The sequence below is a fragment of the Onychostruthus taczanowskii genome, unplaced genomic scaffold, assembly GCF_017590055.1.
Source record: "Onychostruthus taczanowskii isolate IOZ18803 unplaced genomic scaffold, ASM1759005v1 scaffold11, whole genome shotgun sequence".
NCBI lineage: Eukaryota > Metazoa > Chordata > Aves > Passeriformes > Passeridae > Onychostruthus > Onychostruthus taczanowskii.
In genome coordinates this window covers 12,211,166-12,283,254 of record NW_024497629.1, presented here as the reverse complement: position 1 = coordinate 12,283,254, position 72,089 = coordinate 12,211,166, and positions in this window count along the sequence as shown.

The following is a 72,089-nucleotide window of genomic DNA, read 5'->3' as shown; positions in this document are numbered from 1 at the left end:
GAAACCAGGGCTCGTATGTATAAAGGGCCAGCTTTGCACGTACAAACCCTTAATAGCGTTTCCCCAGCAATTTGACGTGGATTCTGTGGCTCTCGCTGCCTGCGCTTAGCCAGAGACCGCTTTACTAAACGTGTCACAAAGACAATGACTGGGAAGAGGCACCTCACCGCCTTCCAGGGCTGTGCAGAGGCTTTTCTCCGGCGGTCACCCGCCCGTGGGCAGCGTCCCTAAAGGGCTCGCCCCCAGGCTGCCGGATGTCCCTGCGACGGGAGCGGCTTGACAGCGGGGAGTCGCTTCGTTTAAACCCGTCCCCGAAATGTCATTTCGGTAGCAGCGTGACAGGCTGTGATCTTTACGCGGAGGCGGCGGCTCCCCCCTGCCTTGGCACGACTCCGCACGCCCCCGCGGACTCAGCCCTGCCGTGTCCCGGCCCCTGCCCCGGGCACCGCCGCGCCTCCTGCCGAGTCCCGCCCGCCCTGCGCGTCCATCCCCGCAGGCAGGCTGTTCCGCACGGGAAGGACCCTGGCTAGCGCACGCACACAGCCTACACACCCTCCCTACACACACGCGCGCCTGCCGGTGTCGTTGCCCTCCTCGTTGCCATTGTGCTGCTGCAGCCTCCTCCTCCCCGCACCCCTCCCTCCCTTCTTCCCTCCCTCCCTGCGCCGGCTCGCCCTGCTCCGCGGTGCTCGGTGCGGGCAGCCCCGCGGCTGGCAGGGCACCGCGGGCAGCCCCTGCTGGCCGCGACACAAGCGGGGGAATCTGACCCAAAAGTCAGGAGGAACACCCTCCTCGAGCTTGCCCTGGGAGGTAATCCCTCCCGAGCCCGCTCTGCCTGACGTGTGAACACCAGACATGTCGGTTACTGTAGAGGCTGCCATTCCCTCCCCACCCAGCCTTGCCGGGCCCCGCGCTGCGCTCTGAAGGGAAGGCGAGTCTCCGCGTACCAGCCCTCCGCACCCAAAGCCGTCAGAGCAGCTCCACGGCCGCACTCCGATGGCAGGAGAGGGGCTACGGGGAGTGTGGGGGAAGTTTTTCACAGGGATTCAGGGGAAAGCCAGCCTGCTGGGGCAGGGACTAACAATAGCAGACTCCTCACGACATCCACGCTTTTGGTGGAAAACACAGTGTTTCCCTCAGAAAGCAAAGGGAAAAAAAAGGGACTTACGTGTCTCTTCCCCCGCCCCCCCCCCCCCCCCCACGCCATCTCCACCTCGCTCGTGGTTTGAGGTTTTTGTTTGGGTTTCTTTTCCTTATTTTTTCTCTGTCATCTCTGATTACATCTCCCTTCACTCGCAGGGCTCCCCCGAGACCGAGGCGCGGAGCCCTCGGGAGCGGCCGGGCCGCAGGTGCGGACCGGGAGCGCGGAGGGCACCGCGCAGGGCGGGGGCGGGAGGGGGGAGCCGGTCTGCCGGGAGAAAAGCCTCCTCGTAGCGGGGAGGGAGATCTACCACGTTTGTGTCGTAGCAAGGGCATGTCAGTTTGGGTTTTTGCCACACAAATCAGCGTAGCCTGAGAAGCACACATGCACACGTGGCGATTAAAGGGCCCCCCTGTAAGTGTGTAGGGTACCTACACCCCTGCAGATGAATCTCAGCATTTTCTAACGTCAGGTTTACATGCAGAACCTTTGGATAATGGTATTTGCATTTGAAAAATCAAGTCTTCTCCCTAGCCAGCCTTAATAGGATAATGAAGACAACTATGTGGTACAGGTATCACGGCAGATGTTGTCAAACTTTTGGAAGGTGATTTATATGGGAAAAAAACCCCTCATCATCTTGTCCAGCCTTTGTGGTGCCACAAAGAAAAGAGCCAGTGCTTCTCCCACTGAAGACAAAAACAGTATTTTCTCTAATCAGGACAAAATGTACATAAATCTTGTACTGGTGAGTGTTAAGGGGGGGTGGGGGAGGCCACTGCACGAATTAGAAGCATTTGCAAAAAAAACCAAAAAAAACAAAAAAAACCAAAAAAACAGTCTGGAAAGAAATTTGGGAGACTCGTTATTCACTGGCCTAATTATCCTCCATAAGATACTAGGGTATGGGTTTAATGGTGTGGGTTGGATTCTCCCTCCCCCAGCCTGTGTCTCGTCAGTGTGCATTATCCATGGGGACAAGGAGATGCAGGTCATGTTTAAGCAGTGTTAATGAGAGCACAGTATTTTTCCTGCAGGTTAAGTTGGCCAGGTTAGCAAACTTCAGGTAAAATATTCTTGAAAACCTTCCGTCTCTTTTACTTTTTAGCTAGTTGCAGTTTCTAGTGAGTCTTGAAACATTAGACAAACACAGAAAACAGAATTCAAGCATCAGACGAACCCACTACTGTCAATAAGGGAGTACAATTTCAGCTTGACAGGAGTATTACAAGAATATACCCGCTAACGAGCAGCCTTAATTGGCTTGCATATTGTGGCTGTCACTGTTAAAACCTGTTCCTATGCAATCCTATTTTATACATCCTTTAAACATATAGTTCTCTAAAGCAGTTAAGGAGACAATACTTTTCTCACTGGGCTTTTGATTTTGGGTGAAAAAGAAATGAGAAGAAAAGGAAACAAAAAAAAATAGGAAACCCTGTTAAGAGTCAGTAACTGAGAAACTATGTGAAAGTCATAGTAGAAAACAGCAACTGACTTTTTTGGGTTAAGTGCACTTTCTCAGTTTTGAACATAAATTGTTATTTATCCATAGACTGCTGCAGATGTTTCACTGACATTTACTACACCCGAATCCTTTAAAATGCAGTGTGTTCTTTAACAGATCACCCCTTTATTTCAGCAGGACATTTTCTCTTAAAAGTATTTTGAATTTAGTGGTTTGTAGGAGTTCACTGCTTGTCCTGGCAAATCCTTCACACACTAGAGTTTAATGTGTGGCTTCAGTTTTTCCAGTACAGGGTCATGCTCATAAAGAATACAAATAAAAGAGAAGACAGTAAAAAAAAAAAAAAAAGAAAAAAAAAAAAAAAGTTGCTGCGCATGTGCAATTGGCTGTTATTAAATGATAACAATGTATCTTCTAGATAATAAAAGTAAAAATACCAAATAGGGCAGAGCCCCAGTGCTACATAAAGTAACTGACTAGGAAGTTATTCCTAGTCTGATTTAAAATTGTCTAACCTGAGAACTTGAATATAAAATAGTGTTGCAACTGAAGACTGCAAAAGTCATTTATATGTATAAGGAGACCTTAGAAAGATCTTCCAGATCAATTTTAAATCAATAAAATGCTTCCTATTGTCACACTCTGGAAAATGGGCATTTGCAGAGCAGTTGCAGGAAAGACCCTGGGCACAATAGTGTTGGTGAGGGCAAACATAATTTTTGAGTTGATGAGCAGGAGTATGCTGGGGGATTTTGCACAAAAAAAAAAAAAAAACCCAAAACCAAAAAAAAAACCAAACCCAAACAAACAAAAAACCCAAACAAAAACCAAACAGATAAATGAAAACATTTAGCTTAACAAGGCACTTTTTACTAGGATGAAAAAGTGTGGCTAAGTATGACAACACCTGAAATGTCCCTCACCTTCTGTGAGTTAAATTGCACTGCTGCAAAGAAGTGCTGTTTAAACTCCACAGCCCCATGGATCGATCCCAGAAAACAGAATGCAGACGAAGACAGCTCTTGGAAGAGAGGAAGAATTTAAATGCATTTAAATTAAGAGACTGGCGCTTTACCACAGCCATCTTCCCGCCACCTAATTAGAAGGCATGAAGCCTCTTCTGCCTTTACCTCCGGGAGCAGTCGCTGGGCACGGGGCCGGTGAGCGCGGACAGCTCCCGGGGCGGACAGCTCCCGGTGAGCCGGACAGCTCCCGGTGCTGAAGGAACCGCACCGACGCGCCGAGGGGGGTGGCGAGGGCTGGGGCTGAATGGCGCTGTCTGCAGAACAATGGCAGCCAACTCCAAATCCTGCTATAATCACATTAATGAGATTAATCAGTGAATTAGCAGCAGTCAAATGTCAGGATGGCGGGGAGGAATCCAACCAAGCTCGGTAATTAACTTTTGGGGGGCAGGGAAAGGGAATTGACTGCGTTATCTATTAGGCTTTTCCCGAAGTTTAGCAGGTTTTATTCACCAGCCTTGGGAAGATGCTGACAATTCAAGTGGAGGGGGGAGGTGGGGATAAGACGGAGACCTCAACCTTTGTGTGCTGCAAGACAGTCTGCTAATGCACAGTATCCCATTACTTCCAGCTGAAGTCCATTGGGGGAAACCAGCACCGTTTCAGACACCCTCCAGATGTAGCTGCCAGAGCTGCACTGGGCTGAGCTCAAAGTGTGAAACTAGTTCTGTGAGCTAACTTCCACCACAGATCCCAATAGGCATGATAAATATGGCGGATGCCAAAAAAGTATTAAACCTTACTCCTTTTAAAAAATGTGCAAGGAAGATACTCCTTCTGAAATCAGAGTGATAGGAAAAAAGAGTTCACTTTAAACAACTATCACCGATAGATTATTGCAACAAATTAATGCTAGGTCTGTTGCAGAGCATCATCTAAAACAAACAAAAATAAACCTATAAAAATAGGAAATTAATCAAGTAATTTAGGGTAAGTTACTTAATGTAGACAAGTCAGAGATCTAGTCTCTGGCTGCCCTCAACAGAAGTGAAACTTCTTACCACCTGAAATCCAGCACCCGTGACCATTTCTCCATGGCAAGGGTGAAATATAAAAAAATATTCCCCATATATAAATAAAATCCAGGTATTTATTTGCAAGAAAGAGAATACTGCATTTCTCCTTTTCTACCTTTAAAGGAGTGTCATCAACGAGGCAAAGCATTTGTCATATAAAAAGCCTACATTTATCCCCATGTTACTTCTTCAGAAAACAAATAAAGGTTTAAAAAAACCTCCTCTGCCTAGATGAGGCTGTGCACATTGGTCAGAACTCAGAGGAAAATGCCATGCTTCTGTTCCATTGAGTTTAATCTTAGTGACAATTAAAAGAAACAAACCTGTGTAACATCTCTTCCATAAGACACTAGGTAGTTTCTTTTTTACTGACATGAGTTGTTTTCTTTTATGCTGTTTGTCTACATTTTAGCACTAAACTAATAGGTTTAACAGATCTACACTAAATGTACATGGACTACTTATCACAACTATTTTAAAATTGAAATAAATACTGTGATGTTTTCAGAGAGTTAACTGAATTAACCACTCCTGATTTACAAAGCTTATTCTCTTTAAAGAAAATGTATTGCAGATATGAAACATTTAAGCTAGTGTTGTTTCAAAAATGCTACTCTTATACAAGTGTTCCCCTTAAAAGTACAAATCCATTGTTTTCAAAAGTCATTTTAGTGCAAAATACAGTATCTTACGTTCTTTTATTTAATTGCATTCGGCTGTCATTGAGCATGCCAATCTGTGAAGCTTCTGTCTCGCTTTCTCCACATCAAACAAGTACTGTCCACATGCAGCAAGTTTATATAAACAACAACATGCTTAATGCATGCAACATTATGCAGTCATATACTAAACACATTCTTTAGGATTTTTTATCAGCTATTCGACAGCCCAATACAATTTCAGCTGCACAGCAGTATTGCCAGAAGAACTTGAAAAGAGCAAACAATGGACATTTAAGTACAAGCTACAGAATGACTACAAAAATCATAATAATCTTCCCAGTTAGCTGCAAGAATCAACCCCCACCCTGCACAAAATACAGCCCACACCTGCACTGTTAACCATTTGCAAGTTAAACATAAGCAAGACATTTCAGCATGGTTAAGAAACGCCCTGGCTTACTACAACTTTGAAAGGATGAGGAGTAAGAAGCATACCACAGAGACCCAGAAAAGGCTGCTTTTTTCTTCATTGAACACAGAAAAGATACCCCATGTTCCAGGGAATTAAAAAATATATATATATATATATATATGTATATATATTAAAATACACCCACCAACACTGAGTAAAAAAAAACGGGGGGGGCTTCAAGAAGACTGCAGGGAAAAAGCTCTCACTCTCTTTAGTGTGCAGAAGCTTAGGGGGAAAAAATGTCGCCCTGGCAGGAATGACAAATGCAGTAGGATAGGCTAGCAGGCCTGAGGGATCTGTTTTACTTCCACATACATCCTCTAATGCACGCACTCCCACTCATCCTCTCGAGATGCCTTTTTTTTTTTTTCCTGCACTTTTTTTTTTTTTTTTCACCAGCTCCAAATCCCCGGCATATGACCTTCTGTTAAATAGATAAAAAAAAATTTGCTTATCAGTCATGCAAATGAGGCTGAATTCATTTTCCACAACAGATGGCCTCATAGATAATGATGATGGAAGAGAGAAAATTGAATGTCTCTCACAAGGTGGTCATGGCAACCGAGAGCAGAATAATATCAATAATAAGCTCACTGCATAATAAGGTTGTCAATCCCACAAATCAAAGTCTCCAGCTAAATCAGGTATCCCACCCCCCGCTAGTTATCAGGTAAATAGAAAAATAGAGAGCATCCTTTTTCTTTTTAAACAAGACACTGGAAAGAAATTGTAGCTCCAGAGCTTCCAGGGTAAGAGGGGAAGGAAGGAGCAGAAGAGATTTTTCTCCAATAATTGTGTTTTATTTAATGATTCTGGGAGGGGGGTGTTGGATATATACTCCTTTTTCCCCTTATTTTGGTTTTTTAGAAATGTTATTGCTTCTACAGAGAGGTTTTTGTTTGGGTTTTTTTTTTTGTTTGTTTCATTGTTGTTTGTTTGGGGTTTTTTGGTGGGTGGTGGGTTTTGGTTTTTTTTTATTTTTTTTTTTTTGAACGGGAGTACTGGTTTGTTTTTTTAATAGTGAGGCTGATATTTTGAACTCTATCTGCTGCCGAAGCCTTACCTCCCCTCCCTGTGTCTGATGTGGAGTGCTGCATTGATGCAATAGCAGCTCGCCTCAGGCTTTCACCTTGGCTCCCAGGGGGCCATCCCGCAAAATGAATCAGCAGCCATCCTGAGCAGACTGATTAAAATGAAAATGGCAAGGCACATGTCTGGGCGGAACTAGAGCTGAGCTGCGCTGCACTGCCTGTCTGGCAAGCATGCTCAATATAGCTTTTGCTAATAATGGCTTACCGCCTTTCGGGTTTTTAAAGGTATTACCGTCGACCCTTCCCCCATCCCCTAAAAAGATAACGGTGCTGGGGGCTTTCCCCCCCTTCGCTGTGTACTGCTCACGGCTAAAGTTTGCCAGACTGACATGCAGTGATTGTGAAAAGACACACTTGCTTTGCAAGGACTTTCTTCACAGATGTGCTGAAATACCAAGAAAACATATTAGCATGCAGCTATAAATTATTCCCAGATATTAGCTGAGAAAGAAACCTCAGATGAATAGGAAAGCTCAGCCACTACCAGACACACCATTTTCACACACACAACACCACCCCCCCCACCCCTGTTTTTTACACCTCAGTTGCATTGGCACCTTGTACATTATGCATCACGAGAAAATGACTGCCAGTAAATGCAGAGCAGCTTCCTGGAGCTCTCTCTGCCCTGTGCTTGACACACTCAAGCTGGATCTCTAACCCCCCCACAGTCCCCAAGCAGATGAATGTGTGCATAGAGAAAGAGCCATTTGAACTACGCATCTCCTGTAGTCCTTTAACAAAACAGAAATGTTTTGCAGCCAGCTCCGGTGTGCAAACCCAGCATCGACAAAGCATCAAACATCAATCCATGTGTGTGGGGGATCTGAAACCTGGGAAGACTGTTGTTTCATTAGATTTGAGAATTGCACTGCCTGGGGATTTTTGGTGGTTTTTTTTTAAGCAAGCAGTGGCATACCTCTGGAAACTGGCGTGTATGTGCTATACATATGCACATACACCTCGATGTGCCTTCGGTTAAGCCCTGTTTTTAAACCCCTGGGATTATTTCCTCCCCCCCACTCCTCCCCCCCGCCCTGCACTCTAGCCCTGTTACTGCAGTGTGAACCAGAAATCAATAGGGCTGCTCTAATGGAGGTTCCAGCTGCAGTTGGCTGTGCAGGCGCGCACACACACACACACACACACACACACAAACGCACACACACACACTGACGTGTGTGAAGCTTTCTCAGCCGATTGGGCACCACATCGGATGTTCTGTAGAGCAAAGAAAAGGAATCATTTACAGTCTGGAAAAAAAAAATGGTACCTTGCATCTCCCTGTCTCCAAGAGCACCAGGCTGGGCTCGCCGCAAAGGCTGGCTGCAGTGTGCGAGTGAGAGCTCTGCTCAGGGTACAGGCAGGTACCGGAGGACTCCCCCAGATTACCACAGAAACTGACAGGGCACAGAACCCCACAATTCATACAGGATGTTTTTATAAGGTTACCCTTTCATACTGTGAAAGATAAAAATACGAACACAGAAAAACAGACACAAAAAATCACAGCAGTTTAACTGACAGATTATTAGAGCTCTTATGTCTGTTGATGTGTTGCAAGTATTTCTGAGCTCTGAAGAGTGTTCTAATGAAGATTTTATTTTTAAGGGCTTTGTTAGAAATTATCCACTGAACATTTAATATTTTGATATAAATCGCTTGATTCTTAATTTTTTGAATATTAGTCTCCATTTAATTTTCTATGTTCTTCAAGTAATTTTTATATAGATAGTTATGTGTGAAATCACCCCTTGTTACTAAAACAGGTTTTTCCCCTTTTAAACTACAAACCTCAGGCTTGGTTTCCTGATGATGTAGCTGTTTTTCTCTGAAACAAGGAACAACCCTGTCAGTGAACACATTAAAAAAAATCCTAATTCTCTACTCCTAAAATCAGGTGTTCCTGGGATCTGCGACACTTCAAAACACCTCCCCCACCTCCCTGTCTGTATATTTCAACTTCAGTGTATTGAAAGCCACTGCCCCAGCCAAAGTCTGGCTCCAGTGAAGCATTTATATTCCTTCCACTCAGCCCTGTGGATCTTTTGCAGGGCTCGGGATGCCAACCCAAGACCTGCTCTGGAGAAATAAAATCTGGGAAAATGAATGAATCATAAAGCCATATTGCATGACAAAGTCACATCCCAGCCTGTGTTCAAGAGTTCTTTCTTCTGCAAGCTTTTAAAAAAAACATGGTTTAAAAATTATGGCATATGGCAGGTTACTAAATAATGGGCTGTAGGAAACCTTAGAACAAAAGGGAAGCACAGAAGTCCACCTCGCCTTAACATCAGCAATTACACCACCACAGTGCCCCCTCCCCAAATATTTATCTAATCTCTGCTTTAATTATTTATACTAGTTGCTTTTTTCTGCTGTCCTTAGCAGTTTGGAGCACATATTAATTGTTCTCGGTTTCTCTGTGTGGAGACATTCTGCCTAGGATTTTTTTCCCTCCCTCCTGCCCAACCCCTATTAAGTTTTAACCCCTTTTCTACTGGACAGAAAACTCAAGGTGTGTGAGCACTGTGACTGCTGTTCATTAAAACGTGTATGCTTTCAAGAACTACAAGGTATCTTGCTCAGCCTAGCAGTAGACTGTTTACCAGACTGATAAACATAACATCATTGGCAAATGTTAAAGCATACAGTTTAAATATTGTCCTGGAATATGAAATTAGAGTCTGAACTATAACCTAAATGCTAAAATGTATTCCTTTTTTATATTGTTTTTATGAGAAAAAAAACAGATTTCCACATAATGAAGGTACTAGGGTACTACCAATTGGCTAACATCGTATTTATTAATGTCAGTAAAAATTAACAGTGGCAACTGCCCAAGGATAGAAAACCCTTAACAATGCCACTAATCCTTACATTCTTTAATCTTCCCTATCTTTTCCTAACACTGGCATTTAGCATTCCCAGAAACACCAGCATGCCAGCAGGGCATTAGGACAGCCACTAAGCCTAAGAAGTTGCTGAGTATCTGTACATCAGGTAGCTACTTTTTTGAGCTAAAATTGAGCAACCCCTCTGGTTAATTATTTTCTGGCTTCCATGAAATCTCTGAATGGAAAGAGGCACCATGGGCTGGTTGGTTAAATTCTTCTCAAGGATTAACAAGCAAAGCTGGTTCTAACAAAACAATTAGCACACACCGACCATTCCAATAGCTCAGTCCCCACCTCCAAATCCATGAGGATCTGAAAAATAGTTCTTGCCAGTCTGTAAGAGTCTTGCCAATATACTTATAATTTCTGGTATTTTCCCATCTTAGTGATTTTTGTTAAAGCAGCAGGTTAGTGTTAACAGAATCATAGAATAGTTAAGGTTGCAAGACTCCACAGTGGGTCATCTGATCAAGCAAGGTCACTATAGAACCCGTGGCACAGGATTGCATCCAGACAGTTCTTGAATATCCCCAGGGGTGGAGACTCCACAGCCTCTCTGGACAATCTGTTCCGGTGCTCAGTCACCCGGACAGTAAAGTTCTTCCTCAAGCTTAGGATGAACTTCCTGTGCATCAGTTTCTGCCAATTGCCTCTTGTCCTGTTGCTCAGCTCCACCAAGAGCAGCCTGGTCCATCCTTTTGACACCTTCCCTTCAGATACTGACAGACATTGATGAGGTCCCCTCTCAGTCACCTCTTCTGGCAGCTGAACAGGCCCAGCTCCCTCAGCATAAGAGAGATGGTCTGTGGTAATCACATATCCTCTGAACAGAGAGAGACTCTCCCAGAATTTCCCTGAGAAGCTATGAGAAAGCTCAGAGAAAACAATTCTTATCTCCATTTGCTGCACCTGTTATTGTGCACATGTAGAATGTGTTATGGAGCTTGTTTACCAAAGGGTGAGTTCTTAATTGGACTCTGGTGATGGTGTTTTGATTGATTGACCAATCAGGTCAAAGCTGTGTTGGACTGTCTGGCAAGGGCAATGGGTTTTTCAAATGGTAGAATATAGTATAGGATAGTATAGTGTAGTAACAGTAACCATAAAGAGATTAATCAGCCTTCTGCAAACATGGAGGCAAGGCTCATTATTACCCTGCTGGGGATGCCCTGCTACAGTAATGTTCCAGTCCCTTAATCATCTTTGTAGCCCTCCATTGGACCCACTCCAGGTGCTCCACATCTCTCTTGTCCTCAGGAGCCCAGAACTGGACACAGCACTCCAGATGTGCCTACCCAGGGCTGAGCAGAAGGACAGGATCACCTCCTGTGACCTGCTGGCAAAGCTCTTCCCAATGCACCCCAGGATACCTTTGGCCTTCTTGGCCACAGGGACACACTGTGGGTTTGTGAGCAGCTTGTTGTCCACCAGGTCCTTCTGCATGGAGCTGCTTCCCAGCAGACCAGACCCCAGCCTGTGCTGGTGCCTGGGGTTGTTCCTCCCCAGGTACAGGACCCTGCACTTTCCTTTGTTGAATTTCAGTTCTCTCCAACCCATCAAGGTCCTTCTGAAGTGTTGCACAGCCCTCTGGGATAGGAGCCACTCCTCATAGATTTGCATTGTCAGCAAACTTGCTGAGGTGGCATCTTCATCCAAGTAAATTGGATTGATAAATATGTTCCACAATATTGGGCCCAGTATTGAACATCACTAGTGTGAGGCCTCCAACTACACCCTGTGCCACTATGTAAAAGGTTATAAAGATCACTTTGATGAGACTTTAGCAGAACATCTTGCAAATACTGCTCCAGTACAGCACAGGGACATGGTGGAAAGTGCATCTAAAAAAGTGGGCTTCACCCAGACAAAATGTAAATGCAGGTAAGACTCAGAGGAAAATAATTTATTTTATTTCAAGCAGACCTTGTCTCACTTATGAGACAAAATACAGCTCACCCAAGCTCACTCAGTTTACAGTGTATCCAAACTAGCAATTTACAGGCATGTGGGGTATAAATATTCTTTAGTATCTAAAATGGAGTGAACTACTTTGTTCTTGCAGCTATAAAGCTATTTATATTGATCTGTCTAGTGTCTGGTCCATGAACCACTGAGTGAAAAAAACAAAACATGTATATGAGTGCAACTGTATGTGCAAAAATCCCATAGAATGTTGAGTAACTGCTTGCTGTTAGCCCTCAAGCCAACATTTTCCTCAAATACATGGTCCAAAATGTCCAAAGCCATTACAAATGGTAAAAGAATCACTGGGACCAAATGCCCACTCCAGCCAACATGTTGGTGGCTCCATTAAAACTTACCTTGAGCATTCTCCATTCGGCACCTTATATATGAAGAAACCATTTTACTGTCTGGAATTATGTGAACACTTAGCATTATTTTGGAGAGAAAGCACCTAAAGTAGCAGGTATCTCCAGGAGGACAGCTTCAGAATATTCACACTGGAGTTTTCATTTAGGCAGTACTTATGATATTTGGCAAAGGATTCTAGGCAGTATTTTCATCCGCGTTGTTGGCCTCAGCTGCTCAAAATGACTGATCTTGTCTTTAAGGTATTTCCATGAACGCACACTGAGTTGCAAATTTTGCCCATGCTTCCAGCTGGTAGAATGCAAACTATCTTGTCTGGAAGCCAGTCAGACATGGTGAAGTTAATAAAAGGCCGGCCAGCTAGAAGAACCATCTGAGATACGTGATGACTGTGTTCACTCAGGATAGACAAGAGTCCTAGTCCCACTAGATACAGAAACTGCAAAATACTCAAACATTTGAGTCACCTTAAAAAAATATTATGGATACAGGATAAAAATTGCAGGAAAGGGTTATAAGCAGTAGTATGCCTTTGTTTTTTCCCATTGGCTTCAGCAAGAAGGAGAAGCAAGCCCACAGAGTTATTAACAAACTGGAGAACTCAGAATTAGAAAAGGCAATACAAATTATGGAAATGGGAGGAACAGCTTATGAGAAAATATTAAAAATTAAGCTCATAGAATGCAAATACAAACTGAAAGAAAAGCAGAAACTTCAAGGATGGTGGAAGGTCCAAAACTGCAACAGAAGAGAAGTTAAAGGTAACAAAAAGAGATACCTCATACACATGTATGAGAAGTCAGAGTAAATTAAAATTGTCATAGCTGAATTCCAGAAGTGGAGGAATGATAAGAAGGCATTGAATATTGTGATAGTATTCTTAGGAGAGCAGTGTAAGGAAGAAAAACTAGACCAAAGGAAGCACTGGAAATTGCACTACAAGGAACAACCCTAAAATGGCAGGGGAAAGATTCAAACAATTTAATAGGTCTTTTCAGCTTCTAGTTTTCATGACTCCTAGCTATCATTAGTTGTTATCCCTATTTAAGTGATAGTTGCTACTGTAAACACTTTTGACTAAACAAGAATCCATAAAGGGTACTAAAAATCTTAAATGGAGAAAAAATGGCATAAAGAAAATCCCTTATAGAAAGTATAGAATTTTTCCAGCTTAAAAGTGAGTACATAAACTTAGCAGAAAGTAATTTTTTTTACTATTTTACAAAATTAACCAGCCCAAGGCTTTTGTGTTTCTTGAAAAGACTACAGTCTTGAATCTACTTTTTGATAAGACTACCATCAGTCCAAGGCATGTGTTATATACAGGGGGGACTATTTTACAGGCAAGCAAAAAACAAATCTTGTCAATTGCATGCTTTGCTTTTCCCAGTGATGACTTTAGCATGGAAACATGCTTAAATTTTTTGCTGAGTTTGGACCTAAAATTGCTGCTAATACTTTAGTGGAAGATAACTATATAACGTTAAGAAGTCCTGTTGCCGATTCACATGCATTTAATCTATTTGCATTACTGCGGTGGTTTATAGCTTAATCAAAGACTTGATGAACACACAGGCAAAAAATTGTGATCTGAAGTTCTAGACACCTTAAAGAAGATGACCAACTAAATAAAACACAGCTAAAGAAAGGTTTGTGACAAAATTTGTAAGTGTAACATTCAGATTATAACCTATTCCCTTGTTTATACTACATGTTCCACAGTTGTAACAAGTTGTTTTCTGTGACAGGACTCAGGAGAACAGACCTGCAATAAGTGCACTCTGTAAGGGTATGTAAAAAAATTAAGGGAGAAATAGCTAACTAGAAAAGGATGGGGCACAAAAGAGGCATCATAGCAAAAAGGTTGCAAAGGAACTTAGAGAGTAGGAAAATGCCAATGAATTGTTTCTAAAAGCTGCAGTTGAAAGCAGGATTCACTTTGAGGTTAAGATATACACATGTAGGTGGTGATGTTCTATTATAGTCAGTGAAAATCTAGTCAAGACAGTCTGCACTGCCTGACAGACATTAAGGTGGTCAGATAGAATATGTCTACTTCAGAGAGAGATGAGTAGCTCCCAGCTTCCATCACATGTTTCTCCAATCTCATTTTTCTTTAAGACGAACTAAGATGATGAATACACACTAAGGACACTCAAATTAGGAGAAAGATTCAGCTACAGAGCCAAAGAACTATGTGTAGATGTTTTAATCTCACCATGAATATTACCTTTTCAAGCAATTAGATGCCTTCTCTAAACAGGCATGTACTGCTGACACATCCCAGCTTCCCTGTCTTCCAGGTCTTCCTGGAAACTTCTGCCAGCCCTGTGCATTTTTCTGACAAAGATGCCATTTTTAGACTGAATTAGGGTACAGCCCCTAACACAGTTCCTAATTATGTTTCACTACGTATTTTTGTTATTTCTTAATAGGAAATTAAAAAAAAAAAAGGCAAACTACCCAAAAGCTGAGAAGTTTTGCCACGTTTTGCACTTTTCTTTTGCTTTGTTTCTTCTTTGCCTATTTGAAATACCAAGAGTTTTCTCCTTTCAGTAGAAAAGAATTCCTATTGCCAGGCACATTTTCATTAAAAAACTGCTCAGTTCATACACTGCCTTTCTTTTAAAATATTTACTGTTTAATTGCTACGCTTAGGTGACTCTCAAAACTATTTAATTTTGCAAAAAATATCCAGGGAAAAATATTCAGAAAACTTCAGTCATGACACAGTATAACTCCATAACTCCATTTATAAGCATAAGAACTACCTGATCTACAAAAATAAACACTTTAATACACAATTAAACCAACCTAAAACAGGACACAGACTGGTCATTACCCTGGCATATTCTTATGTTGTATGGACATTCTAAGTCAAAGTCTCCCTTGACACCATTGTGTTCAACATTTCAATTGATATTCTTGCATAAACCTGACCAATTTCTATTTGAACACATGCATTTTTTTTTCCTAACATATGCTTTAAATAGCAAAGAATTGGGCCATGATTTTATAGTAAAATGCATTTACTATATATTTCACAATGTCCTTTTGCTCCTTTGATAATTGATGTCTGGTAATTTCATTGGAAATCTTCCCCTTCCTATATTGCTTGGCCAATCAGCTCATTCTCCTCACCCTTCATGTTTCATGAATCATTACTCCCATATCCCTCTTCCATTATTATCTCAATGCCAAGCAAAGTAGTTCTGTGAAAGTTTGCACACAGAAGCTACTACTCACCTCTGAACGTCTTCCCTCCTTAACCTCTCTGCATGCAACTGCAGCTGTATCTTTTTAAAAAGAAGCTACACTAGGAAGAAATGATGCTCATCCTTACATGGCAACTTATTAAAAAAGAATATTTGTCCAGGGACTAAGGATAACCCCCTAAGCTTTGAATGTCAGAGAGCAAGACTAAATCCCTGGCTGCTGAACAGGGGTGCTGGTGAGAACCACAGCAGAAACTGGTGTTTTAAAACAGGTGGTCTGCCTCATTCACAAGGGCACCAAAAGCTGTTTAAATTCAAGTCGCATGAAGCCGTATCTGGAAACTGCAAACAGAACCATGAAAACTGATGCATTCTGGGACTCTCCAAAGTTCGCTGTTGCTGATTCCAAAATTAGTAAACAACACAAACTTTAGCTACATCATTTAGTTGCAGCTAAGAAGTTATGCATGCATATTTGAAAAAAAAAAAAAAAAGAAACCACAAACCTGAAATATGTTTGTAACTCCACAAGAAGCATTGTGAAGAGAGTGAAGTAGAAAGCAGGATGCAAGTGGCATCAGTGACAATCTGCCACTTGATACACCTTCTAATTCACATCTTTACCAGTCCTGTTCCCAGCTCCTGCTCCTTCTTTGCTATCGCTTTTTCAGCTATTGTGCTAAACCTAGTTAACTGGCTGACTTTTCCCTCCCTCTCCCCTCCCCTCAAATGAAGATGAATGCAAGTTCCTGCACCTGAAAAAAAACCAAAACAACTCCATGCATCAGTACAGCTTGAGGGCTGACAGAAGTTTTGCAGAAAAGAACTTGGGATCTTGGTGGGCAGGAAGCTGAGCAGGAGTCTGTGGCATACCCTTGAGGCAATGAGGATTGTCTGCACACTGGGTTGTACTAGATAGAATATAACCAGCAGCCTTATGGAAATTATTATTCACTTCTAAATGGAACATCTGAGACTATCTCTGGAGCATTCCACTCTGTAAGAAATGCATAAATAAACTGGAGCAACTCCAGAGGAGGGCCACCAACTTACGGAGCTTGAGCATATGACGTATAGGCAGAGACTAAGAAAAGTGTGTTTGTGTGTTCAGCTTGGAAGAAAGAAGACAAAGTTCATCTGCTGTCTTCAACAATATGACAGGTGGTTATGGAGAAGACTGAGCAAACTCTTCTCAGAGGCGCAAAAACAGCACAAAGGCAATGGTCACAAATTTCCACAATGGAAGTTCCTAAGGAAAACATTCCTCAAATCCTCAAAAGGTTCACAAAAAGGTAGTGGGATTTTCATCTTTGGAGACACTCAAAACTAGATTATGCAAGTCCTGAGCATGTTGTTCTAACTGTGATGGTAGAAAAACTTTGAGCTGGGGGTGGTATAAGATAACCTCCAAAGATCCCTTCCAACCTAAACTGTTTGGTAGTTCTGATCACATATTTAAAGTTCAAGGACTTTTTCAAAGTAAAGTTCAATTTCCAGCTAGAAAATCTTCATGTTAAGCTTTAGAAAGATGTTCAACCATTCTTAACTACAATGTACTTGCTAGATTATAGACCAGTAGTAATAATATATATGATATGAAAAATAAGATAGCATTAACTGTGCATTCCCAAACTAAGCTTATTGAGTATAGTTAGAAAAAAAGACAGCACGGGTCTGCTGTAACCTGACCAAGGTTTTATATATATACACACACTATATAGCATATAAATTTTCACGTTTATACTCAGAATACCTCAAATAATAATGCATTAACAAAAAATTAGCCCAAGAACATACTGCTTATGAAATTTATAAATCATGACATTATTAATTGCCATTATTAATTGCCATTATTAAAAGTAATTAAAATTACTTAAAAGAAATTTTTGTAGTCAAGATTCATAGGCAACATAGATCTGCAAAGCAAAACATATTCTCTGAAATGAATCAGAGATAAAATCTGAGAATTGTAAAGGAAAAAACATCTGCAGGATCTAAATTAAAAGAGAAACTTAAAAGGAAGTAAGAATACAAATAGATCATATTTTTAAGAACTAATGAACATTGTGCTCTGGGGTAGGGATAAAGATTCCCATACAAGCATGCAATCCAAATGTGTATGCTTTTAGGTAAAGGGAGAGCTATTTTCAAGTTCTTTCTTTGGTTGAAATGGCAGAATGTGAAAAACAGAAGAAAACAATAGAGGGTATCACACTTGTATAAGGCATTATTAATTCTATCTGATGAACTCCCTCTTCACTGTGCTAGAGTGATTTATTCTTCATTGACTACCTTACAAAAACAAGTACAAGAGGGAAGATAATAGCTGTTTGGTCCAAACACTGAAAATTAATTTTTTTAGTTACATCTATGCAACACACAAATTCAACTTAAGCCCAAATATGAGAAATGGTGGCATCAAGGAACTCTGTTTTACCCCTCAAATTAAAGAGAATCACAGTGTAATGGAAGAAAGATACAAGTCCCTAAATATTCATACACTAATTCTTGAATTAATTTAATATTTTCTATAGGCAATATAATACGGGAGTAAGCCAAGTCTGATGTTCTTTTTCCCTGTGTACAGGAAGTTTCAATTCCTGAGGGAATAGCTGCTTTTCTCTCATCTAAACATAATTTACCATTATTTTTCAAACTGCCTCAGAAAGGGACTAAATAAATTTGACTAATATACCTATAGGTGACCATTAGGTAATTCACTCAAAGACCAATGACTAAAAAAGCAGTATGGTTCTAACAAAATGAATAGTAAATATGCAGTGCGAAGGATCAGACTGTTTTGTGTTCTGTGTAATCTTTATATTTTCTGAAAAGTATGAATGATAATTTAAAAGAGACTGACAGCACCACAAGAATTGGTTCTCTGATTGTATTGCAGGATTTATCAGATCAAAACTTTTAGCAGATAAAAAAGTCTTACTTCTTACAGAAATTAAGTTACTCATGTAGCTTGCCATTTATACAGGTAGAGCCTGAGAATCCCGGTAATCAATCAGAGTTGGGTACATAATAGCCTGGAATTATGAAGTGCCTAGAAAATTCACATGTATAACTCTTCAGAAAATTAATAAACCTGTACCGTCAAAGAGAGGAGACTGTCATGTATATCAGTGAAACTACACCTGTTGGAGAAATCCTGAGATGGAAAAAGATGGATTTTTAAATGCATCACAAAGAAAAAACAACAACAACAACAAAAACACACACAAAAAAAAAAAAAAAAACCCCCAAAAAAAAAAAAAAAAACCCGCCCAAAACAAACCAGAAACAAAAAAGAAACACAAAATCTACAAAAATCTCTGAAATTGTCTTGTGATGTATATATATGGCATTACATTCACAAAACTCAAAGTCCTGATTAGATCCATCATAATTTTCAATGCAAATTATTAGCATAAACATCTACATACCAGTGGGAGAATAGTCACTGCCTAAAATAAGGTTGATACTTTAAAACAGTAGCAAGTAGATTGTTTAGGCAGAAGTTATCTGAGAACATGAACTATATTTTTATTTAGAGAAATTAAAATAAGCCAGAGTCTTCTGAGAAGAATTTTCTCCATTTTAATGAAGAGGCCTTAAGGATTTAGGAAATATTCTACTGTTAATTATGTTTTAATTGGTTAACAAAACCATTCTAACTTATAAAAGTTATATTCATTGAATTTTAAATTGGTGCAGGTTTTAGAGAAGGCCCATTATTAAAGAGCAAGTAGATTAAAAGGGAAAGCACTTGATCAAAACTGATCATGCCACCACAGACATATGAGTTACCAGCCATCAGTGGTATTACAGTAATTTGCCATGTGCTCTCTTCCAACTGTATCTAATTAGCATTTTATTTCAGTATTCACTGTAAGTTATTATGACATAGCTTAAGTGAAATGAATACTTTTCACACTGCAACAGCAAACTAAAAATACACATGCAGTAGATTATGGCTCAGCTGAGGTCCTGAAGCTCATTGCTCTATGGTAACCTCACCTTTTTCAGCATGTCCAACATAACATGCCTCAGCGTGTTCTCTTTTTCACTTCTTCCTCCTCCTTCCTTAGACAGAATTTCAGGATTGGGAAGAAGAAAGAGGAGAGAAATCACAGACTGGCCATATGACCAGGATTTCCAGACACCCTGGTTAGTGGGATCTGGACATGCTTTGTGGAGCTGATCTATACAATTGCTAACCATCTGTGTAGTGTGCGCATGCTAGATTGGATTTGCACATATGTAGCAAGTTCAGTGCATGGCACACAGCCCATATTTCCCTCTGAGATTCCCTGGATGTGTGCCCATCCCTTAATTCTGTACACCTCAAACAACTCTCTCCATTCTCCTCTCTAGTGGCACAGAGAAAGTTAGAAAAGTTGTCCGATAAAGTAAAAAGGGTTTTAAGAGAGCAGCAGCCATCAAACACATTTTTGAACTTCCTCAATTGCACTGTCAACAACATTAGCTGCAAATTATTTATTGCAAACAGTAGCAACCTATTGTATATATACATACAACAGCATGAGAACAAATACCAAACACATACTTCACCAAATACTTCATCACAATGAGCGTTTACATAACATGGCTCAGGTTCTCAGTGTTATGTCACTAATGTGCCTCTCTCTGTAGCCCCTTGAGTGCCTCTGGCTTTGCAGAGCACATCCGGCTAAGCAGCACTTGTATGGTCCTAGGACATGTGCAGTGTGGCCTCCTGCAGCCACTGCTTAATCAGGGAGGCTGGAGTCAAGCTAAATAACAGAGCCCTCAGCATGGTCGGTGGAGGGGGCAGGCACAAGCACAAAGAATTAATCATCAAGCCAACTCGAAATCGTACAAATTCTGTCAAGCAAATATCTATAACATATTCTGTCACTGAGACTGTCAAAATGTGCTAAATCCTCAGTTTAAGTGAAAATAGTGCAGATATTCTAAATTACAGCAATTATGGCAATATGCGCCAACAGAAGATCTTGCCTTATCCTACAAGGATTTTAAAGATTCCATGCCACAAAAAGGCTCAGAACACATACTTTCTGCTTTGTACTCTTTCCTCCATTCACCAAACTTCATTTTTCTGCATGTTATAAAGTCTCTTATTTTCTGCCCAGGAGTAAAAGCTGCACCTGTCCTGCTCTTGGCTGGACTGTCAGTGCAGCGCTAACTTTATCAGCTCTGGGAAAAAGATTAGTTACCTAACTTGTACCCTAAGGCTCTGCAAATGATCTGTAACAAGTCATTGTCATTTCTTCTTCTGCTGCTCCTTCTGAAGTATTTTCACTATTTGCAATTTTCATCAATTTCTTAATTTATGTATTTTCTGTAATTAACTCAAGTATCCATCACAGCTATATAATTATATATTAAACAAAAACCACATTAATTTGATCATGAATTTCCTGTACCAGAAGAATATTTAAGTGTTTTTGGCAAAGCTGAAGCAATTAAACTTATTTCACAGTGCATGGTTCCCCACTTCAAGGCAATTTAGGTCAAAATAATAAATAATAGTTTACACCATTTTTCAATGGAACCACAATGGTTAGTTTCAGTAACTTGTTAAACAGCTAGGGAAAAAACTCCAAAAGATTTTAAGATGGCAAATTCTCCAATGAAAGACAAGAAAAATTTTTCTAGAATCCAAATTTGAACTACCTATAAATTCAAAGTCAAGAGATCAGGTTATAACCCTCTCTCTGACACGAACTTTTTTATGCCTATAAATAAGGAATTTATTTTCAAGCTCTGCTTTACTACTATCTGAAAAATGGCATATAAAAATTCTTTACTCGTATCATTTACAGAGATTAATTAGCAAGTATTAATAGTGGCAGAGGTGCTAATAAAATGGCACTTTTTTGTGATCACATCTGTTCTCAACCTGCCACTATATTGGCATTGTAAAATGAAAACCATGGTATTGTCCTTTCTTGAATTTTGAGAGTACACAGAAATGAATTAACATCCAAACTGGATTTCTGAACTCCATACATTTTTAAAAAATCCCTAAGGAGTAAAGTAACCAGTTATTGCCAATTCAAAATAGGGCCTGCTTCCTCTGAAGCTGGTAAGACCTAGAGTGTCACCATATTAGAAGCTTGTAAGAAGCTGAAGATGCAGATGAACAAAAGCAGAAGCAGCTTAACATCACAAATACCATTTTGAGTTTACTGTGGAAGTATAGCAAAATCAGATGTGTTTGTTCAGCAAGAATAAGGTCCAGCAAACACACAATTATATGAACATCTTGTGTAATGTCCTTATGGTTAAACCCTCTTCTTTTATTCCATAAATATACTGGTTACAGCCTGTCTGTACAGAACAGGCTCAGGTGTAATCCCTCCGAGAGGGGCACAGCATGTGGGTTAAAATAAAAGCACGCATATGTATGTTGCTGAGAATGGGGAGAAAATAAAATGAATGAAAGTTGATCTGATACAAGGCAAGCATGAAATGAAAGGACATACAACACATGGAAAAGGGATGGATTCGTGAGTGTACCAAACAGAAAAAAAGTTCTGTGCATTAAAATGGAGAGTATGGTAAAATTAACACTCCCCCACTCACATATATTAGAAAGATTATTTTCTTCAAAAGGAATTACAATTGTCAATAGGTTATAGGATATCGCTTTTCTTCAACAAAACTGGAATAATTAAAAATGGGCTCTTTTGTGAATCAACTGAAAAATTGATAAAATAGCTGAACTAGAAGGATACCCAAACAGAAGATGCACTAACAAGTTAGAAAGCAAAAAACCCTCTCATGTTCTTTATCACTTCATCTTTGGCAAAGTCCATCTGTACAAGAGCTCTCATTTCTCTGCTAAAGAGAAATACAATGATTATACAATGATTAGAAGCAATCATACCAGCAGAAATCTCACAATAAATCAGGATGATGATTCAGCATTTTCTCAGCTCACTTGAATGAGTAGGAATTAATTTTCAAGAGCACTGGAGAGATTAGCATACTTCTAAATTTTATTAAACTGCTTTTTGTTTTCTATATATAGTGACTTTATTTATCCATTGTTCACAGGCAGGACACTATTTTTTTACACATAGCAATGAACACAATGCTCAGAGCTCTCTGAAGGAAAACTAAAAGACTATGGTTTAATGTGAAGCAAGAATTGACCTTTTAAGTCCTATTTTGTTCTATTTTCATATAAGTTGATCAGAATCTATGGAGAAATTAATCATTTTTCATTTTACTGTCCTGTCCAAAGCCTGTGTATCATACACAAATCTACAAAGTGCATGAAAATAAAAAAGCAACAAAATAAAATATTTGCTGAAGGTATGAGGGAATTCACAGATCCAACTGAGCTTCTTTATCTGTTTTTAAAATGTACGTATTCTGGAAATAAAGACTTTCATACCCTCATATTAAAGAAGTATCTCTACCTGCAGTTCTCCACAACTCAATGGCAACTTCACATATGTTTCAAGACAAAAACAAATCAACAATGTACTTTTAGAAGAAACAACTATGATAAACTGAAACAAATCCTCTACCAGTGTTCACTTTCAAGATATTTCTAGAACAGAAAGTATCATGCATAGACTCCAGATTCTCTCTATTAGTTATTTCCAAGTGCCATTTAATGTTAACATTATAAAATGCATAAGGAGGTTGAAAGCAGATGAGATGTTCACCTTTTTCAACTGAAAGTTATTTTCTGTTTTGGTATAAAACTTCAGAATTCTACCTCTGGTTATACTGATAAAAGTACAAACTATGCAAGCAAATATTTGCTATAGTCTCAATTTTGGAGAATTAAGAGCATTCTTTTTTAATAATTTCCTTTTTTTTTTTTTTTAAATAATTTTTGAATGATTTCCATTGTTTTTTTCCACAAACTATTTTTGCAAAACAGTACAGGAAAAAAATTACAGCTCTTTCAATTAAGCTGACATTGTCATTCTAGGGGTGGGGTGACAGCAAAAATTTTCTATTTAGACATTTCAATTTTTTTTCCATTGGAATTAAAAAAAACCCAGAGCCTGTATTTCTTTTAACCTGCAGATTATGTTATATATCTTGTCTGTAGGTGATCACGCACATGGGAACACATGAGTCAAGCTTGTTGATATTAGTTACATACAGCTGTTAGTTTGACCAGCATACTATTTACAGAATAAAGGATATGCATTGTCCATCAGCTTCTGTACAGCCATACTCTGAGCAAACCCCACTGCACACTGAAAACACTTAAGTCAATGAAAAACTTCTCAGCATATGCAAGTCACCTCACATTCTGGTAAAGAGTAAAACCAGGTAAGAAAATATTCTATTTAGCCACATTCCTATTCTGTTTTGTGGTTCATTGAAGTAATGGCTTTGTACATAAAAACCACATACAACAGCAAGGCGACTGGAGCTTTTATTAGGAAAACTTAGAAAAGTTTATTATATTTAAGGAATTGGTATAAATTGAGTTTGAGTTTTCACAATCCCTACAGAGTAAATTCATTACCCTCAAGTTAAAAAAATTCTCAGAGACAGGTGAAATACAACTTATCCAATACAGAACCATCCATGAGGAAAACAGAATTAAACATCCTGGAATTTTGGCTCTTTATAAAGCATGGTCTACATGACATACAGTATGCTGAGAAAACACATATAAGGAAAGAGGTTTCTACTGGTAAGATTATACCTTCAAACACATAGTCATAATATAAACCAGTATTTGGTGTATGCACTGTTATGTTTGACATATGAAACTTATTGGTATCTCCATACATCTGACATAGTCTAAAATAAAATTATCAATAGAGATACAATCTCTATTTTTACAAAAGGCAAAATCTTACTGGGGAGAAGTCAGCCACGAGGAATATAAAAAGGATGTGAAACAGGATGGGATACAACTGTTCTTTTCCTTAGAGACGTTAAAACAATGTGCTCAAATTAATTGGTCAAGAAGTAAACAGAAAAATTAAAGAGATACCTAAAATAGAAAAATTAAAGAGATACCTAAGACTGACCAGTGACCAGACTCAATGGCACAGAGCTGTGCCAGAGGAGGTTTAGGTCAGATACCAGGAAAAGATTCTTCACCAGTGGGTGGCTGGACACTGCAATAGGCTCACAGGGCCAGTGGTCACAGCCTCAACCACATGGTGTGACCCTTGGGGTGTTCTGTGCAGGGCCAGGAGCTGGACTTTGATGATCCTTCTGGAGCCCTTCCAACTCAGGATATTCCATGATTCTATCATTTTATGGAAGAATCCAAACTGAAAAAACACATATTGTTAGCTCTATTGTTAAAGAGAATCTACTCTTGAGATCAGTGTTCAATTTTCCTGATTTTTACTAAGCAGATATTTATAAACAGTCCATATTTTAACTGGCTCTACAAGTAATAGCTTGTACACAGTCAGTTCTGAAACCTTATGATAGCTAGCCCCCTATTAAAAACAAACAACAACCGCCAAAAAAACCCACCAAAACCAATAAAGCATTTAAAAAGGCACAACAGAAGATAAGGAAAAAAAGACACTACCCATTTACTCCCCTTCTTTCAAACTTCTTTCTGATCTTACCTTCATTTTCTCTTCCCCCCTTCCTTCAGTGTTTCAGAGCACCCAGTATTTGCTACTCAACAGAAACTGCTATTCTCATTTTCTCCTCCATTTTCTAGCTGCTGGCATTCTTCTTCTCCTTTTCCCGTTCCTATTAATGCCCAGGTGTTTCTTTAAGCTCATCAAGTTCTACTACACACAAAACCTTCAACTAACAACACCTTGCTGCGACCCTGAAGGAAGGCTGTATCAGTATTTCATTCACAACAATCAGCTGCCTGAGACAAACAGATGATGTAAAGAGCCCCCTGGCACATTTAAAATATACCCATTTTTAAGAAAATCAGAAATCAAATATAAATGTAGTTTACATCACTCATAATAAAAATAGCAGCAACAAAATAGGATGATTTCACAGGGAGTGAGGAGGAAAAGGTGAGTGGGAAATGCACTATAAAATGAGAAATCCTTTTTTTTTCTTGTAGTTTGCTGCTGAACTTTTTTTTTTCTCTCTTTTTTTGCATTACTTTTTCCAGACAGGGTCCAGAAATACAATAGTATACACAGAGGAAAAACTTTTGACTCATCTTTTTCTGCTAATTCTATTTCTCCTTCTTTAAAATAACTAAATGTTCATTTGCAGATACGAGTGGAAGTGAAGAACAAGTGGGAAGTCTTTCAAAAAGAAGAAATCTCTTTTCAGGCAAATATAGACAGTATAGGGTACAATAGGTACAAACAAATAGGTAAAAACAAAACAAACAAAAGAACCCAATATTAAAAAAAAAGGAGGCACTGTCTTTAGAGAATTGAGAAAATGGGCACAAAACATTAAGATAATTCTCACCTCAAATCCATTTATTACTGTACAAAAATCTGAAATATCCCACCTCGAAATAATCACATCGCATTTCAATTTATAACTTGGCCAGACTAAATGATGTTCATGAACAAGTAAATGGTTATGCTGTGCTATGGTTGTATCAATGACTGAAACACACCCTGTCACACAGGTCCAATGATACTTTCTCACTTCCCATCTCAATCTCTCACATTTTAACTGTTTCTGTTGCTGCCTCTTGCTCTGACTTACATTTTAAGTCCTCCATCTTTCCATACTACATGAGTTACTGGCTTCCACAGATAAAGTAAAAAATTACATTTTGGCATAATTTAGGTATGTGTTATATAATCCAGTTCCAGAAGTTAAATGAGGGTAGAGTAGAAAGCATTTTTTAAAAAAACCCCTTATTTATGTATTTATTTATACAGGTAAAAAGCCCTGTAACTACCACACAAATCTGCAGTCAGTAATGAGATGGTGGCAGAAACATGAAGTTGTTTTTGGAAAGACTTTAATGTGGGCTATCAAATAGGATATGCAATATAGTATTTATCTAAGTACAACTCAGACAAGGGAAAAGAGTAACTGTAGAGCTGTGAAATAAAATATTTCATTTGACTGCTAGCAGTATCCTGTATTCCTTTCAAAGCAAGCAACTGGGCAGTTTAGGGGAAAAAAAGCAGCTGTTTACTTTGACCTGGAAGATTAAACAATTGGGAGTGAATAGGGGATACCTCCTTCCCCAAAAAAACCTGCTAAAACTATGTACAAATAAGCTTCCGACATAGCTGGGCCAAGACCAGTATGCCCGTAGCAGAGAGGAATAAGAGTGCAGTGGCAAGATGCACAAAAGCAATCAGGCTTCAGAGAAGATGAAAAAAAAGATATTTTCCCAGGGATCAGACAGGATCATCTATAATTTGCTGCAACCCAGGGAGCCTTCAAAAGTCACTGAGATAAGACCAGGACTGAAAGTAAAACCCATGAAGACACAGTTGGTGAGGGAAAGATGTGCTGTTTCACCCAGCTGATGCATTTCTCTCTGCTTTACTTATCGTGTTCTAAAAATAGGTTTTCATCAGAATAAGAAATATGTTTTGAAGACCTTTTTGCATATACCTACTTTAAGGATGGTGACAGGCAGAACAGTACCAGAGTAATGATCAACCCAAGAGTCCCATCAGAATAAAAAAACACATTGTCCATTCAGCATTTACATTGTTCAGGAAGTTATTAGTCTTGAGCTATTAGAAACTGCATGATATTTCACTATGAAGTTAAAATTTGCAGTTTATTCTACTACCTCATATTTTAACAAAGTGGAAAGAATAATGTTATTAGAAGCCCTTACAACATACTTTCTGTTTGTTTTGCCTTCACAGCCAAGTTTCCTAATTCAGCATAGTCTCAAAGCAACAGCCAGACAGAACTTTAACAAGGCCCATCACAAGGTTAAGTTTTGTGATATCTATCCTTGTAGCTAGAAATTAGACATTCATGTTAACTTCCACATGCAAAACACTATGTAAAACCATGCTTAAGAACAAAAGAATCTTGGTATTTTAGAACTTTAAGATACAGATTTAATCACACAGCAGGAGTGGTTCGCATATTACATGGAGGCATTGTTAGAAATTGATAATGGTTAGCATAATACATAGCATATTACATAGCATATTATGTAATGCATTGCTAGAAAACAGTCTGTGTTTGTCTTGAGTAATAGAGAGGATTTGTGCTTTGATATTTCTTGTTAGAAATTGATAATGGTTAGCATAATACATAGCATATTACATAGCATATTACATAGATGCATTGCTAGAAAACAGTCTGTGTTGGTCTTGAGTAATAGAGAGGATTCGTGCTTTGATATTTTTGTTCTTCTTCACACTTCATAATTCTATGGAATAGGTAAAGGATTCAGAGTTAATCCCCAAAAATAGTTCCACCAAAAAGCATGCGCTGCTGTTTGGATGGCTGTAGCTATTTTACCATTCCTAAGGAGGGCAGAAAAATACATATGTACTTTCAAAACAGAGATACAGTAAACCAGACTGACTGGTATGTGTGTATGCTTACATAAAAATATTCTTCATCTTCAGGTCCTAACTTAACATTTTTTAAAGCCAGCTCTCACTTTAAAAAAACCCCAAACTCACAAACCACCAGGACCAGGGGATGAGTCCTGGCGAACAAGCTGAACATGAGGCAGCAATGCGTAGTTGAGGCAAAGAAGGCAAATGGTATCCCAGGCAGAAGGTGGAAGTTTGTAATCCCTCCCTTCTAGTGAGGCCACCCCTAGAGTGCTGGGTCCTGTTCTGGACTCCTCAGTGAAAGGACCCATGGACATACTGGAGAGGGTCCAGCAAAGGGCCACAACGATGAAGATATGGAAATGTGGCTTGTATGAGGAAAGCTGAGTGTGTTCAGGCTTGAGAAGAAAAGGCTTACAGAGATGTGGATACCAGAAATGAGGGTGCAAAGAAGATAGAGTCAGACACCTTCCACTAGTGCCAGGATGAGAAGCAATGGGCACAAATTGAAATGCAGGAGCCTCTGTCTGAACGTTAAGAAACACTTTGTTACTGTGAGGATCTAGCACTGTCACAGCTTGCCCAGAGAGGCTGTGGACTCTCCCTCCCTGGAAGACATTTAAAAACCATCTGAATATGGCCCTGGGCACTAGATGTCCCTGCATGAACAAGGGGTTGGACCAGATGACCTCAAGAGATCCCTTTCAATCTCATCTGTTCTGTGATTCTGCGATACACGGAGGATTCTTTCCCTACATAGTGTTAATCACTTGCAGGACTGTGCTTAACACTTCTAATTGCAGTTGGAACTTATTTCTTGGAAACACCCTTTCTAGGGCCAAATTTTTAAGAACAGCTACAGCAGTGAGCTATATGTTTGTCATTTTAGGCCATGTCTATTAGAAAGTAATTTCTCTGCAGGTGAAATTTACTCTTTAGCCACCAGAATTTTCTCACTGAATGTCTTACTGAGCTCCTTTTCCCTCATAGGGCTTTGTTCAAAGGTTGTCAAATGTAGGATTTCAGAGTTCAGGTATTAAGAGACCTTTGCTGACTGCTGAATGTCACTGGAAATCTATGTGTACATAAATCCCAAATTAAAAGATACACTGCCCTTATTTAATATATGCGAGCAAAAGAGGAGCAGTTGAGGGACTTTAAACCTATTTCAATGAAAGAGAGGCAAAGAAAAGAAAGATAAATGACATACAGAGAAGGTGAACATGATGTAGGAAATTAATTATGGATCTGCAAGGAAAACCAATGCACTTCTGTTTTGGTTCAGTCTCAAATGAAAAGTATATTTCTTCATTTGTGGAAGAAAAATATGTGGCAGAAAAGGTCAGATCCAATTTTTAAACCAATAATAAAAAAAAATAAACCAATACTTTAATAAGTGTACCCCATGCAGGAAGAGTGAAATCTTCACTGGTACCACGCAGTGATTAAGAATCTAGCAGCTCTTTTCCTTCCACTTGGTCTCTGACTGCCCATGCGCACACTTGCTCAGATGCTATAGAACAAATCAGCCACATGGTAGTTCCCATTTTAAAAGAAAGCAAGCATGAAAGTTTGCAAGGCCACAGATATTTATTATCAATAATTGCAACACTTTGATAAGAAGCCAGATACAGACATTCTTTACAGATTGCAACCCCTTCCCTACCATACTTAAAAACTTTTTGGGCTTTTTAAATGCCAGGTATGACTGTGGAAAAGACTCTTCATGTCACACCTATGTCTAAGGTGCCTCACAAAAATGTTTCTCTTACTTGGCAAAAACAATTTGGAAGTGCTCTGGACTGAACCTCTTTATCAAAACACTTATTTTCGAGGGAGGCATATAATATAGTAGTCATTTTAGAATATGATTATGCAATGAATATCTATTAAGCCCTTTAAATAACATATGTTGAAATTTAACTAATACATGTTTTGTTACAGCTATATGTCTCACAAGCATAGCTGTATTTTCCCTAAGTAAATTTATGCCTACTAAAAAGTATCATGTGTTTCCAACTTCATCTTGCAAATGCAAGCAAAATACACATTTTCTACTCTTTTGTCTTTTTGTGAAAAATACACATTGCAGTCATTCAACAGCATGAGGCACCACTGCAGCAGATTAGGTGGCAGGAAAGGGGCATCAATGAAACCACAGGACAGGTCCTTTAAGGTGGAGCCTTCCTCATGTTCTAAACTATGTCCTTCAGGCTCACCCAGGAAATCAGCTTCAATGGCATGTGATTCTATATCCTTGAGTGGGAGAGCCCGTGCTAAAAAATACAGCATTTGGCAATCTTCCTTTAGGCTTACTCATATGGACTAAAATCAGAGGAACTTACTTTTTAAAATAAAATGAATTGCATGCTATGCCCATACTTAAGATCAGTTGGGTTTTCTTCATTATATTCTCATTTTTTAAAGGAAGTTTAATGTCTTTCTACGGAAGTACTTTAAGCTGTATCTTAATTTGTACATGGAATCTCTTAGTTCTCAATATAACCTTTTTTTTTTTTCCCATAGCCTTTTAAGAAATTATTCCAAATTAAGGAGTGAGACTGGAAAAAAAAATAATATTTTAACTTCTGAAGGGAACATCTCTGGATGTAAGTTCTACTGTAGTAAAAGCCAAGAAACATTTCTTTTAAATGTAGAGTCCATTTCTACTGGTATAGATAGGCTGTGCAGTGATGTTAACTAGAACACTATTTTGCCAGCTTTAATCACGTTGAAAATGTCTCAGTATCTGATACTTTACTTTACAAGCTAGATGCAGGGGACAATGAAAAGTCTCATGTGTTTAAAAAAAAAAGTCTGTTGAAATGCTTTTAAAATAATTTTTTTTTTTTTCTACAGCAGTTCAGTGCCAGGATTTCTAACACCAGTTCTACAAGCAGTTCACTGCATCCTAAAAGGCACTTCAAAGCCTTTCCAAAACTCCCAATGAAACTGTGCTCCATCCTTTGCTTACTCCCTCTACCTCAACTCATAACTGTTCAGGAAAACAACAGCAATGCCATCACTAGAAGATTAAGTTTTTAGGGACTGGAAGAGAGAAAATAGAAGAAAGTTAAGTAAAAAAATTCTTAAGGCACTGTGGAATTTTTTTTGCTTTCTTTTACACTCAGGGTTTCTGACTACTTAAAGAATAATAGCTGTGAGGGTAATTATCACTGCTTCTAGAATACTCACATGTGTGTGGAAGAAATAAGGACGTGGGGTTTTTTCCAGTTATTGGTATTTTCAGCTAGAATGAAAAAAAGTTTCTGCATGTAAGTAACCAGGTTTCTTCAAGGGTTTCTGGAGAAATGAGGATTACTGACGTGGCATTTTTTCCAGTCTAAATACAAGAATTGCTGGAAGTTCACAGCAGAATAAAGAACATGTCCATGTATGTACGTCCAAATAATGTTTCACTAAGACTGCAGGAAAGGACCCCATATGTTGCTTTAGCTACACAGAAGAAATGTGTCAGCCTGTGGGAGCAGGCCAGGGAGCCGTCAACATATTTTCCTTGCTGACACTAGCACTCAGCCAACTCTGTTTTCAAACTTACCTGTACATGGGCAGTGCTCTCCAGATACTTATACAGAGCCTTGAGACGTACCAACCAGCTTGCAAAACATCAGTCAGCAGCTGAAGAGACCTCTTGTCCTGACAAAAAGATAAGGAAAAACAAAAATATCCCGGAGCAGCCTACTGGGCACTGAATTAAAGGGGGCAACAAACAGATATCATTCCTTCCAAAGGCTAACCCTGCTGATGGCTGATTTTAAGCACTCAGATCAAACAGATAATGAGGTTTTGATGTCCTATTCAAACCCAGTGAAAAGACAAAATGAAACGAATTATCCAAATCAGTTTGAAAAACCATACAGAATGTCTTCATAGGTTGTGTGCTTCTCGTAAAGCCGCAAAGTATTAGGAATAGGCAAATGATGCCTTAGAATGACAGGTGAGCACTTCCCAATGAATTGATTTTACTGAAAACAGCTGACTGGCTGCTTTCACATATTAGTAGGTCAAGTTTCATGTGTGATTTTAGCCACCTTCACAGACCAGCAGAATTTGTAACTTAATGCACTCCAAGACGCTTGCCCTTAACAGAGCCCTTTGGCCTCCATGGAGTAAACCATTTCTAGGGCATCCCTCACACCTGTGCAGTCCCTTTTATTCAAAACTATCAAAATTAAGGCAGCTGACAGAAATGGGCAAAGATCATCTTTGCAACCCTACAGCCCACCAAAACAATTATTAACCACACTGCTTCTAAGTAGAGCCTGTTTTCACCATATCTTTGCAGGTTTTGTCCAAGGTAGTGCTTTTAACTCATCACAATTCTATCAGTTTAAGGCAATACCCTCACAGCCCCCCAAAGGGTCTCTCACCTTCCGCCCGAACTTCTCCTAGACCACCTTAAGTTTATCTCATTTGTTTAAGACTCCACAAATGCTCCCACATCTTTATTTCTCTTTGTCCCCAAAGGGTTCTCAAATGTTTGGAAATACCGCAAAATATCTCTCTGACTCTGTCCCTGTCTCTCCCTCTCCTCACACACCTGTGTGGGCTGTAGCACCGAGGCTCTGCGACCTCCCCTGAAAGGAGCGGCCGCACAGAGGAGGGAATTCTCCAGCTTTACAGGGCAGCAGCAAAACAGCGATGCCGGACTCAGAGCCCCATCCACACAGCATGTTGTGCAGCCTGTCCCAGGCCACGTGCAGGGCTTGTCCCCATGGACGGGAGCTGTACCCCCGACTGGCAACAGCTCACAGCAGCGGGACAGAGCACCTGCTTCCCAAGTCTCTGCTACAACAGTGGCAGCAGAAAGTGAAATAAGGAGCTGGGGTTTGTACAGAAATATTTTGATTCTATTCACAGTGCCGTCTGCTAGCCCCTCCGCTGTGGTAAGGGTGAAGGGAAACATTCCGGAAGGGAGCAGCTATCCCTGAGGTTCCCTGTCCTTTACACTTGAACACTAAACTTACCTGCTCCTCCGCTTCACCTCGAGCAGCTGCACAGCAGAAAGCAGAGCAGGGCAGTGTGAAGCATCTGCCTAACTTGTGTCTGAGCTCCGGCCCCGCTTCTCAGAGAGCCTGCCTGGTGGTGAGGGCATGGGAAGCCATAGGCATGGTTCCATGCCACAAAAGAGGGCCCGCCTGGGACGACAGGCATGGAAGGAGGTGCAGAGCTCTGGAGCAGGCAGGGGATCTGGCCGGCAGACAGAGGAGCTGGCCGGCAGGCCCTCCTGTGGGGCAAGAGCAAAGCCATTCCTGCCTCTGGCAGGCCCTTGCTTGTCTGTAAGAAGCTTCAGCAGTCCTTCTGGTCAGCCAAAACAGGAAAATGTAAAGATTTTAAAAGTCAGAGGCATGTGACATTCCTAAGGAGATCTTGGAAATCCAATTGGTATTTTTTAATACATGGAGTTGGCAGTGTGACTGGTTGCAGGTTTACAGCGCTTGCATAGCTATCACAGGTGATTTTTGCTTCGTGCTTTCCCACAACAAAGACCATATTTCATCAATCTGCAGTGAAAGGGTGCATTCTTCTCCATGTCTCTGATGCCATGTGCCAGTAGCAGCTCTTCAGTGTGTATTTTAGTTTGCTGCAACTTTACCTCACATATATTATATGAGAGGCTACAGCTCCTTACAACACTGGAACAAAGGCAAGGACACATTTCCTACTAGGACCCCAATTTAAGGTGGCCCTAATTAACTCATATGCACTCTTGTTGCAGTCAAACCCTGCACATCCTACCCCTGCCCATGAACCCTAATGTGTTAAGAGCATGCCTTTCATCTGACCATGTATCCTACCACTTCCTATACAGGGAATCCAAGGCTTCACAGAACATCACTGGAATCATAGAATCATGAAATGGGCTGAGTTGGAAGGTATCTTGAAGATCATCATCTGAAGTTCCAACCTCTCCTGCCACAGGCAGGGACACCTTTCACTAGACCAGGTTGCTCAAAGCCCTGTCCAAACTGGTCTTGAACACCTATAGGGATGGGACATCCATAGCTTCTCTGGACAACCTATTCCACTGCCTCACCTCTCTCACAGTATAAAATTTCATGTTGGTATCTAATCTAAACCTACTGTCTTGCAGTTTTGAGTCTCTCTTTTTCAGGCTGAACAATTTCAATTGTCTCAGCCTTTCCTCATAGCAGAGGTGCTCTATTCCTCTGATAATCTTGGTGACCTCCTCTGGACTCACTCCAACAGGCCCATGTCTTTCTTGTGCTGGGGACCCCAGTGTTAGATGCAGCACTCAAGATGGGGGTCTCATGAGAAAGATGCTTTCACACCCTAGAAAATATATCTTCATTCAGTAAGGAACATTGAATATTCAGAAGGATCCATTGGCAGCTCTGGATTTTAGAGAGTACCTTAGATTTAATTTTCCAGTATAAAGGTCTTGATTCAAAGCTTTGTTAAGTTCATTGCAATCTTTATTTCTAGCAGGCACAGGATTAGTTTAGCTCTTAATTTAGCTGACTGACCATCCTGATGTCGGGTCACAGGTCCAATTTAATTCTGACTTCCTCTTTCCCTATTTAATCCCCTCATTTGTGAATATTTCCAGCAGTCAGGAGTTAGACAATCCTGTCTGTGGTGAGCTGATGTAGACTGTATGCCAGGGTCCCACCAAGCAGCTCTGGCATTCCCCCTCCTCAATTGGACAGGAAAGAGAGAAAATAGAACAAAAGACTCAGGGGTCAAGATAAGGACAGAAAGATCACTGAAAAATCACCATCACAGAAAAACGAACTCAACTTGGGAACATTATTATAATTTATTACCAATTGTACTGGTTTAACCCCAGCTGGCTACTAAATCCCACAGTCACTTACTCACTCCCCATCTGTGGAATGAGAAGAAAAAAATCGGTAGGGTAAATATTGTATGCATCCAAGAGATGATCAGATAAACAAATTTCACTTAGCAATGCCAGTTTGACTGTTCGTATAATGAGAGGTTTACCAGGGTTTACTTAGAATTCAAATCAGATACCAAATTCTGGTAACATATAGTGAGAATTAATTAAGTATGCAGCTTGACTCACATATAACTCTTAGTTTGATTGTTGAACCATAGCTCTGTCCATTTTGTTTTTCACTGTATGGGAAAAACAACCAAAATTTTAATCACAAAAGCTAGAAACCATTGCCACAAAATACCAGTTGCAAAAGCAGCTAGTGAAAGAATGTAGTCCTTCTTGAAGTCAGTAACTTTTTGAAAATTAGTAAGAGAATTTCTAACGTTTGTATCTTGCTTTTGATATGTTAAATGAATTGTCGTTTTCTGTTGTTTTTCCTTTGATTTCCATCTGCAAAGAGTAACAGTGGTCCCTTTGCTGAGCCTTTATATTTGCTGAATCATAGTCAGATCTTATGAACAATACTAATCAATATGAGGAGGGAATGAAGCAAAGGAGTATCTGCATCTTGCAGTAGAAAGTGAGGGTTATTACGTCTAGGAAGGATACCCAAGATCAAAGAATTCAAAGAAGAGGGAATGTGACATTTTAGTTGCACAATGTCTAAAGGCCGTTTGGGCTGTGCTGCTGGTTTGTATATATGACCAAATCAGTAAAGCCAGTATAATTTTATACCATTTGTTCACTCAGTAATATTTGACTTACTGCTCTGGTCTTTCTACTATGCATAGGTGTAATTTTTCATTGCAAAACAATGATGGAGGTCATATCAGCCAAGTGGAGGTAGTGTTTTCATATCTTAAGGTGGGAAGTAGTAGCCCAGTATTAGGAAGCAAGATGTTCTGTCTAAAAGTCTATTGGATACTTAAAACAACTTCTGAATTTCCCTTTCATCTCTGACACTCATATTTGAATTGCTTTGGTGATGTAAGCAGCCATAAAAGTGGCCTGGTAGGAAAGTGACAAATACTGAACAAAAGAAGGTATCTGCTGAAAAATACTGACGTCTTTGAAAAGTGCAGCTGGTCACTTTTAAGTGCAGCCAGAGTATGTAGAAGCCAGAGATACCATGGATAAGCACAAATCCAAGGGACTTTAATGGCAATTTAGAATCTGATAAGGTGGAAAATCATCTAGCTCTGAAATAACAAAATCACCATCACCTAATGGCTGCTACAGGCAAAAATGTATCAAAATTAGTGGTTGCTCAAAGTAGGATATCTTTTACTATCTCAGTGTTACAAAAAAGACCTATTTTTTATTCAAAATGGAGCCTCTTGATCTCTGAGAACTTCACAGCTGACTCCCATGTGAACTTTCTATCAGCTTTTGGGCTCTCACTGGGAACACCTGCCTGACTCCAGGCTCTATAACATTTATCCGTTTTGAAGTGAGACTGTTACCTTATTGGTTCAGTCTGTCCTCCCCTTTTTTGGGGTGACTAGAGACCTCTAGGATCCTTCTGCCCTCTTTTTGGATAGTGTGGCCCCTTCTGAAATCTGTCCAATTCACTACCTGCTGATATTATATAGTTATTCTCATAGGTAACCTATCGTATCTGCTGTTACACTGCTGGTATGTTTGTTCCACTGATGATAACCTGTAGCAGTGTTTGATTATTGCTGTTAGTGGTTATACTGGAATATTGATTGATAAGATATTATTGATTGATAGTAATTAGTGATTGCTGACAGTATATTTAATAGCTTGTGTATATATATTTATAGATATTAATTTATTAATTACATGGATTTCATTAATGATGTGGATTTCCTAGTAGCAATGTGTGTGGTACTTGTAGTAATTTGTAATAAAGTAGAGAAATTTAGGGGATAATGCCTTCATGTTGTTGTGTGTTACAGAACCTTGTGAACCTGTGGTCGCAACTCTACACACCCAAAGGCCAGGTAACCCTTTAAGTTAAGATGCTTGGGAAAATCACTTCATGTTCTATTGTCCTTTGCTCTTTCTATTAAATTGTTCAAGTTAAAACTATGTCGACTTCCAACTTTATGTCTAAGTCTTCCTTCCTGACTTTCTTTACCATAGGAAAGAGATGAAAATTTTCATTGTGCCATCTATAAAAGAACAAGTAGAGGATAGTTTTAATACAAGACCTTATAATTTACACTTTGTCCCATTCCTTTACAGAGGAAAAAGGCAATACTTCACATGGAGAGGCTTCAGATGTCCCCTGGAACAGAAATGTGTACTGACATTTTTCTGTCTACCATAAAAATGTTAGTCATGTAGAATGACGTACTACATATAATATTTTCATTTCCCAAGAGAGGAAAGAGAAAAACAAATACAACATCTCTTTTAAATATTGATAAAACCCAAGGAATAATATTTACTGTAAAGAAGAAAATATTCCTATGGTAACAGTGGAATGGAATGAGATCACGCAAGTACATTTATACATACAAGTAACATGTAAAGTCCTTCTCTTCTGGTCAAAGATTTTTTTTTTGTGCCAGTTTAATTCTAATGGCATTGATCAGATTACAGTTATTTCTTTTGAAAGAAATATGACTGCTAATCATCTATCAGAATAACAGTATTCAAAGGTCATATATTTATCATAAGTTAAGAGAGGGCATGGGGTTTTTTTTTAATATCTTGCATCTTCCTTATGTATTGAAAGTAAATGATTCTATTATTCGGAAACCTCTTTCCTATGCATGTTTACTTAGGTTTTGTTCTGTTCAAATCAGTCTAATAAGAATAATGAAGCTGGTGATGTTTCACCTCTTAATTTGTTTAAAATTTCAGGAATTATGTGGTCCAGAAGACAGTACACTAGCTGGTGAGAAGTTTACACTTGGGTTTTTTTAAGGAGCTGCTGCAATAAATTTTCTTGTTGCTGTGTCTTGTCTTTCAATTGTCTGATATTTCAAGCAGTTTAGGGCACATGCCTTCTATTATGTTTCTGTAATCCCTGGCACAATTAGGATTTCATGTTATTTTGTATATGTAAGAGAATTTTAAAGTTAAAAAATGCAAGTCAAGGCAAGCTATTATATATTTTAAACTTGATTATGTCATACTAGTGTAAAAGCTCACGTGGGTACGAGGTGAATACATTTTATGAACCATTAGCTCTTCTCCATGGATTCAGTACACACCTGTAGAATTTGCAAGTCTGTGTGTTTGTGTGGAAAGTACAGAATCAAAGAAGCTGTGGAGCAAAGACTGGAATCCACAGGACATGATAAATCTTTAAGTGTCCATCTTGAGAAGCAGAGACATTGAAAACAATTGGAATTAACTTATCACAGAAGGTTTTAAAAGGTATTAAGTATGTATAACCAGTGTGAGAAAAGTTCTTTCCTTTTGATAGCCTTAATAGATTTAGTACTTTGTTTTTCATTAGCATTTTGCTGTAAAGAGTTTCTTTATTGCATTAAGGAATGTAAACTTAAAGGCTAATTTTAGCTAAGGCATGCTTTCCTCCCAAGGCTCTATTGACAAATGGTTCTTCTGGAGGGCAGTTCAGAGCCCACTTCATGTGCTTTGAATTAGTTTACTGAAGGAACCTTTCTCTGTCCATTGACTCAGCCCTGGAGAAAATAAGTTAGACTGATCTCTGCAATGTAAGCTTAGCCTTCAGTGAATACATGGAAAACCCTGTTAGCATTCAGACTGTAATTCAGAATAACTCCTTTTAGGTCACATTATTTATGAAAATTTTTATTGCGTTTTCACAGCTTGATAACAGACTAAGATGTGCTCTTGGAATCAGGCATCTCCCACCCCCTGCAAGTGTTATGCAGATCTTACAGACACTAATATTGGCCCTCAGATCTTTGTGCCATCTGCTTTAGTATCTGTTTTTCAGCAGAGTCTGAAGCACATCAACAGTATTTGATTGCTTTCAGCTGTGCAGTAGTCCTGATAGCAACCAGTAAATGCCACTTCCTTATCATAATCTTTTCCCTGACACTCCATTGACAAAAAGCTATGTAGACGGAGTTTCTTGGAATCGCAACCAGACTTATCTGGGACCCCTTATAAGAAGGGAAAAAACGCTGAAAGTCAGGCATTATTTTAATTTTGTATGACTACCTTACCTAGGAAAATTTTCAAAATAAAACAATGACATACATAGCAATGCCCATACACAGCAATGTCCTCCCTATGTAGACGACATGACCTCTACCCTGTGGCAAGAGATATTTCATATCTGAGAGTACCTTGTCCAGGAAGCTCTTCAAGATAAAGCAGTAATATCCATTGCAATTATGTAATTATGTTACTTTGATTTTAAGCTTGGATGTACTAATAAGACTCAGGACAGTTTCAAACACTTGGTTGGGCATGTACTTCTAATGACTGCGAGTCTTTGATTGGCACCACATGCATGAAAATCCCTTCATATATGTTGTGGTAATATACATGTGGCACCTGTGAATATAGAAATGGCACAATCTCTTACATATAGATTGGGGAATTTATTAATGTTAGGGCTTTTCAGTTCTTTCATTCACTGTACATGAAGTGACTCAGACATGAAATTGGGATTCAAAGAATATTTTCACTGTGGAGAGAGCTTTAAGACACCAAGTTAACTTGCTTCAAGCTGTACATAGAACTGGGATATTAATTCCCATCTGCAGGCGAAAAATGATGTCGTCACACAAGTCATATGATTTCATTTTCAGAAGAGTACAAGATATGTGTCATTCTGCAGTGAAGTCTCTTCCTCTAGAATCCTGTCAGAAATGCTGTGGTATCTGTTAGAGAGCAAATGTGATGAGATAAGCTCTCTTTTTCTTCTGTAACCTTTCTGGTGCACATTTGAACATTACCCTCACCTATGATGTGAATTATTTTGCACTATCACAATACAGAAGAATTTTAGAGCAACTGCAAATTCAAGACAAACAAAAATGGACTGATACAGTCAAACAAATTACAGAATAATATTTTGCACATGATCCCAAAATTTTTTGTGAAAACATTTTGCCTACCTGTATAAGTGAATCACAGAACTTTTACAGTTATCTTGCTTAATATTTTTCCATCCATTATAAGACTGCTTCCAGTCTTTGTCCTTAGCTACAACTGGGACATTCATCTAATAATATTTAATATAGTAAGGCTAATTGATACTGTTACTATTACCTTGATTAAACAATTTAGCCTTTGCATGCCTGCTTTGCAAGATAAACATTCCTGGTGCAACCAACTCTTCATTTCTTTTTGCTGGATTTTCGAACTCTGAAATCATGTGCAGCCTCTAATTTAGGCAACCACTAATCAGGCAGAAGTGCATTTACCTGTTGAACCTAGGTTGATCAATGCATATGACATGTCAATTGTGTTTGTACTGTGGATGCTAACTTCAACATTTATGTGCATTTCTCCTCCTTTTATCACTAGCTAAATTTAGATGCTGGGTTTCACTGCAGGATAAAGAACAACAACCCATTGTAAAATATCCATCCATAAAATTAACCCAAAATGGAATTGCACTTCAGTAATCTGACTACATGGATAACAACACAGCTGTTGGACCATAACTGTACATGTTTTGCATGTACAGTTTGCCTAATATGCATTTAAAAATAAAGGTATCATTTTAAAAGTTTGGAAGACTCTATCTACAGGGGTTTTTTTAGTGAAGTATTATTTTTATGCTCTGTAAGTGGAATTCAAATCAAATGCTAAATATTCGGTGAATCAGTACCAGTGACAGAGTGGCTGTTATTTTCTCCAGTTATACTCACCTATCCAACAGAAAAAAAATCTGCTGTAGAGGTTTGTGTACACTCACAGACATTTCTCATCTCTTTAAACTTTTTTTCATTCAATAAAGGTAATATTCATCAGTAAAAGTGGTCAAAGTAATTCCATTTGTGTTAGGTTGTATTATATTTTAAAATTCTGTATTCAGATTTAGATAGCAACAGCACTGACTGGGAAGCAGTGTTAAATACCTGCCAAAAATTTACTTTTACATTACTTTCAGTGGAAGTGAAGCTTGAGAATTGCACATATATTTAGTTTTGTGAGAGGAAGAATTGGTTAGAATACAACCAAACCATTGAAAGTTATTCTGAGCTGACAGAGTTTTCAAGCTGCTTAATAAAGCAGCCTAGAATGAGGTGTGGTGTTAAGCACGTTTTCAAGTATTTTTATTTCAGTATTTTCTTAGTGGGTCCTTTTGGCCAACAAGAAGAATTTCTATTTGTATGAGCCAGTAACTGCAATGTGCACTAGAACTTCTTGCATATCCTTTTATTTTCTGCAGAATTTGTTTGCTCTGCAGATATCACTGACATTTAAATTTAGAATCATCAGATTTTATATCTACAGCTTACAATTAAACAAATTATATAATGAAGATATGTCTCAAAAATAAATTACATAAGAGAATGAATAAATTAAGTCATCCTCCTTAGGTTTTGCCACCTGCTTCTTCTTGAAGCTGTGTTGTTGCGCTGTATAGTGTTTTGTCTGGTATTTCCTCTTGCAGTTCTCTGGTAGCTGCATACAGCCAGACCATGTCATCCAAGTCTTCTAACAACTTTTAGCTCACACACTCCAGATACTTCATGATTGAAGGAAAGCATCCATGAGTTCTAGATAAATAGTGTTCTAGTTATGACAAGTGAAGGTATATGTGAAATATGACTCATGATTCAGTATTTTTCATGTACCTGTGTCTGACTGAGAGGCTACTCATGTTGCACTAGTGAGCCTCAAGGGCTTAGGTCTTAAGCTCCAACCACAAAAAAACTTGGTTAGCTTTTAGGTTTTCATTCATGTCCTACATATTGGATGAGGAGCAACCATCACAAAAGAAAACAATGGAAATTTCTTCACACCTACCTCTTGTTAATGGATATTCTAAAGAAATGTCACCTTCGTCAGCTACAGGGCTAAGGGTTCCTCTACACAGCTACTGGATCCCAGCCTAGAGACTCAGGGGTCTCCATCCTAAGCTGATGGACATGTCTACTTCTTTCCCATTTGCAGATTCAGTAGGCTGAGCACGTGCTTTGCAGACATGTGCAGTCACACAGAGAAAAGAGGCAGAGCTGGCTACATGTACCACACAGACCAGATGCTGCCTTCTGCAGCACCCACACGTGACACTGACAGGACTACAGCCAAGTCCTCTTCTTCCTCTTGAGCTGGTATGGAGTCAAATTCACTAGCTGAAAGCATGTGTGTCCCCACTCACTATACTCGCAAGTAGATGCACATGTGGAGGTCCCTCCTGGTGCTGTAACTAGGAATTGTCAGGGGCCCTGCATAAATATGGTCTGAGAAAGCAAGCAGGCCAATCATAGTTCTACCATATTATTGCAGGAACAGTAAGCTATTCCTAATTTCAGCCATGCTAATAATAATGAGTGGCATAAGGTAGGCATGAAGTCTGCTTTATTTTGCTTAGATCAAATCTGTAAATCTAAATGTTTACATTTATATTCCACATTCAGCAATGTATATGTTTGATGGTTTGATTTTTTTGAAATTCCAAATTGAAAATGTAGGTTTTAAATAATGAAACTGTTACTCGAATGAGGAAAAACTACTGTTCTCTCTCCTGCACTCACTCCATCTTTTCACCCTCTAACCTTCAAAGTAAGATGCAATTCCAAATCTCAAATATCTCTATTGTCTACACAGTGGGGAAAACATTGATCTCAAAATTACTTCCTGTTCACATCCTCATTCTGAGGTGCAGCTGGAGATAACAGGCTGTGCTAGGGTAGTAACCTTTCCTGAGGTCATGCTGTTCATAGGACTCACACCAATTCTCAACAATTAAAAAAATATTTATATAGGATATCCATTTCTAAATTGTTCTGTCCATAATTTTATCACCAGCCTCATTATGTGAACTAGTTAACCACTAGATATAAAATCCTGTGTAAAGGCACAATATAGCAATTTTTTTTTTTTTTTTGCATGGTTCAGTTATAATCAGTGAATAAATTGAACAATGTTTGAAGTTGCTCACGTGCAGTTGACTGCTGTAGATTCTGGTAGACACATTCTCCATACAGTACACCATGAACAGAAATATGTTTAGTAGTCCATTAATGGCAGTAGTTGATGTAACCACCCAGTCAAGATAAGAAATATAGAAGCTAAAGTAAGCAACTTGAATCACTGTAAGAGCCAAAGGAAGCTTGTAGCTCCATACTACACAAAGCAAAACTAGACATAAAAGAGCTGCAGCCCTGCTGCAGTATGGCAAACAAGAAAGACCTCAGTGTTGTAAACAGTGTTTCTCCCATGCTGACATTGACTTTCCCAGTCATAAAAAAACATTTGCACTTTTAAAGGTGATATAGCTGCAGAATCAGTAACAGATGAATGAAGAAAGAGAGGATGTGGTTCCTACAGCTGTAGAGAAAACTGTACATAGCCAAAAGTAATCTTCTTCGCATGTTTTTACAGATGTGGCACTGAGAAGGAAACTCTGCTGTGAATGTTGTTATCCTCTATTGCTAACATGAAATTTTAGCTGCTGATCTAGCCTCTATGTAACCAGATTTGTTTGATTCCTGGATGAAGGAGCTATAATGCTATCATCAAAACACTCAATTGAATATTGAACTTTGGGGAGAAAAAGATTCTACCTTCTGTATCTTTCTGTGTTTTCAACATGTTCTCTCCTTATATATATCTGTTTGTGTACAAAAATCTTCCTTCTGTCAATATTTTGTTGTGTGGCCTGGAGAAGATCCCATACCTCAGGAGGAAGTGAAATCCTTCCCTGGCTACTGAGAGTGGGAGTCTTGGTCTTCAGTAGGGTCAGAACAACCACAAAAAAACTTGGTCCCACTCTTCATCCCACATCTAATATTCTGAAGCTGTACAATACAGACATGGATATAACAGGTACCTGCCTCCTTCACAAGAGTATTGGAAGTTTGGAAGTTGAAGTGTGAGTAGTTTGTCTTCACAGAAATTAATGACTTTTGTTAATTAACTTAATTTTTTTGTCAAAGCACAAATTCTAAAAAAAAAGGAAGAAAATCTAAAAAATTCTAAAAAAAAGTATTTTTTTATTATGAGAATTGCCTACATAAAATTAACCTTTCCATCTCAACCTCTAGTCGTATTTTCTTTCAGTAGTTAATCCCTACTGATAAACTAAGTATAGTGTAGTCAGTTGGTTTAACTACTTTCATAATACATTTTGCAAATACTTTCTGAAAAAAAAACTTATTACTTTAATGAAGTCTGAATAATCACAATTTCAGGGACTAACTAAAGTTAGCTACTCGTTCCTTTTTGGGCTAGTTGAATATTTTTTACTGAGTGTTCATAATAATAACAGCAACAGAAGGAACAAAATATTGTTATTTTCATATCCATTGTCTTCACCACCATCAACATTATATTAAATTGTATGAATTTATGAAAAATTTGATTTTTCAAAAGCTAAAAGTTTCTTTTCACTGAAACAAATATTTTTCAAAAAGTATAACTTAACTATTTAGCTATTTATGAGAAGAGAGTGAAGAAAATAATGGCTATCTAATGGGGAATGTATAGTCCTTTATGAACTACATTCTCAGGTCAGAATACATCTTCAGAAATGTACCAAGGGAGACATAAGACTATGGTAAATCAGAGGAGAGGAGAGACTAGAGTTAATAGAAAAAATGGGAGCATAAAGATTGAACAAGGATCTTGAATCATTTAAATGCAAATATTTGGGGGTTTAGAACAATTAAAGGGTTATTTCTGTTCCCTTCGTCCAACTACATTAGTTTATGTGGTCTGTATGGATTGTAGCTTCTTTAGGTCATACATCTGGAACACTTATTTTCCCTTAAGAAAGACTTCAAATCATACTTTTTTTTGTATTTCTGTGGCTGAATGAAAGTTCTGAAATATTAAAATATATGTTCAGTATATTATGGAGTTAACTGTGTCTGGGAGAAGGTTAGCATAACAATTTTCTGTTCTCTTTAGTATGGTGAGTGTCCTGTCAAAGAATCAAAGAATGGGTAAAGTTGGAAAGGACCACAGTGGGTTATCTGGTCCAAACTGCCTTCTCAAGCAGAATCATCCCAGATCACACTGCACAGGATTGCATCCAGATGGTTCTTGAAATCATCTCCAGTGAGGGAGGCTCCACAACCTCTCTGGACAATCTGTTCTGGTACTAAGTCCAATGCACAGTAAAGAGGTTCTTCTTCCTCATGTTCAGGTAGAACTTCCTGTGCATCAGTTTCTGTCTGTTACCTCTTGTCCTTACTGTCCTATTAGATGTGGAACATTTAAAGTGGTATTAGGATAAGAAACTAATGCATAGAATATAAATATTGGGAAAGATAAAATAGAAAAAGGAAACACATGTACTAGGAAAGTAAGTAATCATTTTCTAAGTCCAAGATGACCATGAAGCTAGAATGCTAGAACAGTTGAAGGATATGGACTTCTGAATATTTTTGGAAGATAAAATGAACAATTAATCTTCATATTTTCACTTTTTAAAAAAGCGTTTGTAAATTTCAGGAAAAGTTGAATAGAATGTGTTGGAAACACTCACAGAAGAGAAATTATAGAGTTGTTAAAAACATAATAAAGAAAATCATAACAGGAAAAATTATTCCAGAACGAATCCACCCTCCACAATGAACAACAATAATAAAAAGGGTAAAATTTTACAATTTTAAACTCATGGTATAGTTTTGGTAAATCTCAGATAGAAAAAATACCTGGAGGCATTCAGAAATGTTGCGAAGGTTCAATAAAGTACAAATTTCTAAGAACATGTATAGGAAAAAACTCTGTGAAGTAAAGAGAGGTAGAAACTTTTCTTTCTTCAACTCAGATAAGCATAGCCACTGTTCAGTAGTTCAAAACTAGTACTCAAGCTGAGATACAGGACTGTGACCTTATAATGTCATAAAATGTAAAGACAGGAAACAAAGAAATAGATCATAACAATAAATAATTTGAAATAATTGGCTCCGTCTGTTAATTGATGAACTATCATTTCTATTAGTTTTTCTTATCCTCATTTTAACAGCTTTTACATCTCCTTAAAATGTTCATATTTTAAGGTGTAAAAGAAAAGCATTTTCTGATATTTGTTCTTTTTTAAACACTTAGTTTAAACTCCACTTTTCATTGTGTATTTGTAGATTGTATTAAAAATTCCTCCTTCCTACTTCCTGTCTTTCAAAATCTTGGGATTTTTAGCTTATACCCCTCTGTCAGTGACTGATTGAAGCTGTTGAAGAAAGTCGGCAAAAGCTTTTCCCAAGGACAAATGTGAGAAATAGTTATGGTGAGTTTTGTAGTAAGATATTGCAGCAAAATAAACCATTGCCCAAACAAAGGTTTGATCAGAAGCATATCTTTGTCATGCTGTGTTGACATTCATTGCAAAGGCAGGGAGTTATCCTATTTGGTTTGGTTTCCCAAAGGTATACAGAGAGCCTGAACAACCTGAGAGTGGGACACAGAGAAAACATAGAAAGACCATTTTGATAGAATGTGCTAGAAGAAAAAATATTGAGAATTCTGGAAAAAGAAATTTCTCCCAGTTTCATTCCCATTGCCTTTAGTGTCGTGAGAGAAGTAATGTAACTGTATGTCATCAATACTGACTGTCTACACAGTTTCAACTTATAAAACTGATAGTAAAATTACAATATTGACTAATTGTTCATGTTAGGATTAGGAATATTTTTCTAGCTCACTGCATTTTTAGGACACAGCAGTCTAATTCTTCTCATATTTATTTTTTTTCACTTTAGTTTCTCCTCTGCCTTGACTAACTAGTTCTATAAACACTTCATAGATTTCTGACATTTCTTGATCCTCATTGCCTCAGAACTCACCTCAGTGATCCCACTTAAACAAAGAGAGAATCAGCTTCTGGATACGACACTACATTTGTAGGCTGAAACCTCTTTTATCATTTTGTCAAGTTTAACATCTGTGACTGTCCTTATATTTCATTTGATATTAATGTTTTCTAACTACAGTTGCCCAATTTGCTAAAGACATCCACTTGGAAAGTAATATTTTCATTTTAGTATATACTTTCTTATTTTCATTTGTGACATATAGTAGTACACTTTACTGTGGGAAATGACAAGTATTGACTTTTAGCAAAAGCACAGTAAATATAGTTCTTTCATTTTCAAATTGAAATTTCATTTTGGTTTTTGATACCATTTCTATGAGAATGGCTTTGGACTCTTCATATATATTTGAATTTGATTTGCAGCTGGGCTCTTTATTTTATCTAGTTTCCTTCCCTTGATCTTGTATCTTGCTACTGACTTTTCTCCTTTTAACAGTATCTGCAAATTTAAGTTCTGGTATTATGAACAGCACTTTCATAAAATTACCTTCTGGTTATAACTGGACTACTCTCAGGAATTAAATCTGCTGACAAGTTTTTCCAGATCTGAATATCAGATACAAAGGCCAAAGGGTCAGACCTCCTGTACACACAGGAGGTGCTGTGGCACACCTTACACTCAGCTACCCTACAGAAGCCCAGTAGCTTCCTCCTGAGTTTGGTTGTATTTCTTCTAAAGACTGAGTTGATTTGGAACATGAAGAGATGGGGAATTCAAAATTTGCCTTAGTATCTTTGCAAAAGTTAATCAGATTCATTTTGAAATTTATTTGTATTTCCCTTTCCCAACTTTCAGCCATTGGTTCCTGTCATGAATTCTTTTGCTTGTTAAAAACACCATCTGTACATGGTTTTTTTATACATGGATGGTAGCTAAGCACTGAGAAAAATATTTATTGGTAGGCAAAATCTGTGGAGCTCATTAAGACAATGTAAAGGAGCAGCCTCAAATTTCTCATCCCTTTTTTGCCTTCCCTTTCCCACCTTCTTTTGTCTTAAGCAAAAAGTGAGCAGTTCTGAATTTGTTCTGAATAAGTATATGTTCACTCCTAAAATACCATTAGCTACACTAAATCGATGCAACTTTGTGCAAAAGATGTCACATGATCCTATATATTGTTATTTTTTTCACACAGAAGATCTTTGGGATAGTTTTCATTCATGTGATGGTGTTCCAATCCAAGAAGAATACAAGAGTTCAGAATACAAGAATTAATAACAAAATATCACTAACATGGTCTCACTGCATTTGTGTTTTCTGCTACCCAGCCGTTTTCTCTTGCATTACAATATGAATTCTTGAATTCTGAGTTGCTACAGTACTTTGAAAAAACTTAAGTTTGTGATGAGGATTCCTCTATAACAGCAATACGTGGAGTATGTGTAATAGAACTTATTAAATATGCAGGGTATATATGTGTACATCAGCTGTTACCCATTTGACAATTCTGTTGAAAGTTGCAGCCAGAGGCCAGAAATGGCAGATATGAGGGAAAAAAATCTCAGATAGTGTAAATAGTGACAGCTTCATTGCCCATTATAGACCCATGACAGTTTATTCCAGTGGAGCAATTGACTGTAAAAACTTGAATCCCTGAATTATTTTGATCTCAGGAGCTTCACATCTCTGTGAAAGGGCAATATTATTATTCCTGGATGATAGTGTCAGGTGGATTCAATTTGCTCCAATCAGGCTGGGAGATGCGTTACAGCCTCTTTGAAATTAAGGTCCTGGACAAAAGACCTTAGGAACAAGACTGGGATAGAAATAAATGACAGCTATTTCCTACAAATCGGCAAGAGTATGTCCTTGATGTATTTACTTCATTTAGAGTTTCAGGGTCAAAGATTTTATGGGATGAATTGTTCTTAATTTTTCATCCTGTAATTTATGGGGCTTTTTGTTTTGTTTTTTTTTTTTTTGAAACATATAGTTACCTATTTTACTGGGAAACTACTCTTGCAATATGGCAGTGTGTCACTTTTTATTTTACTGAAGAGGAATACCATGTTTCCTTCTCTGATTCCTCCAATATTTCCACTCTTTTCTATGAATTAATTAACTATTTATTCAGGTCCCTTCTTACAAGAAAAAAGGCAAATATTCTTCATGTTTTGCTATTGATTAAGCCAAATATTCTTTTTTATATTTTTATCAACAGCTATAATTCCAAAAATCTTCCTTCCTTTTGATTGCACTTTGCTCTATTATTGTTCTTTGCAAGAGTTTCCCACAGGTAGCATTTCACAGAAGCTCTAACATGTGAGTTGGACAGCGCATTACAAAAATGAGTGTTGGAGAATGCTGAGGATCAAGAAAGAGTAACATAATTTTTTTTTTTTTTTTTTTTTTTTTACTGCAAAATCTTAAATCAGAAAATATTTTTATGGAATTAAAATGGAATCTTACCTGAATCCTGCTAAACATCTGCACACAATAATTTTCAGCTCTGTGTTACTTACTAAAGGCAGGCAATTTATATATCGATATAGTTGAATATTCCACTTAACCTATTAGTGTGCTTGTGGTGGCTTGAGCAGCTGGCTGCCAGACGCCCACCCAGCTGCTCTTTCACTCCCCTCCTCAGCAGGACAGGGGGAGAAAATGCAGTGGAAAAGCTCATGAGTTGAGATAAAGACAGAGACATCACTTAGCAATTATTAGTGTGGGCAAAACAGATTTGACTAAAGGAAAATTATTTTAATTCATTGCCAATTAAAATAGATGTGGACAGTGATAAACACCAACAAATAAAACAATACCTTCCTCCACCCCACCTTCTTTCTTTTCCAGTGCTCAGTTCCACTCCATCATTGCCAATTCCTCTACCTCACCCCAATCCAATCCCTGCCCTGCATGGCACATGAAGATTTTTATCTATGCTATTAGAAGTTAAAGATCAAAAGTATCTTTAATTTGTATTATATTTATTGAGATGATTAATATTTTTGGGCTTTTCTTCTTCCATAGCCTTTTTCGCATCATGTTGCCATGATGAGGAATGTGTTCTGTGAAAGTTTTAAGAGATTTTGTGGACAAATCTTACCCACTTTATACATCAAGCAAAGCATACCATGAAAATATTTCATCATTTCAGGTCTCTCAGGAGTCTCTCAGGGCCACTCTGTGGCTTGCCCACATCAGTGTCTTACCAACATAACCAGTAAAAGGGATCATGCCCATTACAAAACCATCTCATGAAATAAGAAACTTTCCTGGTATTTGTTCTGAGGTACCGTCATGAAAGTCATTGGGATACCATGGAGCATGCATAGGTTTTTCTGGATGTCTTCACGCAGAAGAAAAAGGAATGATTAATCTCAATCTAAATTGCTTTTGTTTCTGATTCACTGAAGGTATTGGCTTCTAAAGTATTACCTGTCACAAGGAGTCACAATCTTAGTGACATACCAGGACGAGGTACCATATTCAACCTTGAACTTTGAATCAGAGCTTCTTCTGACCACCCTAAATAGGATTTCAGTCAGATTCTAAAACATGTATGTGTAAATGTTGTTTGTGTGGCAGTTCTTCAAGCTTCCTTTGAATTCCATCCCTCCATTTAGTCATCCCTGCAAAGTCAGTCTCTATTGCCCATAGATTGCCTAGACACACCTACAAAGATGTGTTTTAATGTTGACAATAACAGGCTGACTTTAAAAAAAAAAGCTGCCAGTGACACCAGGAAATACTTGGGTAGTAAAGCACTGGAACAGGTTGCCAGGATCATTGCTGGAGGTGTTGAAGGCCAGGTTGGATGGCACTCTGAGCAACTTCACCTAGTGGGAGGTGTTCCTGCCCATGTCAAGGATTTGGAACTAGATGATCTTTAGGGTCCCTTTCAACCCAAACCACTCTGTAATTCCATGATTCTATGGCTTAACTAAAATAGAAAAATAATTGCCTCAGGAGAGCTTTGTCCTTTTCACAGGTCCCTGCTAGGATGAGACACGTAATTATTAAAAGGAGCCACCCCAATAAATACAGTTTAAACTAATGTTTGAGCACACAGATTTCCCTCAGAACATGTGGCAGGCCAGCCTCAGTTTCCACTGCCTCAATTTGCTAAAATATTTGTTATAATAGAACTGTGAGTTCTTCTTCCAACTAACACAGTATTATCATAATTGTGTAATCAGTATAATGGCAAGAATAGCATGAAACAAGTGAGATTAGTCACTACAGAAACTATGGGGTTAATCACTACCAACTCTCATCTTGGTAGTAAACTCAAATTTTTCCTGTTGACACTAATTTTCAATCTGATAATTAACATGGCTCTGGTTTTTTTCCTTTAACCTACTTTTCTAGTGAAAACTTTTCCAAAGAGATGCTAGATGCTGTGACAAAGAGTTCTAAGGGAATTGGCCACTGAATTAAAATTCACCTTTATGTAAAAAAGCCAGATCCTGAGAGAACTACATTTTTTATGTACATGTATTACTTTTTTTTTTTTTTTTAGTGCTTTATTGTGGGTCTATATTATTTAAACGACAAGCTTTCTGTTTTGACTGACTTAGCTGAGGCTACTTATGTCTATGACAGATATGCTGCCGTGAGACAGAAGAGAAACTGTCAAGCAAATGTATAGGCAGGATGGAAGAGCACCTCTATTCTTTTTTCTTCACTATAATGGGCTTAAGGGGGCAAAATCCTTCATGTCCGTCCCTCTCTCCTCTGTGTATCTGGCACATACACCATTTCACTGAACAGATAACAGAGAACATGCTTTTTTTTATGGCAACATTTTTTTGCACCATAGCCATGGTGCTCTTTTGAGAGCAAGACAAATGGTGCTGTGGGCATTTGCTGTTAGGAAAACAGATTTCAGTCAAAGTCAAGAAGATGTATCTGTTTGGGGAACATTTCATGAATCACTTTTATTTGAGATCAAGGTTGTGAATAAATACTACTGGAATATTATACAAATGCCTTGTGTTTACACAGTATTACACCTGACCTAACTGCTCTTTCAGTCTGACATCCATGTCTTCCCTAATTCCCATGAGCACATCCATAGACACACCATAGGAGCTGCGGCCTCCAGTGTCTCTAGAAACCACATAAATCTGAATCTGGCCTTTGCATAAAATAGATTGTCCCTAGTGTAAGAGAGATAAATCTAGCCTGAAAATGTCCATACGTATGGAACCAAATACAAAGTGTATCTGAGCTTTTTTTTTTTTGGTGAATCTAAAAGAGTTTCATAAATATGACTCAAACAGTATTTGGCCTGTTTGATTCAGATGGGGGTTGCTATAGTGTTCACCTGAGTTTTTTTTTAAATCTTTGTTAATACAAATTTAAGTGCTGATAAAAAATTAAAAACTATAAAATAATTCAAACAGCATGAAAAGTTTTAGCAAATTCATATCTAAAAAATCAAAGCTGAAAAATATCTATAATGCATTTATATAATAACATCCACAGTACTTCCCACTGTGTTTATTGAGTTGGCTCCTTTTTATAATTATTTGGCTGTTTCTAGCAGAGACCCATGAGGAAGAGGAACAAAGCTCCCATCAGGTCATTATTTTTCAGATTAGTGAAGTCCCAGCATTCCTTGGTGTCACTGCCAACATTTTTATTAAGTCAACCTGTTACTTTCACCATTAAAACATATCTTAGTAGGTAGGGGTAATAGAGACTGACTTGGCAGGGATTACTAAATGGATGGACAGAATTCAAAAGAAGCTTGAATAACTGCCACACAGACAGCATTTACACACACATGCTTTAGAAGTCTGACTGAAATCCTATATCCAGGTGAATGATAAATAAAAGCATTTGTTCTTTTGGTGGTTGCTAGTGGCTCTGTTTTATTATTTTCATGCTGGACAGCTAAAAAGTAGAAAGTGTGGCAGCAGGACATCATTATGATAGGCGAACATCTGAAAATGTACAGCTTTAGCTAGGTATCCATAAGTTTCTTCCTTGCCCAATTAAAGGTTCGCCCTTTGGTATCTACTAAAATTTGGATGAAAGTTTCGTGTGAACAGGCTGTCTCTTAGGATTTCTACACAGAATTTTCTGCTCTCATTCAGGCTGAATAGGTGAAAAGAACAGTAAGGGATAATAAAAAAACAAGAGGGAGGGTAGCAATGGCTGTATAAGAGTTATATAATTTCAATAAATTAAATTGAAATTAACTAATAATAAAAATAATAAATAGCATCACAGTACCTTCCTTCTTTTGTCCTCCACAAATCCTTGGAACTACTTTTGTCTTTATTCCTTGCCTTACTCTTGTTTTCCAGTGCTCGGTAATATGTTTCCTTTGACCTTTATTTGTAAAGCTAGGCCAATATTTTTAATCAAGTGTTTACAGTCAGACGCCTAAATCTATATTAGGCATCTAAATAAGGCTTGCATTTTAAATGAGCTGAGCACTAAGTCAATAGCAGTTGCAGCCTCTGACTGCTACTGAAAAGCAGTCCAGCTCTTCAGGTGTCCTGTTCTCTACCCACAGGCTGGAAAATGTTTGCAGCCATTTTGGTATAATTCTTACCTTCACTGTGCTGTGCAGACTTTACGTTAAATAAAATTCTGCAATCATGCTGTATCTTTGATATAAGAACCCAGAAGCATTCATGTCTGACCCAGATGTTAGAAATAACTGTACATCTCACAAATATTTATGTATTTTGTGGTTACACTTGCTGTCACAAAACTACTTGAAATATTATAATTCTGTTGTATTCAGTGCATGATAAAAGAGCTAGCAATACAAGAAGAAAAAGAAATGATGTTATTTTCCTTTTTGTTAGGGAAATGGTGTATTAGTGGATAGGAGCTTGCTTCTGCTGAAAATCTTCGTTCATCTCTTGGATATGATCCTCATTCTACCTGTCTCGCAGCTGTCAGTTCATGATTCAGGCAGGAGCTTGCAGGGATATGTGCGTTGGCTGGAGGGGATGTCTGGAGGAGCTGGGAGGTAACCAGATGAGTGACAGCGATTCACGCTCCATGCCTTATGGAGGGGGTAGGTACAGAAGAAAGCTAATCCTATAGAGGGAGTTGAAGGTTTTTTGAGGGAGGATGAGGGAGGTAGAAAGCATCTGCAGGATTTGCTTTAGAAAGAATTTAAGGTTACATCTGCATCTCTGCAGCTCAAGGGACCTGAAAGCTAGCAAGTACAGCACATATCAGTTACACCAGCACAGTCAAGCTTATACGTTTATATGAGTGTAACAACCCATATGAACACACTTATTCCAGAATTAATTCTTTTTTTTTTAAATAATTTCACAGAAATATTGTATATAGCTGAAACATTGGGTTTGGTTATTTTGTTGGGGGTTTTTGGGGTTTTTTTTTTTGGTTTTCTTTTTAAGAAAAAAACCTGTATTTTTCCACTACAGTAAATGATGCAGAAATTTAATTTTGTGTAACTGTAGCTGTTTAATTCAGCCCTTAGAGCGTCCTGTTGTATTTTCAGCATACTGAAAACAGTGTAATGTTTTCCTTGCTATAAGGTTAATATTAGTCAGAAATGGAGACCTGCTGGAGATAACACCAACTGCAGATGAGCTTAGCTAGAAGCAAAAGCTAAGGTCTCTCAGATAATACCACAAGACAGATTGAAAGGCTAATATATCATGCAAATGGTGGACCAGAATCACTTAGGCATAGATGGTCTGTGGGCTGTACAGAAGGAGGGAATCTTACTGCATTCAGCTGCTCGTGTGTGCGCACCTCGCTCCCCCTCCACCCGCCCCTCTCCCTCTGTCTCTCCCAGACAGGCGAACAGACCTGCTCCTTCCTTTGTGTTGCCAGTCAGGTCCTCCCTCTGCAGTCTTACACAGGAAGAAGATTTATAACAGCTGCATGCAATGCCAGTGTCTCAAAGAGACAGTATCACGCCATGTGGAGGATTTTTGTTTGGGGTTTGTTTTCTCCACTGAATTGGAAAGGTACATTTTTAAAATCTTAATTATTTTAAGCACTTAATTCCTGTGGCTTTTATTTCCTGCTAAATTCTGACCTCCAAATACTATAATCTTTAAATCACAATCTGTTGTCACAGTACTGTAATGGCTGTGATGTCTTAATTGAAAACATGGGGATGTAAGGATTTCAAAAGTATAATTAGGGTACATTTCAATGTGAAGCTGTAAGTGCTGTTCTGTAAGATGGGCATCTGATATTTCTGACATACTGTATTAGAAATATAAGATTCAAACTAGAAAATGAAAATACAGCACACATGCAGTGCAACTGTGTACCATATGTTAAGAAATGTGCACCTCTTAAACAGCGGGCTAATTAGCTAGAGAAAACAGAGATGTCTGAATAATGATGCTAGAAATAAGAAGGATAATGAAATCTTGAGACAGACTTGTGCAGGAGATCCACCTGGCAGCAACTTGCCAGGTTTACCAAATTAAATTAAATCAAAGGAAAATTTATAGGTGTGAAAAAATGAATGTAAAAGCACTACTTCTCTTTGTTTTAAGCTCTTGGTGCCTTGCTTCTTACCTCCCTGACTAGTGGCATGTATTATTATTGGTGAGTGAAGCATCAGAATCAGAGAAGCGAAAAAGCTTAGACTAGACTGTTCCCTAGGCTTGGAGAAAATTTCTATAAAATTTGACAATAGATAGTTTCTTGGGGTATCTCTCTTCTCAGGTAGTAGCAGGAATACAAAATTAAAATAGATTTTCTTTTGGCATTTCACCTCTTAGCCTCCTTGTTTCTCAAAAATTAATGGACAAAGTTGAATTATTTGATTTCAAGAAATCCCTAAAAGTGTCCCTTGTTAGTGTCTAGGTTCAATATTAATAGCAGATTCCTTCTTCAGAGGATCATACAATCTGGAAATATAAACCCTGGATTAAAAATCAGGAATACAGGCAGTTGCACTATAAGAAGTAAAACACTGCACAGCCTGCCATGGCGGGGAAGAGTCTGTATCTAGTTCTTCTAACTCAAATACATGCACCAGTTTCCTTCTTCTACCCTGTTTTACCTCATCCCATAAACAGCAAATCTGCACATGTTGCTCAGGATTTGCCTTAGGACTTCTCTTCCCAGGATCAATGAGCTCCAGAAGAGTGTCCACTGAATTCACTCATTGTTGGTTTTGAGTGGTAGGAGGTCCAGGATGTGCTTACTCTTCTGTTTGGAGAAACATACCCAAGATTTAATTCCACTAGTCACTCATGCCTGAAATAATTCCTCTGGTTTTCCTCAAATGTTAGTATGTCTACCCAGAACCAGTTTTGTTGCATTGCTTTTGAGATCTACTACTACCCAGTATTATCAGTACAATGCTTGCTTTCATTTCTCCTGTTAACCAGAGCCTTTGCTTTTCAACTTCTACAGCTAATCCACTGGTAGTGTTGGTTGATGGAACCTGCAAATGGGCTGACATAAAGGATTCCTGTCCCAGTGGCATGTTAAGTTCATATGCTTATAGCTGTTTAATCTGTAACACTAACCATATCCATTCTAGTGTGCCAGGAATACTATATTTACTCAGCTTGGAGTAGCATTAGCGGAAGTGCTATGGCATCAGTGAATTGTCTGCTCCCTCACTACTATACAATTGGTTGTTGTTGTTTAAAGAAGCTTAGAGCTGATAACAGAAAGGCTTCCACAGAATGAGCTTAAAACCTAACAGCCTCCAGAAAGTGTTCATAGCTGTGTGGTCTGCTTTTAGTGTAGGACATAATTTTCTCCACTGCTAATTAAATCTGTAGTATCCTAACTATTCACATTAGTTCTTTCTGCAACATACTCTAATCCAACAGATAAATCTTTGCACACTGTTTACATATGAAATGAAACCTCAACATTTTTTAAGTTTACATGGTGTTTAGATGTCATTTTTGATCTAGAAAACAGTATCCATACAGTTATTTTCCCTTTCCCTCTCTGGTCCACTGAGGTTTACACTGCCTAAATAAGTCACAACTTTTGAGAACTTCTTGGGACAAGATTTGGACAGCATGTCATTGAAATCTGTACAGAAAAGGTGGCAGTGCTTCCTTGAGAAGTACCAAACACATCAAACAACAAGGAGGGGCAGAGGCTATACAAAAGGCTTCAGTGTGCCTGTACCTGTACAAGTACAGAGACACAATGTCTGAGAGTGCATTTGCATGAAGCCTATATAGCCATAATGCTGTGTAAACAGAGCTTCACTTCCCTAGTTATCACACTGCTTGACTGCTAAGAGACTTCATTCTCCTCAGTTTGCCTGGTGCTAACTAGCACCCTGCCAGACAATGCCCAGGCATGAGGATAGCATTTGCCAGGAATCTCTCCCAATATTCAACTCTCCCATCACCCTTGATGGTTTCTCTGAAACTGTCTCTGAAGGTTTGACACACACCTCCTGCCACACAAACAACGTGCAACAAATTCTGTTCTATAGCAGAAAAACCCCTGTGTTAAAGGCTACAATATGACCCTCACATTATTTCAGACACTTTGTCCCCTTGAGGTGACACTCAAGGCCAAGTGTTATGTAGTATGCCTACAGCCATTGTGTGCCATTTAGCCTCACAGCCAGAAAACAGCCCTTAGCCCTATTTTATTTATTGATGTATATAGCCAACAAGACCTTCTGAGTTAAAAGTTAGGGAACACTGAATGAGTGGAGTATTGAGCCAGGAGAAAAAAGGAAAACTAAAACAAATGTCCTATGTCTCATGTATTTGTCAGCAAGGTTAAAAAAAGCGTACAGACCGTATGAGAGACAAATGTTTGCTTCCCTCTGTGCCTCAGAGCACCAAAATATCTCAGTGGAATAAACTGAGTTTTTCTACAGACTTGTCACACCACAACAAAATGCTTAATCTCCAGAGAAATCACAGTCAGGCTGCTAATGCTCAGTTGTCTAGGAGAATATTCATGTTCATGTACAGGAGTATAGTTACAGAGCCAGAACAAAGACCTTCCCATGCAGTTTGTGGTGTTGAATGAAACGATACAAGTTCCCTCTTTCCATGTCAGAGATAAATATGGTGTTCAGAAAGGGGAAAGAAAACAGCCAACCACCTCACAACCTTAAACCTCATTCTACAGCAAGTTGGGATTAAACTATACTGATTAAATACATACAGCTGTAAGACCATCAGTGATGCCAACAATGTGCTTTATATGAGATATGGAAATATTTAGTCAGTCTTAGTCTCAGCTAGAGAATGTGAGCTGAATTTTGAGGAAACAGTAGACACATTGGGAATGCATATAATTCTAGAAATTCCACATAAGAATAAAATCTCTTCTGACTCACAACACGTAACAAGAAATGCTAGCAATGTTATAGTGTTTGCAAATAGGGTTTGTAAAAGAAATTAATTTGTGCAATAGAAAACTATTGGTCCATCAAACTAAAGTATCGAGACTGTAACCCCAGCAAGGACTTAGCTTATTCTATTAATCAAATATACTGTTGGTAATGACTGATATAGACACAGTATTAAAAATTGTGTTAGGCAATGGTCAGAAGACAAAATATGTCCTATGTACTGACCCATTCTTAGAAAACACTATAGTAACATAGCAATTCAGAATACAATCCAGAATGCTCATAAATAAAGCTTCAACCAGTTCACAAAACTGCTAAAAGTAGCATCATGTCCTTCATATAGTTAAGACATGTATAACATTTGTATTGTAGTTCCATGAAATCTGTAACTCACAGTTGCAGAAGTTAAAAAGTGCTTCTTTTAGAAACAGCCACAGATAACAGTCAAATACTCCTTCATCAAGTCTGGGAAGTTTAAACTTCCATTCTTACAATCTAGATGGTTCCAATGTGTTAAAATGGTTGGAAACATCAGGGCATTAAGCGCTTTTGGGAAACAGCACCAATGAAGAACTCTTTCACATAAAAAAAGAAAAAGAGTACACAAAACAAGCTTCCACAAGTTTCAGAAATAAAAGTTTGGGTTTTTTTCTTTTAATAGAGATATAAGATACTTCAGGTCCGAAGGAACCTTGGGAAAGATTTAGGGTAAAACCTTGCTTTAAACAGAGTTGCATAGAGATTTACACAACCTGGTCTTGAAAACATCAAAGTAGAGTTTGTGTACCCTCTCTAAGTAGCCTACTTCACTTACTGGGTGTCCTCATGCATTATACCCAGCTGGAAACATTCTTTTTCTTGTTCATGTCTATTATTTCTTGTTCTCCTGACATGCATCACTGAAAAATCTGCAACATTCTTTTTATAACCTCCTCCTAGGTATTGGAAGGCTTCTGGTCCCCTCAAAACTGTCTCTCTTCTTCAGACTGGAAAATTCTACCTCCTTCTATCTCTCCTTCAAGGGCTTTTGTTCCCTGAACCTGTTGTCTATTCATCCCATAGGTTCCTCCAAATGGCAGCCTGCCCCTCAAGTCCTTCAACTGTTGCCTCCATATGCATTTAGTCTGAAAACTTGATGAAAATATTCTCCACCACATTGTTCCTCTGTTTCAGGTTCCCAGAAATATGTTCCTAGAGTATTTGCTCTGGGTATTTGCTAGGGATTGAAGTAAGGCTGAGCTGCCTTTAGTTCTCTGGGTTGTCCTTTTGGAACCTTTATAAAGTTTTGATACAGCTTGTCAGATCCATAAGCATTTATGAGTTGACGTCTCATAAGTAGTCTCTGATTTGATCCTTATCCACTGCTGTTATTGTCTCCCTTCTCTGTCATTAAGCACACAGGCCTCAAAGAACAAGGCCCTGAGCACTTCAGCCTTCGCAGTAGCCACTGTTGCTAAATCACCCTTTTCATTCAGCAATCAGTACATACATTTTCCTTTGTCAAGCTTTTATTAGTAATGTACAAGCTCTTCTTGTTGCCTTGATGTCCCTGGCAAGCCTTGATTCCATTTGAGCTTTGGTTTCCCTAACATCCTCGCTGCATACTAATGCAATGTTTCAGAAATTCCTCCTTTGGAGCCTATCCTTGCTTCCATCTTATGCTGCCTTTTCTGGTGGATCTCTGTCTTGAGTTGGTCTATTGATAAATGTACTTGATTTCCTGACTATCAACATGAACATTCATAGACTTGAAAGGTGATGTCCTTACAGACTTACTAGATTCCCTGAACTCATTTGCTGGTCAGAGCTGCCTCCCATGGAATCCTACCTTTCAACTCTCCAGGTAAGCTGAAGTCTGCCCTCCTAAAGTGCAGGCTCTGTACTGTGCTGCTTGCTTTCCTCTGCCTCCTCAGGATTTTGAGCTCCACTATTTTGGTATCATTACAGCCATGATTTCTATTGATTATTGTAGTCCCAAAGAGCTGCTGCTAGCTGGTGAATGCCAGAGTCACCTTGATGGCCCTTCCACTGTCTGTATCATGAGTTTACCTCAAATACAATCCAGAAGCCTCACCACAGTGTCCTTCCAACAGATGTTAAAGTTCCTATATGAACCAGCATCGTAGGATCCAAAGACTTCCTTGAATGTTTTAAGTAGACTTTATCCACTTCAACACATTGATCAGGTGATCAGTAACACACTTTCTCCTCAATGTCACCCTCACTGACCACTTTGAGACCCAAAAAGTCTCTCATGCAGCTTTAACATATATTTTGATACCATGTCTATGTCAGTCATTGCTAATAGTTTGTTTGCTGAATGGAATCAACTAAATCCTTGCAGGGCTTCCCGTCTTGATAGTTTAGCTTGATGGGCTGAACCATTTCCTCTGAATGTTTAATTAAAAATAAATGTTTTTAAAAACTCAAAACAACTTTTGAAGGTACATTTGCTAGTGAAATTCTGCTAGAATTATATCTATAGCCACAAAACGATTAAATTTATGATAATATAGTACTATCATCAGTTTATTTGAAGTATTTATGTGACACCTGGCATGCTATTTAAATATTTTGTAATAAATTATTGGAGGGTGAGGGAGGTGCCTAGACCACCAAGTCCACTTGGTCTTGCAAGTCCAAGCAACAAGATCCTTTCAAGAGTGTTCAAATGCAGGTTAGTCATTACTGTTACCTTGGGGGAGGCTTGTGAGCATGGCAGAAAACTTGAGTGTGGCAGAAAACAGTGTTGGTAGAAAACTTGATATCCAAGGTAAAAATAGTGTAAATATCTTGCCCACAGCATTTTTGTGAAGCAGTGATAAAGGACAAAACTACAAAAGCGTTCTCTTAAATACAGCAAGTAGGTGCTGTAGTGACTTCAAACCACTTTTGTAAAGGGCAGGGAAAAACTCCTTCCACTTTATTATGAAAATGAATACATGAGATACTGAAATGTGTCAGCTTAGTGTACCAGCTTGCAAGAAGGTCATACAGCCAGTAAGAAGGGGGATTACAGGCCTAAACCTTAGACTAACTAACATAAGCTCCTGACTTAGGCAGAAGAGACTCAGGTATTTAACAGATTTGCAATAAAATTAATTGAGAAAGTAGTGTAGAGGCTGTCAGTGTAAGGTAGGATGTAAAGGGGGAAATGAATATGTGCTGTTTCTTTCATTTTAGTTTAGATTCTCAGAGTAGATTAGTCTGGGTTACACATAGCCTTATATTTAGCTATGGTGAAAAGTATTGCCTAACAGAGGAATATTTCACAGTTAACACAGCATCTTTCCCAAACAGTAGGCCTTATAAATAAAAAAAAACAAACAAAAAAAAAACCCCAAACAAAAACAAAAAAAAAAAAAAAAAAAAACCCCAAACAAACAAACAAACAAACAAAAAAAAACTGGCAAAAGAATTCAGATTCATTAATATTGGAGGAAGAAGAGAATTACAAAGCAGTGTTCATGATTTTGAACTTTCTAAGGACAGACTTGGAAGGCTAACCAATAAAGCAGCTAATCACTTGGGGTAACCACTTAACTAGGACTCTTGTTTTCTTGATCACACATTTCTTTCTGTTAAATAAACTCACTGCCTTTCCTGCTGGTCAGTTTTGTTTCTCTTGAAGCCTAAAGGTTCTCAGTAAGTAATTAAAGGCAAGGTATGACTATAGACTCCAAATACATGAAAAGTTGACACCCAAAGGAAAGGAGCAATTTGTTGTCTGCATCACCAGTAGATGAAGCCGAAAAATAATGGGCTTAAGTTACAACGAAGTTAGGTGTTAGGAAGCAAATTCCAGTGCTAAGGATTGAGAGAACCAGGAAGCTAATGACATGGGAGATTGTAAATACTCTCTGGAGATTTTTAGAACAAACATTAGTCAGACAGATATAAGCATAGTTCAGTTTGCTTTAGAGCAGAGATATGGAAGAAATGTCCTCTTGAGGTCTTTTGCAGGCCTGTGGTTCTAGTGTTTAAAGCCTGCTTCAAAACAAACAGTCTTTAATGTGTTTCAAATTAATTACATCTTGTTCAGATAGTTGTGAAATATTCAAATGAAACATAAGTTTCATTAAAACCTGGAAAGTGAAATGAGTACATTACATTAATCTCTCAAGTAGCTTTTTGACCTCTTATGTTTTTCCTTTTGACTTATTCCTGCTATCCTGCACAAGAAAGCTGCAACCTGACAAAAAATATCTGGATGGCTGTGAATGACTCAAACTCATCCAGCTGTGTTCATGCTTGACCTGCCTTTTCTTAAGCAGTTTGATCTCATTTTTTTACCAGTCATTAAGCTTATTGACTAGTGTTTAGAGACAGCAAGTGACAAGCTTAAAGATAGTAAATCACACAGAAGTCTGTGTACAACTGAGATGTGTTGCTTGTTTATGGTAGCACTTTTTCTGCAACACCTGGCCCCATCTCTGAACAGTGGATGTATTGACACCCAGCATATTGCATCTGAAAGTTGGAATTTGAATAGATTGTGCCAAGTAATGAAATATTAGGAAGCAGGACATTTCATGAATAAAGATTGACTATTGCTTGCTTATTGGTCCCAAGTAAGACATAATCCTTTTCTTCCAGTTTCCATTTTTCAGTCAGCAAAATGCTTTGTAGTTTTCCTCCAGATTCAGCTATAGCAGTCATGATTGACTTCTCATCTGAAGTTGGCAGCAAGGGGCAAGCTTCTTCCTTACCATTAGATAATACTGTAATCAATAGGAATCATTTGCCCCCTTAAAAATAGGGAGTATTTCCTAAGAGGAAAAAAAATTAACTGTCCGTAGAAAATTGCATAAGCCCTTTCCAGCTCAGTTAAGCACAGCGGATTCTTCACCTTGTACCAGAACATAAAGAAGGTCCTCTCTGTCTAGCTTTGCTATTCCATAGATAACCTCTTTTTTACCTAATTCAGATTTATTTAATTTTAACTTTTAGCACATTTCAGTGAAACAGACTGCTACCAAAGAAAGAGTAAGCAGACAAATCATGAAAGTCTAAATAGATATGAATTTTCAACTTCCTAATCAGAAAAAATAATCACCTAAGGTTAAAGGTAATAAATCCTGTCACACTGAAATCACATAATTACTATAACACTTTGTACTATTGAATATTCAGAACTTACATATTATTGATCCTGTTTTTGTGAACAGCATAGACTTCCATTAACAGCAGTGAACTTGCACTTCTGTGCATTGTTACAATGAGTGAATTTATCCCAGAAGAAAATCAGGAAATTCACAATAAGGTCCAACACAATTAGTTACACGAGTGGTATTAAAGATGCCAGCCCATACATGTCTAAGTATGAACATTGCAGAAGAAATGGGAGCATTCCAATTTCAGTTAAACTATTCAGAGACATCAAGATTCAGAGTATTGTATTAACTCAATAAAGAAAAGTAGGTTAAGACAAAGTGAAATATCAGATTCAAAGAAAAAAATTGAAAGAAACAGATTGATTAGATGAGACAAACCAGAAAATCTCATATTTTTCAGCTGTACTGCATGTCATAGGAAAAATATATTACCAAAATACTGTGGAGAAAATAGTGATTTGGAGAATAATTCAGTGCATAAGAACTTTTGGATTATGTTTAACATTCTTCAGAAAATTCTAGTAGGTCACCTAGGGTTTGATTCAGATTAAAAAAAAACAAAAAACCCCAAAACTTATCTTTTTTTTTTAACTTTTTAACAAGTTTGGCCACCTTTCTAGTCTAGAGTAGATTCTGCCTTACTAGACAAAATGCAATACTTCCAGAGGGAAGTACTCTTCTTAAACTCCTTTCTTAGGCACCTCTAAAGAATCCCACCTTAGTTCTTTCTAAGGTCCACTGAGGAAATCTATAAAATTAACTTAACCAAGGTACCTATATACTACTAAAGGACAGCTTTCTCTAAAAGTTTTTCTGTAGCTACTTCTTGTGAGGTTACATGTCTACGGCTTTGTAATTCTTTTCCAGGTAATAAATAAATTTTAATTTAGCTAAACCTCTAAAGTAAAAGAAAAGTTGGATTTCCATCAGTACCAGACTTCTGGACTCAAGTTTATGGCTGTTATTGCAGTGGCATTTATTCATTGTGCTGGTACAGCTTTGCTAGGGCAATGTGCAAACAGGTGTGCTATAATAATCAAACATGAAAGAAATTATGAACCTAAGTTAGTTCTAGAGTACTACAAATAATTAAAATATTAGCAAACAGGAGAATATCATCTCTCTGGGTGATACCATGGTACTGATTCTTGTGGTAGGGAGCCCTTCCTTGCTGAAGGACTTGCAACACTATGTGCACAGTAATATTTTTATTTGCTTTCAGAAACAGCTGAAGAGACAAAATAGTGTGATTTTGAGTTTTTATGTATTAAAAGTCTGTAAAAATCTGTTCTTTATTTGAAGTCTGTAAGAAACCACAAGTAACTCCATATGTGCCTTCCTTTTGTGCTACATTTGTCCTTTTTATTTTGCAGTGTATAAAGTCATCACTGGAACCCAGTGACAGACCTTGATTAACTGTGTTTAATCTATTTCCACAGAAAAATGGACCAAAGAAAGTGTTCTAAAACAAGATAATAAAATGTTATCATTTCTTCACTCTCATTTTATTAAATATGCTCCTCTTATGTGCAAAGTAAGCCTATCCAGTTGGCATCTTTGTGATGAGACAGAATGCATAAGGAAAAATGGTTTCGAAACGTATGTTTACATATTCTATCTGCAATGGTAATCTTACTGACAGACATTTGTCACTGATCATTCTGTTGTGGTACAGTATAATTTGTACTCCTTTTCTCTTTGTTACTGGAAGTTAAATGGGAAAATAGATAACTGTAGAAAAGCCTGTAACTCTTTTTTTTAAAACTACCATTCATCTCTAAGTCAGCTCCAAATGCAGGAATACCTCCCAATATCCATTAAGCCCTTTGTGACTGTATTTTTTGTTTTCTAGCACAAGAACAGAGATATTCAATGAATTCAAGAAGGGGCAAATTTCATACTGCTAAAACAAAACATTCACTCTGTAACAAGCCTTTAATTTTCATCAATGTCACAGAATGTTGTTGAAGGTTATAGTTGAGCAAGTTTTAGATGGTGGTTAGATATTTATATGCCTAGCAGGAAAAGAAAAATCTAGTCTCAGAATATTTACTAACAACAATATAATTTTGAAAGGGAGATCAAAATTCACATTTCATGTCTTAAGGAAATCAGACTTAGGGAATAGGCATGAGCCATTTAATGAAGCATTTTCCCCATAGTTTGCATCACACATCTTCCTGTGGGAAACTTGTTGCTAGCCCTCAGAGTATGAATGATGGACCTATACAACCTGTTTTAGCAAGAGGATTCCAGTGTTCTTATGTAAAATCCTGAGAAAGAGCCAATAATGATCTCTGCTGTTATCCAGCCTTGTGCACACTATGTTTATCCCTAGGAAGATGATAGATGTGTTGGAGTAAGGAAAGAGCATTGAAAGCCTGGAGCTGAATTAGTCTTCTTTTATAACCAACAGAATGCAAAGAAGAAAAACAGTTCAAGGGATAACTTACAACAAACCCAAAAGTCACATCTTATTTTCACTCACAATAGATAAGAAAAATCCTTGGTATCTCTGGTGGGTTGACCATGTCTAACTACCACAGGCCCACCAAGCATCTCAACTGGACTGTGGACTGGGGAGAAGGAAATAAAATAAAATACTTGTGAGGTGAAATAAGGATAGGGAGATCACTGTAATGATCAAAACAGACTTGACTTGGAGAAATGAATTTAGTTATCAGCCATTAACCATGAGGTAGGATAAGAGTGAGTAAAACCAAATATAAAAGCACCTTCCCTTCTCATCCCTCTTTCTGGGCACAGCTTCACTCAGATTTCTCTACTTCCTTCCCACAGGAGGTGCAGGGGAATGGGGAAGGGGGGTTGTGATCAGTTCATTACAGGTTGGCTGTGCTGCTCATTCCTCCTTGTACTCTCCCCTTGTTGCAGTGTGAGGTCCCTGCTACAGGAAAGTCCTCCAGGGTAAGTCCTTCCCATGGGTTGTAGTTCTTCACAAACTGTTCCAGTGCACATCCCTTCCATAGGGTGCAGTATTCCAGGAACAAACTGCATCAGCATAGGTGCCCCACGGGGTCACAAATCCTGCTAGCAAGCCTGCTCCAGTGGGCCTTCCTCTCTCTATGTGCCACAGGTCCTGTCAGAAGTCTGCTTCAGTGTGGATTTCCCATGGGATCCTCCACTGACTGCAGGTGGATCTCTGCTCCAGCAGGGACCTCCTGCAGGGGCACAGCTGCCTCACCGTGGTCTGCACCAGGGGCTGCAGGGGAATGTCTGCACTGACCTTGGTGTGTGCAGGATTGTTTCTCTTACATGTTCCCAGTTCTCTCCGTGGTTGCTGTTGTGAAGCAATTTTTCCCCACTTCTTATCTATGTTACACCAGAGGTTCTTCCGCTGCTGCTGATGCGCTCAGCCTTGGCCAGTGTGGTGGCTCCTTCTTGGAGACTGCTGGTGTTGGCTTTTGTATGTGGGAAAAGCTTCTGGCAGCTTCTACCAGAAGTCACCCTTGTAGCCACCGTGCTACCAAAATCTTGCCACATAAAGCCAGATACTCCAGGATCTTTTTATGTCCATAAACTTTTTCTATTAAATCCATGTTATCATACATCCTGCATAACTGACACCACCTCAACTGCCACACGTCGCCTGTTACACAAAGACTTCAAAGAGTGCATTTGGTACATTTTCATCCTGATATGCTGTAAAAAACTTTCCAGCATACTTTTCTTCATCTCTGCGGTATTAATTCAGGACTAACATAACTCCATATCTTTCATTTGACTCCATGTACATACTCTATGTATGAAGAACTACATACTCCATATAATGTGTGTTATCTGTATATATATATTTGTTTGTATATTATTTAATATATTATATATTATTAACTTGTATAATATGTGCATTAAATATAGAATATTTACTATATGTATTTTTGTATTATTCAATATGTTATATGAAGTATAATCAGAGTTTGGTGAGACAGCTGGGAAGCTAATATGTAGGCGTAGGTCTGGAATGCCATCTGAAACATTTCTGTAAGTATTCTCCAAATATTGAACCAGTTTTAGTTGTGTAAGTGTGGAATTTCTTCAGGATCTAATCAAGAAGCAGTACATAATTGGCTAGAAAATAAGAGCCTAGTGGCAATAGGACAATCTGTCTGTCTTCTTGAGCTGTACTCTTGACTTGAACATTCTTCCAAGCTCTCTATTCATTTTTCTTCTTTGATTTTTTGTAAGCTTATACAATACAGATATTCTCCCTTTCTCTTCCCACATATTTTTCTTTTTAAAATTCCTTTCATTATGCCTTTTATTTTATTTCCTTAATTTCTCTATTTCAATTTTTTTTTATTTTCTTTAGTATCAATGCAAAATCTGGTCTAAACTTGATCTTCAGGTGCTTCATTTGCATGCTTCATCACTGGCCTTCCCTTGCTTTTTCCTTTATCAGCTTCATCCAAAATGCTGGTCTAGTAACCATTTACATTATGGACAACCTCTATTGTGATCTATTCATTAACCTCTCATTATCGCCATTCCTGACTTCCAAACTCTGCGTAACTCCACTCTCATTATTGGCAATTTTCTCTGCAATTTCTTAACTTTGTCCTTGTATCCTCTACATCATATGCCCTTCATTTTATTCTTTCATTCCTGTCTTTGGGCCTCAGATTTTGGGGAATCTTTGAGTCAAGGGTGAACATATAAACCAGAAGTGAAAGTGCCTACAATCAAACAAACTATCATGAACAGTCATGGAAATCGTAAAAACCTACAAAGTGAATTTTCAAAGATTGTCTTCACACTCTCTTTTATCTTTTCTGCCCTGTTAAAATACTTTGCATCTTTGGTTTCTATAGTTCTCAAGGTGTTATAAAAAGTGCATAGGTCTTGTTAGCCTATTTACAGTACTAAGGTAGGGTAAATTGAACATACATGAGCAAGGCCAATATCTTGCTAAAGGCTAAATTGCAAAATATCATCAGAAATTAGATTAGATTAGATTAGATTAGATTGTAATATCATAAACCTGGATTATCTACCTGGGTAGATAATCCCAGATTAACATTTTCTATCACATGTTAATGTCAAATTAAATATATCCTTTTCGACTCTAAGGCAGCAAGTTAGGAAAGCATTGCTCATCCTCCACTGACATACAGTAGTATTATACCCAGGGAAGCAGGGAGTATTCTTGTGGTCAAGGCTAAAAATATTTTCTTTTCAAGATGCTGCCATGGAACACAATCGGGATCAAAACTCACTGTTGAGATCAGTAATAGAAAAGAGAGTACTTTCTTACAGTCAGAAGGACTTTTTTTCTTCACTGCAATTGCAGCTGAGGTAGGTGAACCAATACTGGCCTTCAAATATATTAAATTATGTTTCATTGATGGTGAAATCCAGTTTCCAGCTAATACTCCATTTAGTAGATGGCTTAAAGTGCACCTTAATCTGCATCGTGCCCCAGGTTTGACATTATTTGTGTAGGGCATCACAGGTTGATAGTATTTTTTTTCTGCTGACAGGCACAGTTCTCTTCTCCATTAAAGCTTATGGATATTTATAACTCAAAGTGTTCTTGTAGTGGCTGATAATATAGAACACTTCTCTGCAGTCTACTATTTGACAGTTTCTACTTACTGAGATCTAACTGATGAGAACATCCATAGCTCTTTTGGTTACTAGATAGTTGTGCCAAGGTGATCCTGATCCCTGGACTGAAGGAAGCAAAGACGCAAAAACCTATTTTCTTACCCAAATTCCTGTCACAATCTTTCTAGCAGCAATACAAACCACTTTACTGAGATAAATAGCAAATCAGCTCCAACTTGTTCATCACTTTTTCCTGTTTCCCTCCTCTTGTAGACCTCCAGCATCCCAGACTGCAACACTGCCTGCATAGATATAAATCAAAGTACATTTTCTTCATGCTGAGGAACATGGAAACAGTATAAAACTCCAGTGGATTAGGAAGCAGGAAATTAGATTTAGAACAAGGGAATCATTGGAAGGATCTTTAAATTATTTCATCCAACCTCCTACTAAAAGCAGGAGTATCTTATCCTAAAAACCTTTGTGAGAAGAGAATCCATAACTCCTCTGTGTAATCTTAATGCTGTGCTAAACCATCATTTTCCAACATTCCAGCACTGAAAAAATGTGTTCATAATGCCTTGCTTGAACCTTCCAACCTGTAGTTTGTCTTTGTTGCCTGTCAGCAAGTCCAGGTATAGAATAAATCACAAAATGGTTTGGGTTGCAGAGAACCTTAAAGTTCATCTTGTTCCAACCCCTTGCTGTAGGCAGGGATGCCATCCTCTAGACGAGGTTGCTTGGAGTGCCATCTCACCTGGTCTCAAACACTGACAGGAATTGGGCATCTACAAGTTCTCTAGGCAACCTGTTCCGGTGCCTCACCACCCTCTGGGTAAAGAATTTCTTCCTAATATCTAATTTATACCTGGCCTCTTTCAGTTTAAAGCCATTCCCCCTCATCCTGTCACTATCTGCCCATATGAAAAGTACCCCCTCTCCCTTCCTTCTTATAAGCCCTCTAAAGGTACTGGGAGGCCCAATGAGGCCTCCCCAAAGGTCTCCACTTCTCTTCTCCACATTGAAGAACAACCCCAGTTCTTTCAGACTGTCTTCATAGGAGATGTCCTTTCTGACAGACTCTTTCCAGTTCTTCCATATCAGCCCTGAATAGGGGGAACAAAAGCTGGATGCAATAGCTGAGATGTGGCAGTAGATGATGCAGTAGAAGTGAATAATATATTTGTTTGGTCCTTTCTCCATACTTAACTCAGTATGTAGTTTAACTCCTATGTGATGAGAACACACAGGGGCCTTAGATTCCAGGGATTCCAGGCAGGAATTTACTACACCTGCATGGCTACTTGGTTATCTCATAGCTGTACTGAATTATTCTGCTCTGGAAACAGCTTTGAGCTACTCATGTGTGAGCTGCATGGGCATCCTTTTGGCCCAGTTCTCCAGCATCTTAAGATCAATTGAAGCTTTAATACTTATTGTGTGAAACAAATTTAATGTCTTCTGTAGATTTACTGAGAATTATTTTCTCATCAGTGAGGTTGTTGACAAAGATACCAAACAGTTGTGGAGCCATTGTCACCCCACTTAGATCTTGTGCTCATTACCAGATTCACTGGACATCACATGCCTGATTCCTACCCTCTGAGCACCAAAGTTCAGTCAACATTAAGCCTACCTAAAAGTGGATTCGTACAACCCATAACTTACAGGTTAGAGTGCTCTCAGAGATTTCCAAAGCCTCGGGAAAGTTAAGGTGTGTTACACCCACTATTACCCCTTCACTCATATTGCTAGTCAATTTATCACTGAAGATAATTGAGATAGTGAGCATGATCAGTCCTTAGTAAACCTTTGTTACTTTCCTGCCCTTTAATGTTTAACCCGAGACAACAACTAAGCACCATGCAGTGTTCACTCACTCTGCCCAGTGCCAGATAGGGAAGAGAATAAAAAGAGTAAAAAATTAGAAAACATGTGTGTTGAGGTGAAGAAAGTTTAATGACAATAAAAACAACAATAATGTGAGGAAAATGAAAAATAACAAAGAGAGAAAATAGAACCCAAGACAGACAAGTTATGCAAGTGAAAACGGTTGCTCACCACCAACTGACCAATGCCTAGTCAGTCCCTGAGCTGGGGGCCCCTCATCTTTATATGCTCCCCCATCTTTATATGCTGAACATGACACTATATGTGGGATATCCATTTGGTCATTTGGGATCAGCTGTCCTGGTCATGTCTCCTCTCAACTTCTTGTCTACCCCTAGCCTCCTCACTGGTGGGGTGGGAGAGTCACAGAAAATACCTTAATGCTGTGTAAGCACTGCTCAGCTGTAACAAAAACATCCCTGTGTTATCAACACTGTTTTGGTCGCAAATCCAAAATACAGCCCCATACCAGGTCCTCTGAAAAAAAACCCACCTCTATCTGAGCTACAGCCAGCACAACTGTTTAGAAAAACCACTAAAAATCTGGTTTTAGGGACTAAGATGAATCTGAATAGTCTGTAACTCCCAGACGGTGCCTCCTACCATTTATAATGCTTGGCATAATATTTTCTTTTTCTTTTATTTAATTTGTAAGGGACTTTTCCAGATTGCCTCAATATTTTTGGCCACAGGTAAGTAGCAGTTTTATAGTAATCTCAGCTGTGTGCTTCAGCAGTTTCAGATAAATCTCGTCCAGGTCCAGGGATTTTAGTACATCAGGATCCTTCAAGTAGCCCCTAGCCTGAAACAATTCCACTCATGACTGCTCTTCTTCTTCCCAAGCTTGACTGGCTTGATGCAGTGATCTGATCTCGGGCTTTTCCTATAGGGACTGAAGTAGGGAGGTGGGGTAAACATCAAGTACTTCAGTGTTATCTGTGTCATCCATCACTGGGCTGTCTCCTCCCTTTTGTCAACAGTGCCACATTTCCTCTGAACTTTTTGCTCTGAACCTTTTTCTGTGAGCAAACTGACGGAATTTCTTCTTGTTACTCCTTGTGTCACTAGGCAATTTCAGCTTCAGCTGGGGTTTGGCCTTCCATTTTTCCTCTAAGTGAGTAACGTCTATCATGTCTGTCCTTGATTGCAATTTCTTGTATGCTCTCCAGGTTACCTAGCATCAATTTGATAATCATTAAAAATCAATGGTTTCATGTGTTCTTATGTTGCTGTTTGCATTGCATTGGTTTTGCGCAGCCAGTATTTGGTGGGTTTGTGTTCTCATGGCATGTTTAATAAAGTAATGGTGGATTAACATAATATATATGTATATATATATATTTATAAAGACAGATAGATGAAAATTCACTTGGTAAAGCTGACCAAGGGCCTACACCAAACCTGTGGGCAGCAAGTCAAATTTGACAGGCAGTCAAAATGCATAAGTTCATTCTCATCAGGAAGAAATTGATTTCTAATATTTTAGGTAGTTACTTTCAAATCAAAACATATTTATTTTGTCCTAGGGCTGTGAATCCCCCAAAACTTCCATCTGTAGGAGCCCACTGTTATAAGTTGCATGGTCATCCAACTGCCATAATTTATATTTCACAAGCACATTACAGATATATGAATCATTAGTCTAGGTATTTTCTCTTGATCCTGGTTCCTGCATACTTCTCTCCAGCTGAGCAACTTGTTTAGAATCATTCTAGTTTTTCCTTGATC